The 72,089-nt window shown below is 36.6% G+C and overlaps 3 protein-coding genes and 1 pseudogene across 3 annotated transcripts; 1 reads left to right on the top strand and 3 right to left on the bottom strand.

The window, feature by feature from the left end:
• The first annotated feature begins 32,400 nt into the window (after positions 1-32,400).
• Positions 32,401-35,515, top strand: LOC142520398 (uncharacterized). The gene is made up of 5 exons (XM_075623383.1): positions 32,401-32,424; positions 33,112-33,226; positions 33,700-33,844; positions 34,838-35,041; positions 35,083-35,515. The coding sequence occupies exons 1-5, from the start codon at positions 32,401-32,403 to the stop codon at positions 35,513-35,515; spliced, it is 921 nt and encodes a 306-aa protein (XP_075479498.1).
• Positions 35,516-45,979: 10,464 nt separating this feature from the next.
• Positions 45,980-47,077, bottom strand: LOC142520397 (uncharacterized). Its single transcript, XM_075623382.1, has one exon. It carries the CDS (start codon positions 47,075-47,077, stop codon positions 45,980-45,982), a length of 1,098 nt encoding a protein of 365 aa, XP_075479497.1.
• An 11,160-nt stretch (positions 47,078-58,237) lies between these two features.
• LOC142520835 (germin-like protein 5-1 pseudogene) lies at positions 58,238-59,162 on the bottom strand (annotated as a pseudogene).
• A 9,353-nt stretch (positions 59,163-68,515) lies between these two features.
• LOC142521502 (putative myosin-binding protein 5) lies at positions 68,516-71,738 on the bottom strand. Its single transcript, XM_075624707.1, has 4 exons — positions 70,708-71,738; positions 69,741-70,610; positions 69,150-69,372; positions 68,516-68,879 (listed from the first exon to the last, which is right to left on the bottom strand). Exons 1-3 carry the CDS (start codon positions 71,438-71,440, stop codon positions 69,164-69,166), a joined length of 1,812 nt encoding a protein of 603 aa, XP_075480822.1. The 5' UTR covers positions 71,441-71,738; the 3' UTR covers positions 68,516-68,879; positions 69,150-69,163.
• Positions 71,739-72,089: the final 351 nt, after the last annotated feature.

The raw sequence follows: 72,089 nt of genomic DNA, 5'->3' as shown, positions 1-72,089 counted from the left end.
TTACCCATCCACTATGCCTAGGCCTCATCATCATCATCAGCATTTACATATACGTCTTAAACATTTACATATACTTCGATAACCACAACTAAATCCCATCATTCAAAATATTACCATTTTCATCACTTATAAAAATCATGAATAAATGCATTTTTTCTTAAATCCAAGCATACGACGTATATCTTCATAAAATCATGATTATGATGCATAAAAATTTAAAATATAGTAAATTTGTACTCAGGGCGGTGCCAGGACCAAAACCTCACCCTGGTGCAAAATGACCATTTTGCCCCTAGGAACCAAAAAATTATCGTTTCACCCCTGGACCTCTAAAATTGACCCGAAGCTTGCCAAACTCCTTAAAATGTCCCAAAACATATTTAAAAATATCCTTAGATGTAAACTCCAGCCCATTTCAAAACTTAATCGATTCATTTTAAAACTTGGACCGGAGTCCCGGTTTTAACCCGAATCGAACCGAAACTTAACCAAATTTTCTCAACTTTTTACCACCCCTTCTAAACACTTAAAAGGCCCTAAAACCACTAACCCAGCCCCCTTAGACCTTCGAACAAGACCCTGAACAGCTGCTGAAAATTCCAGCAAGTCATCGCCCAACTCTAGCCGTGACCCTAGCATGCTTCTAACTACTTCATGCTTAAACCGACTCGAACCAGACCCGAACCAGGCCCTAGACCCGACCCTTAGACATAACTTAAGACCATGATACACTCCTTTCAAACTCAGAACTAACGCCTGAGCTCCAAAGCGCGCAAGAGCTGTAACTAGCCTAACCCGTCTCCCATTGGTACAGCTGGTTGCTTGCTGGTCCAGCCACCTTCCCTAGCCAACCCAGCCCTGAACCAACACCACCAGGTCCTCCTTAGGACCATAAGGAACGACCCAAGACACCACCCCATGCCCTGGCCCCGTCCAGCAGCCGCCCCAAACCCCACAGCCGTGACTTGCTCGACATGAACCCAAATTGCACAGCCGCAACTTTCTTTGTTCAGCCTCTTGGCTTCCGCTCCAGGCCATGAACCACCATAAAGAGACTCATCCTAGGACCCTTAGACACGCACCAGACCATAGCCCCAGGCCCTCAGCCGATCCATACACCAGACCGAGTCCCACAACCAACACAGCGCCTCAAACCTCAACTCTCGGCCTACAACCAGCTCTCAATGTCTCGACTCCAGCCTATAGCCATCTCGATCCTCAACATGTTCAGCACCTTAGGACCTTAATTCGACAGCCCTTGCACCATAGTAACCAAAACATGAGATGTATGCAACAACATACGGTTTTCGTGCCAAACCAAGAGCATAAAAACTTTGCCATGCCAATACCGAAAAATGCATAAACATAACACACATGACAGCACATATACGACGTGAATGATGCAGAAATAATGATACAATGCGTGCCTTGGTGATGTAGTCGCGAGGGGAATCGAAGAACGAGTGCCGGGAGAATTATTCTTGTAAAGAAAAGAAGTGACCGAAGCTTTCTTGAGATAATTCTTGCTGAAACCAAAAGAACCAATCTGAAAAGATGAAGGGTCGGCTGGTTCTATTATTGGTGTAGGATAGGTTTAGTTTAAATGATGTTTTGGTGTTTAATTAAATAGTAAACAAATACTTAATGGTCCCTAAATTGCTAATTAAGAGTTTAAAAAGAATTTTAAGTCCAATAAGCTTAAAATTAGGCCCATTAAATCCAAACATACTCACGAAAAATATTTCTTATTGGAAAGATTTTGAAAATATTAGCCGAACCCTCAAAAAGTCCCCCGATTCAATAAAATTTATGTACCGTTAAAAATTAAAATCATACGGGTAAAAATACCCAATAAATCCTATTTCCTGAAAAATACATTTAAAACATCTTATATTATTTAATAAAAATGAATCATGTTATTAAAATAATTTTCCTGAAAATTCTCCGGTCTCCGATCCTCGTTCGAGGGCGAAATGCAACTTAAAAATCTTTAATGCACGAACCTTTAAAATTTCATGAAATAAAATTCTATTATGCAATAATTATACATAAAATGCATAAAAATAATTAAACCCATAATTTATGAAATAAACCTGCATTTAATGCTTTAAAACAAATTAATAAATTATCAAAGAAATTTAATAAATTGCATGCATGTGGTTTACGTGAACCTTCAAATTATCGGGACGTTACACTCAACGTATATTTTATGAATTTAAAAACATAATGTAAACGTGTCGTGTAAAATCATCTCGTGTCAAATCATGTCATCTCATGTCATCATAAACGTATACATTTTCTTTTTGATTAAATTAAGTTTATTAGTTGTGACTTTCGTATCAGCTCTATCGATGGATCTATCTATAAAATCGTGGTACCCGGCGGCAGGGGACATCAGCAACAGCATTACCCGCCCACTGAGCCCGGACCTCAGCTCATCATATCTCATGTCATCGTATACATATACATCGTCAGTCACAACCAACTCACATCCTTCAAAAGCATCATCATTATCATCAGTTTAAAAAAACATGCATATACATAAATTTCTCTTTAAACCAAGAATGCAACGTATTTATCATAATTGCGCAAAATTCATAAACATGATGCATAAACATTTAAAATATCATAAATTTGTGCTCAGGGCGCTGTCCTGACCAAAATCTCACCCCGGGTGCAAAATGACTATTTTGCCCTGGAAACCCAAAAATTATCATTTTACCCCTGGACCTCTAAAATTGACCTGAAGCTTACCAAACTCCTTAAAATGTCCCAAAATATTTTTAAAAACATTCTTAGATTTAAAATCGAGTCTAATTCACAACTTAACCGATTCGTTTTGAAACTCGGACCGGGGTCCTGGTTTTAACCCGAATCGACCCGAAATTTAACCAAAACTTTCCCACTTTTTATCAAACCTTAAAAAAAAACACTATGATGCTCCTAAATTAATGCCATCAGTCCCTTAACTCAGGCTAGAAATTTCAGAACATCACAAAATATCTTGCCCCCCTCTCGTTTGCACTCTATTTCCTTGTCTTCCCCAACTCACGTCCCTACCTACTCCGACTGCCCCAGCCCTGAACCCACCTATCATGGGCCTAGACCAGACCCCTCTGAACCCATGGAACCAATGGATACCCTCCCATGCACGCAGCAATACACCCCAACCTCTAGTCACCTAGGAGAGCACCCTCACGCCTCACCCTTTCAACACGCTCCTACGGTTCTAACACAAGGCCAGCGGCGTGAGGCTCGATCTCTATCATGGTTCAGACCCACCAGGGTCTGAACCAAAGCTTTGAACAGAACCTCGCGCCACCAGGTAACCCAAACTCTCGATCTACTTGAAACCGTGCCCATCACCGATCCACCGATCGCCCCTTCTCACTCAAGCAAGCTTCGGTTCTAGCCTAACCAACCCTTCTTACTCTACATCTGCAACCCTTCAGGACCCTCAGCAGCAGCCCCCTTACACCAGGAAAGAAAACGTGAGATGCTAGGAAATGATACATGCAAAAGCCGAACAATATAAACCAGGTAGGCTTGATCCAATATTGCAGAACGAAAAATCCATATAAATCACACATATCAGCATAAATACACGTGAATGATGCAGAAATGAGGTTACAATGCGTGCCTTGATGATTGTTGTAGGAAAACGATCGAGGAACCACGGCCGGAGGAGAAAACTTTTGCTTGAAGTGAAAAATGATATCACCGAAATTTCTTAGCAGCAATACACGAGAGGAAATGTGAGTGGAGGAGGTGGGCGGCTATTCAACCGTAAATAGGTTTAGTGGGGAGTTTAGGGAGGTAATTAGGGACTAATTGTAATGTTTAGGATTAATTAAATGATTAAATAATAGAGAATGAGCCTAAATTTGATAATTAAAAGTTTAAAAAGTTAATTAAGTCAAATAAGCTTAAAAATAGGCCCATTAAATCTAATCATACTTCCGAAAAATATTTCGTGTTGAAAAAGTTTTGAAAATAATAGCCGAACCCTTAAAAAGTCCTCCGTTTTGATAAAATTTGCGTACCGATAAAAATAAAAATATTGCGGGTAAAAATACCCAAAAATCTCCATGTTGGAAAAATAAACTTAAAAACGCTTCAACTTAATTTATAAAAATAAATCGTGTAATAAAATAATTTTCCTGAAATTTCTCCGTTCTCCGATCCTCGTTCGAACGTTAAATGCACTTAGAAATCCTGATGAGTGAACTTTTAAAATTTCGAGAATTAAATCCTATCATGCATGAATTATGCATAAAATACATAAAAATAATTAAACTCATAATTAAAAATAAAAATCCTAGATTGTATGACATCAGGTTACGAAAATTAATTTTCTGGACCTTACAGTTAATATAATTACATTATCTTTAATTATCCGAATATTAATTAAAAATTATAACAAAATTTTATGAATCAATTCGATTTATTAATTATTATGATCATGATTCATATATACAATAGTCATTATTTTATACATACATCGTGTGTACGTCGTTAGCTAATATCTTCTAATTTTTAAATAAGTTATTTTTGATAAATAGCTTCTATTTTTAATTTTCATTGTATTAGATATAAATGATTTTTATAATCTAATTTTCTTCTATATATATACCAAACGTAGTCATATTATTATTCATACGATGTTGTAAACAACCGTGAAAACATTATATTTATATTTATATTTATTTTTAAATGATTAATTATTCGGAAAAAAAATTCTAGCTCAATCCCTGCATATTGCATATACAAATTTCAAACAATTAACACATTAAGTAGATAGAAAAACAATCAATTTAACTATTCATAAAACTTAATAATATCGATCGATAAAATGAGAAAAATTAAATTAAATAAAAGTCTATATCATATGATTTTTTTTTTAAATCTTAGATTTTGCACCTAAAGTGTTGGGTGCAATAATTGTCCCTGCTTGGTAGAGCGATCGAACCGTAGTGCTTGAGCTGTTGTGCGGTTTAAAAGATTTGAGTTGCACCATTACTACTAGCTATAACTTTTGGTAAAGCGACAAGCGCTCGATCCTACAATTGGTATCAGAGCCAAGGTCACGGGTTCGATTCCCATTGATTGCAAGAAGTGCAATTATTGGGAGAGAGATTGTTGGGTGCAATAATTGTCCCTGCTTGGTAGAGCGATCGAACCGTAATGCTTGAGCTGCTGTGCGGTTTAAAAGATTTGAGTTGCACCATTACTACTAGCTATAGTTTTTGGTAAAACGACAAGCGCTCGGTCCTTCATGAAGAAGTATGTCAGACCTCATCATTAGTATATTAGGACATCTTCTGTTCTCCAAGTTTAATTATTTAAAAACTTAATTAGTTTTTTAATGAAACAATATAATTTCTACTTAAACAATCAAACACAAAAAAAATTAATTATAACTAATGCTCATTTGCACGCGTTACGTTGTGTGCTTGTACAAACTTTTTTATTTTATATATGTAAATACCCATGTTAAACAAATTAGAAATTAAATTTGGAATAATTAAAAATCAAATGTAAATTTTTCTAATTTTGTAAATATAATTTTTATTTCATAAATAAATATCTTAAATAAACAATGATCATGTGGTTGATGTGAATCAATAAATTGGACAAAGATTATTTTGTTTATATTAGACACAAATTTAATGAGTAAGTATAAAATTATATTATTAAATTATAAATAGATGTCCAATTCTATATTTTATTTTAATCTTTATTTATTTAATAATTAATGGATAGTTTAATTTAATGAATAAATAATATTTTTATTTTGTAAATTATTTTTATTTTATCACAATTTACATTTCTTAATAATTTAATATTGTTTATTTATTTATATAAACAGGAATCGTCAAAAATTGCACTATTTTCGCACAAAACTTGCACTAAGATGGCCTTAATCACAACACGCAATCTTGCTGAAACGAAGAAGAGAAAGCAAACATGCATGCTAGGATCATCCTTACTGAGGGAGGACCGTTGCGTTACAGAGCGGGCAAGCATTCCTCTGTCGCAGCCAACGTTCGATGCAATGCATATGATATTTATGGCCGCAGTTTAGAGTAGAAATCGTCTCCTTACCGCCATCCTTGTCGTGCAAATTGTTCTGGCACACGACGCATATCTCGTCTTCTTCACTACCTTCCCCGTACTTGAATGACTGAATTGGGGCAGTAGCAGTTTCTTGAAAATAACCTGGGAACAAATCCCGATTCGCAGACCCTTCTGCGTAAGCACGGTTATCACGAACCCACGACTCATCCATGATCTGTCCACGATTGGCTTGTGGATTCGAAGACGAACCGGTAAGCAGCTGATCAATCGTGAAGTCGTCACTGGCGATATGACCAAACATATTGAAGTAAGTTTGCTCCTGATGAATGTTCCACGAATTTCGGGGACGAGACCAGTCAATCTCATCATATGGTTCGTGAGAAACAGGAACATGAAGAGAGGCTAAAAACCCTACCACAGAAGTCAAAAAGGGTTCAGAAACCGGCGGTCGTAGTCGGAAGTTGTCTCTGCTACTCCGATCACGGTGGCGACGGGGAGCCATGGATTTGAATCAGAGTCTGTTTCTTTAAATAAGAATTGGACACAATAAAAGATCATTAGAGTCCTCTACGTTAGTACAATTGTATGTATAATAACCAATGAACTTATTAGATAATTAATCAACTGAATATCCTATTAATTAATTAATAGTTTTTTTTTTTTTAAGACAGTCTCACAAATCTATTTCGATTAAATATATTAACTTGATTCATATTTAAAATAAAAAAAATAATATTTTAGTATAAAATATAATATTCTTTCATGAATCGGGTCGAGTTATAAATTATCTCATAATTTGTCTCGTTACGAGCGCTAGTTAGCTAAATTTTGAGGAAATTACTTAATTCATCTGCTCTGAACCCTAGTAAGCACTCAAATTAAAAGATAAACAACATTCCAATTACAAACACACACAAATTTATATGTATAATTGTGTTTGTGTCTCTCTGCCAGAGGTGGCTCTCTGTAATCGATTTTATGTCTTCATTTTCTGCGATCGATTTTATGTTATCATTTTCCGCGTCATGTAAGTCCCAAGTGAAAAAAGACTATTTTTTTTAAAAAAAATTTACAAATTAGTAGATTAAAACTATAAATTTACCAAAATATAAAGCTCTATCAAATTTCTGTAAATCCTTGTGAACAGATCTGATGAGAAACCTTTCATTGATCCATCAAATCAAATAATCGTCTACTCGTAAAATTTTGAAAACCTAACAAGTTAAAATTCACTCTCCACATAAATTAATCATGCGCTCGAGAAGTTAAATTTGCTTCAAACATATTCCCATGTTTGCAAACTTCTTGTGTGTAATGTAGACATACCTTTTTGGTTCAATATTCTGGAAAACTGCGATTGCGAAAGCAGAGACTCGTTTTTTCTCTTCTTCGCGTGCTTTGGGCAGCACTTTAGCGAAATAAAAATACAGTAGGTAGGAATTTCTAAAGGTGGCCCTAGGTTTATTTATTATTGATTCTCAACATATTTTGATAATTTGGTTGGTTTTGATTCAATAATCAAATTAATATTTTAAAAACTTAAACAAAACTTATAAATTTTTTGGCAAAAACTTGTGTGAGACGGTCTCATGGGTCGTATTTTGTGAGAGAGATATCTTATTTGGGTCATCAATGAAAAAATATTAATTTTTATGCTAAGAGTATTACTTTTTATTGTAAATATCGGTAAGTTTGACTCGTCTCACAGATAAAAGTTCGTGAGACCGTCTCACAAGAGACCTACTCAAATTTTTTTGGACTTGACAATGCATTTTCAGTAATTTAGCATATTTTTTAAAACCAGGACTAACATTGATCAGATTAAAGCTTTGATAACATAAATGACAAAAGAAACTAGCAAAATTTCCATAAATTGTTAAACATATTAAAGTTGTAAATTGTTTTAGAGTTCACTTATCGTTGTATTAATATCCTCACATATTTTTATGAATTCCTAAAGTATTTTGTAAACTCTTTTAAAAAAAAAACAAAAATCAGTAGAAAAAGATATATAAATAATTGATACTCCAATTCATATTTACTTTAAAAAAAAAACAGAAATCAGTAGAAAAAATATAAACAATTGATACTCCAATTCAGATTAAGTATCCATTCGTTAAGACTTTAAAATATTAATAATCAAATGTTATCATACCCCAAATTTGAGTTGCCACGATGTTGGGTGTAATAATTGTCCCTACTTGGTAGAAAGATCGAATCATGATGCTTGAACTGTTGTGCAGTTTAAAAGATTTGAGTTGCACCATTATCACTAGCTATAGTTTTTGGTAAAGCGGCAATCGCTCGGTCTACACACGACTTTTATTTTTTAACCTACATGCAATTATTTAGTAAAACAAATATTACGTACTACCAAATTAAATACATCTAATTTCTTGTTCCCTTCACTTTCGTCATACTATGTCTTTCCTTAAAAGAATATTTACTATAAAACATTTATATACTTTTATAAAATATGTTCAGATTTATAAATCTATGTAATTTATCGATGTTTTTTCATTGGAAAGTAATATATATATAATTAATTCATCTTCAAACCGAAAAATAATTCAAAAAAAAAAATAATAATAATAATTCTATATTCAAATATTCCTTAAACTACTTAATTAAATTCCTCTTCAAACAGAATCAATTTACAATCTTAACAACATTTTTGAAGGTTATATACGGTTGGAATTTGCAAGCAAAAATAGAAAAAAAAAGATCATCGTAAGGTCGACGCGACCAGATCGGTATTTAGAGAAGGGATAAAAAGTGGCAAAGTGTCATGGAATTGCTCGACCAAATTCAAAACATGAGTGAGAGCAATTCTGCCAAGAATATTGTATGGAATTTGCAAGTAAACATGAAGAAGAGGATCCCATGGCGACAGAACGTTGGCGGCATTTGGGGTACGGCGGAGGCCTTCAACTCCTTCACGTAACACAAAGAATGAAATTTTAGTCATAATTAATAATATTTATAATATCGTTATATTTATTAATATTTCGCTAAATTTTTAGTAGAAAATAATCGGGCAGGTTTTTATAATTGATTATTTGAACATACAACCTATTCCCTCAATGAGAATTTTTCATCTATATTATAATAATTTAATCATATAAATTCTTCATTCTAACCCCATTTATTAGCATTCATCTATATTATCGATCTTTAATATTGATTTCTCGAATAGATTTGTAGAAAATAATGTTTGTTGTGTTATATAACCGTAGACTCGTATAACAAAATTGACTATTACCCATCCACTATGCCTAGGCCTCATCATCATCATCAGCATTTACATATACGTCTTAAACATTTACATATACTTCGATAACCACAACTAAATCCCATCATTCAAAATATTACCATTTTCATCACTTATAAAAATCATGAATAAATGCATTTTTTCTTAAATCCAAGCATACGACGTATATCTTCATAAAATCATGATTATGATGCATAAAAATTTAAAATATAGTAAATTTGTACTCAGGGCGGTGCCAGGACCAAAACCTCACCCTGGTGCAAAATGACCATTTTGCCCCTAGGAACCAAAAAATTATCGTTTCACCCCTGGACCTCTAAAATTGACCCGAAGCTTGCCAAACTCCTTAAAATGTCCCAAAACATATTTAAAAATATCCTTAGATGTAAACTCCAGCCCATTTCAAAACTTAATCGATTCATTTTAAAACTTGGACCGGAGTCCCGGTTTTAACCCGAATCGAACCGAAACTTAACCAAATTTTCTCAACTTTTTACCACCCCTTCTAAACACTTAAAAGGCCCTAAAACCACTAACCCAGCCCCCTTAGACCTTCGAACAAGACCCTGAACAGCTGCTGAAAATTCCAGCAAGTCATCGCCCAACTCTAGCCGTGACCCTAGCATGCTTCTAACTACTTCATGCTTAAACCGACTCGAACCAGACCCGAACCAGGCCCTAGACCCGACCCTTAGACATAACTTAAGACCATGATACACTCCTTTCAAACTCAGAACTAACGCCTGAGCTCCAAAGCGCGCAAGAGCTGTAACTAGCCTAACCCGTCTCCCATTGGTACAGCTGGTTGCTTGCTGGTCCAGCCACCTTCCCTAGCCAACCCAGCCCTGAACCAACACCACCAGGTCCTCCTTAGGACCATAAGGAACGACCCAAGACACCACCCCATGCCCTGGCCCCGTCCAGCAGCCGCCCCAAACCCCACAGCCGTGACTTGCTCGACATGAACCCAAATTGCACAGCCGCAACTTTCTTTGTTCAGCCTCTTGGCTTCCGCTCCAGGCCATGAACCACCATAAAGAGACTCATCCTAGGACCCTTAGACACGCACCAGACCATAGCCCCAGGCCCTCAGCCGATCCATACACCAGACCGAGTCCCACAACCAACACAGCGCCTCAAACCTCAACTCTCGGCCTACAACCAGCTCTCAATGTCTCGACTCCAGCCTATAGCCATCTCGATCCTCAACATGTTCAGCACCTTAGGACCTTAATTCGACAGCCCTTGCACCATAGTAACCAAAACATGAGATGTATGCAACAACATACGGTTTTCGTGCCAAACCAAGAGCATAAAAACTTTGCCATGCCAATACCGAAAAATGCATAAACATAACACACATGACAGCACATATACGACGTGAATGATGCAGAAATAATGATACAATGCGTGCCTTGGTGATGTAGTCGCGAGGGGAATCGAAGAACGAGTGCCGGGAGAATTATTCTTGTAAAGAAAAGAAGTGACCGAAGCTTTCTTGAGATAATTCTTGCTGAAACCAAAAGAACCAATCTGAAAAGATGAAGGGTCGGCTGGTTCTATTATTGGTGTAGGATAGGTTTAGTTTAAATGATGTTTTGGTGTTTAATTAAATAGTAAACAAATACTTAATGGTCCCTAAATTGCTAATTAAGAGTTTAAAAAGAATTTTAAGTCCAATAAGCTTAAAATTAGGCCCATTAAATCCAAACATACTCACGAAAAATATTTCTTATTGGAAAGATTTTGAAAATATTAGCCGAACCCTCAAAAAGTCCCCCGATTCAATAAAATTTATGTACCGTTAAAAATTAAAATCATACGGGTAAAAATACCCAATAAATCCTATTTCCTGAAAAATACATTTAAAACATCTTATATTATTTAATAAAAATGAATCATGTTATTAAAATAATTTTCCTGAAAATTCTCCGGTCTCCGATCCTCGTTCGAGGGCGAAATGCAACTTAAAAATCTTTAATGCACGAACCTTTAAATTTCATGAAATAAAATTCTATTATGCAATAATTATACATAAAATGCATAAAAATAATTAAACCCATAATTTATGAAATAAACCTGCATTTAATGCTTTAAAACAAATTAATAAATTATCAAAGAAATTTAATAAATTGCATGCATGTGGTTTACGTGAACCTTCAAATTATCGGGACGTTACACTCAACGTATATTTTATGAATTTAAAAACATAATGTAAACGTGTCGTGTAAAATCATCTCGTGTCAAATCATGTCATCTCATGTCATCATAAACGTATACATTTTCTTTTTGATTAAATTAAGTTTATTAGTTGTGACTTTCGTATCAGCTCTATCGATGGATCTATCTATAAAATCGTGGTACCCGGCGGCAGGGGACATCAGCAACAGCATTACCCGCCCACTGAGCCCGGACCTCAGCTCATCATATCTCATGTCATCGTATACATATACATCGTCAGTCACAACCAACTCACATCCTTCAAAAGCATCATCATTATCATCAGTTTAAAAAAACATGCATATACATAAATTTCTCTTTAAACCAAGAATGCAACGTATTTATCATAATTGCGCAAAATTCATAAACATGATGCATAAACATTTAAAATATCATAAATTTGTGCTCAGGGCGCTGTCCTGACCAAAATCTCACCCCGGGTGCAAAATGACTATTTTGCCCTGGAAACCCAAAAATTATCATTTTACCCCTGGACCTCTAAAATTGACCTGAAGCTTACCAAACTCCTTAAAATGTCCCAAAATATTTTTAAAAACATTCTTAGATTTAAAATCGAGTCTAATTCACAACTTAACCGATTCGTTTTGAAACTCGGACCGGGGTCCTGGTTTTAACCCGAATCGACCCGAAATTTAACCAAAACTTTCCCACTTTTTATCAAACCTTAAAAAAAAACACTATGATGCTCCTAAATTAATGCCATCAGTCCCTTAACTCAGGCTAGAAATTTCAGAACATCACAAAATATCTTGCCCCCCTCTCGTTTGCACTCTATTTCCTTGTCTTCCCCAACTCACGTCCCTACCTACTCCGACTGCCCCAGCCCTGAACCCACCTATCATGGGCCTAGACCAGACCCCTCTGAACCCATGGAACCAATGGATACCCTCCCATGCACGCAGCAATACACCCCAACCTCTAGTCACCTAGGAGAGCACCCTCACGCCTCACCCTTTCAACACGCTCCTACGGTTCTAACACAAGGCCAGCGGCGTGAGGCTCGATCTCTATCATGGTTCAGACCCACCAGGGTCTGAACCAAAGCTTTGAACAGAACCTCGCGCCACCAGGTAACCCAAACTCTCGATCTACTTGAAACCGTGCCCATCACCGATCCACCGATCGCCCCTTCTCACTCAAGCAAGCTTCGGTTCTAGCCTAACCAACCCTTCTTACTCTACATCTGCAACCCTTCAGGACCCTCAGCAGCAGCCCCCTTACACCAGGAAAGAAAACGTGAGATGCTAGGAAATGATACATGCAAAAGCCGAACAATATAAACCAGGTAGGCTTGATCCAATATTGCAGAACGAAAAATCCATATAAATCACACATATCAGCATAAATACACGTGAATGATGCAGAAATGAGGTTACAATGCGTGCCTTGATGATTGTTGTAGGAAAACGATCGAGGAACCACGGCCGGAGGAGAAAACTTTTGCTTGAAGTGAAAAATGATATCACCGAAATTTCTTAGCAGCAATACACGAGAGGAAATGTGAGTGGAGGAGGTGGGCGGCTATTCAACCGTAAATAGGTTTAGTGGGGAGTTTAGGGAGGTAATTAGGGACTAATTGTAATGTTTAGGATTAATTAAATGATTAAATAATAGAGAATGAGCCTAAATTTGATAATTAAAAGTTTAAAAAGTTAATTAAGTCAAATAAGCTTAAAAATAGGCCCATTAAATCTAATCATACTTCCGAAAAATATTTCGTGTTGAAAAAGTTTTGAAAATAATAGCCGAACCCTTAAAAAGTCCTCCGTTTTGATAAAATTTGCGTACCGATAAAAATAAAAATATTGCGGGTAAAAATACCCAAAAATCTCCATGTTGGAAAAATAAACTTAAAAACGCTTCAACTTAATTTATAAAAATAAATCGTGTAATAAAATAATTTTCCTGAAATTTCTCCGTTCTCCGATCCTCGTTCGAACGTTAAATGCACTTAGAAATCCTGATGAGTGAACTTTTAAAATTTCGAGAATTAAATCCTATCATGCATGAATTATGCATAAAATACATAAAAATAATTAAACTCATAATTAAAAATAAAAATCCTAGATTGTATGACATCAGGTTACGAAAATTAATTTTCTGGACCTTACAGTTAATATAATTACATTATCTTTAATTATCCGAATATTAATTAAAAATTATAACAAAATTTTATGAATCAATTCGATTTATTAATTATTATGATCATGATTCATATATACAATAGTCATTATTTTATACATACATCGTGTGTACGTCGTTAGCTAATATCTTCTAATTTTTAAATAAGTTATTTTTGATAAATAGCTTCTATTTTTAATTTTCATTGTATTAGATATAAATGATTTTTATAATCTAATTTTCTTCTATATATATACCAAACGTAGTCATATTATTATTCATACGATGTTGTAAACAACCGTGAAAACATTATATTTATATTTATATTTATTTTTAAATGATTAATTATTCGGAAAAAAAATTCTAGCTCAATCCCTGCATATTGCATATACAAATTTCAAACAATTAACACATTAAGTAGATAGAAAAACAATCAATTTAACTATTCATAAAACTTAATAATATCGATCGATAAAATGAGAAAAATTAAATTAAATAAAAGTCTATATCATATGATTTTTTTTTAAATCTTAGATTTTGCACCTAAAGTGTTGGGTGCAATAATTGTCCCTGCTTGGTAGAGCGATCGAACCGTAGTGCTTGAGCTGTTGTGCGGTTTAAAAGATTTGAGTTGCACCATTACTACTAGCTATAACTTTTGGTAAAGCGACAAGCGCTCGATCCTACAATTGGTATCAGAGCCAAGGTCACGGGTTCGATTCCCATTGATTGCAAGAAGTGCAATTATTGGGAGAGAGATTGTTGGGTGCAATAATTGTCCCTGCTTGGTAGAGCGATCGAACCGTAATGCTTGAGCTGCTGTGCGGTTTAAAAGATTTGAGTTGCACCATTACTACTAGCTATAGTTTTTGGTAAAACGACAAGCGCTCGGTCCTTCATGAAGAAGTATGTCAGACCTCATCATTAGTATATTAGGACATCTTCTGTTCTCCAAGTTTAATTATTTAAAAACTTAATTAGTTTTTTAATGAAACAATATAATTTCTACTTAAACAATCAAACACAAAAAAATTAATTATAACTAATGCTCATTTGCACGCGTTACGTTGTGTGCTTGTACAAACTTTTTATTTTATATATGTAAATACCCATGTTAAACAAATTAGAAATTAAATTTGGAATAATTAAAAATCAAATGTAAATTTTTCTAATTTTGTAAATATAATTTTTATTTCATAAATAAATATCTTAAATAAACAATGATCATGTGGTTGATGTGAATCAATAAATTGGACAAAGATTATTTTGTTTATATTAGACACAAATTTAATGAGTAAGTATAAAATTATATTATTAAATTATAAATAGATGTCCAATTCTATATTTTATTTTAATCTTTATTTATTTAATAATTAATGGATAGTTTAATTTAATGAATAAATAATATTTTTATTTTGTAAATTATTTTTATTTTATCACAATTTACATTTCTTAATAATTTAATATTGTTTATTTATTTATATAAACAGGAATCGTCAAAAATTGCACTATTTTCGCACAAAACTTGCACTAAGATGGCCTTAATCACAACACGCAATCTTGCTGAAACGAAGAAGAGAAAGCAAACATGCATGCTAGGATCATCCTTACTGAGGGAGGACCGTTGCGTTACAGAGCGGGCAAGCATTCCTCTGTCGCAGCCAACGTTCGATGCAATGCATATGATATTTATGGCCGCAGTTTAGAGTAGAAATCGTCTCCTTACCGCCATCCTTGTCGTGCAAATTGTTCTGGCACACGACGCATATCTCGTCTTCTTCACTACCTTCCCCGTACTTGAATGACTGAATTGGGGCAGTAGCAGTTTCTTGAAAATAACCTGGGAACAAATCCCGATTCGCAGACCCTTCTGCGTAAGCACGGTTATCACGAACCCACGACTCATCCATGATCTGTCCACGATTGGCTTGTGGATTCGAAGACGAACCGGTAAGCAGCTGATCAATCGTGAAGTCGTCACTGGCGATATGACCAAACATATTGAAGTAAGTTTGCTCCTGATGAATGTTCCACGAATTTCGGGGACGAGACCAGTCAATCTCATCATATGGTTCGTGAGAAACAGGAACATGAAGAGAGGCTAAAAACCCTACCACAGAAGTCAAAAAGGGTTCAGAAACCGGCGGTCGTAGTCGGAAGTTGTCTCTGCTACTCCGATCACGGTGGCGACGGGGAGCCATGGATTTGAATCAGAGTCTGTTTCTTTAAATAAGAATTGGACACAATAAAAGATCATTAGAGTCCTCTACGTTAGTACAATTGTATGTATAATAACCAATGAACTTATTAGATAATTAATCAACTGAATATCCTATTAATTAATTAATAGTTTTTTTTTTTTTAAGACAGTCTCACAAATCTATTTCGATTAAATATATTAACTTGATTCATATTTAAAATAAAAAAAATAATATTTTAGTATAAAATATAATATTCTTTCATGAATCGGGTCGAGTTATAAATTATCTCATAATTTGTCTCGTTACGAGCGCTAGTTAGCTAAATTTTGAGGAAATTACTTAATTCATCTGCTCTGAACCCTAGTAAGCACTCAAATTAAAAGATAAACAACATTCCAATTACAAACACACACAAATTTATATGTATAATTGTGTTTGTGTCTCTCTGCCAGAGGTGGCTCTCTGTAATCGATTTTATGTCTTCATTTTCTGCGATCGATTTTATGTTATCATTTTCCGCGTCATGTAAGTCCCAAGTGAAAAAAGACTATTTTTTTTAAAAAAAATTTACAAATTAGTAGATTAAAACTATAAATTTACCAAAATATAAAGCTCTATCAAATTTCTGTAAATCCTTGTGAACAGATCTGATGAGAAACCTTTCATTGATCCATCAAATCAAATAATCGTCTACTCGTAAAATTTTGAAAACCTAACAAGTTAAAATTCACTCTCCACATAAATTAATCATGCGCTCGAGAAGTTAAATTTGCTTCAAACATATTCCCATGTTTGCAAACTTCTTGTGTGTAATGTAGACATACCTTTTTGGTTCAATACTCTGAAAAACCGCGATTGCGAAAGCGGAGACTCGTTTTTTCTCCTCTCCGCGTGCTTTGGGCAGCGCCGTAGCGAAATGAAAATTGGTAAACATGTTTAAATTTTAAATTGTTTTAGAGTTCACTTATCGTTGTATTAATATCCTCACATATTTTTATGAATTCCTAAAGTAGTTTGTAAACTCTTTTGTTTTTTTTAAAAAAAACAGAAATCAGTTGAAAAAATATATAAAAAATTGATACTCCAATTCATATTTATTTAAAAAAAAAAACAGAAATCAGTAGGAAAAAAAAAATAATTGATACTCCAATTCATATTAAGTATCCATTCGTTAAGACTTTAAAATTTTAATAATTGAATGTCATTGTACCCCAAATTTGAGTTGCCACGACTTTTATTTTTTTTTAACATACATGCAATTATTTAGTAAAACAAATATTACGTAGTACTACTAAAATACATCTAATTAATTTCTTGTTCCCTTCACTTTCGTCATACTCTGTCTTTCCTTAAAAGAATATTAATTTACTATAAAACATTTATATACTTTTATAAAATATGTTCAGATTTTGAAATCCAGGTAATTTATCGATGTTTTTTCATTGGAAAATAATATATAATTAATTCATCTTCAAACAGATTCAATAATTCAAAATAATAATAATAATAATAATAACAACAACAATAATTCTAGATTCAAATATTCCTTAAACTACTTAATTAAATTTTAAGTCGATGGCTTATTTAGAACAGCTCGATCGTGTTATAATATTCCAAAAAAAAAAAAATAATTTAAAGATGACCTAAAACCTTAATAATTTGATGACTCGAACCTCGGTCCGGTGAGAGGTTCGGTCGACCCCTTCTAGTGAATTAATCCGCATTGAGCGTGGATCGTGTAGTACCCTCTATGAAAATCCGATGCCACAAGTATATAGTTGGTTAAGTTCAAAAAAAAAAAAGAAAAATCACCCTTTATCAAACTTGTGAATCAAATAAAATTAAAACACAAATCTTATTACCTTTGTATTTGGAAATCATTCAATATGTGATATTTAATTGTTATTCAACTAAGCTTGGATCTATACTTAACCAAATAACTCATCCAATTTGAACCTGACTCACGAGAACGCTCTTTGAACTATATACTAGCGAAAGTTGTTGGTCCCACGTGCGAAATTTGAGATAATAAAACCCGAAAATAAAGAATAAACTGGACACCGAGATTTACGTGGAAAACCCCTAAAAATTATTAGGGTAAAAATCACGGGCAAGATGAAAAGAATTCCACTATAATATTTTGTGGTGTACAACTCACTCACTGTGTTTTCAAAGAGATCACACACTCTCTTAATACAGGAGAACAAAACACCTCACAAATATTATAGAACTAAGCACTCAAATGCTTATAAGATGAGAGAAAACTCGAAGAAGGGATGATTTCAGAATGAAGGGGAGACCTCTATTTATAGGACCTCTTGACCGTGTGAATACACGTTAAAAACGCGTATTCAAATTCCGTCTGAATTATTAGCAAACTTTCCAAGCCTGCAAAAAAAACGTTATAATAATTTTTGTCCCCACCCCATTTAATGTTTGCCGACATTTCTCCCACTTGGAGATTTGATTGAGAATCAAACACATCTCCACACATCCTTTCAATCTAGCCATTACCTGCTGCTTACGTCTCTGCTAGGCCACTTGAGAATCTACACCACTCAAACTTATCAGTGTTCACTGGCTTGGTCAGAAAATCAGCTATGTTGTCCTTTGTATGGATCTTCTGCATATCCACGCTTTCTTCTTCTACTACTTCTCGAACAAAGTGAAATTGTACTCAAATGTGTTTTGTCTTGGAATGAAAGGCTGGATTCCTTGCAATGTGCAAGGCACTCTGACTGTCACAAAACAAAGAAACATTTTCTTGTTTGTGCCCGATCTCCTCCAATAACCTTTTGATCCATATTGTCTCCTTGCAACCTTGAGTAGCTGTCATGTATTCTGCCTCTGTTGTAGATAACGCCACAACTGTCTGCAGTTTTGAAACTCAGCTTACTGCTCCCCCTGCAAGTGTAAACACATAACCAGTAGTAGATTTCCTCTTATCAGGATCACCTGCATAATCTGAATCGACAAAGCCCCTGAGTGTAAAATTCGATCCTCCATAACATAATGCAGCATTCGAGGTACCCTTGATGTATCTAAGAATCCTCTTAACAGTGCTCTAATGCTCTCGTCCAGGATTTGCCATATACCGACTAACTGCTCCCACTGCTTGAGCAATGTCCGGTCTTGTACATATCATGGCGAACACCAGACTTCCCACTGCTGATGCATATGGTACTCGAGACATCTCCATCCTCTCTGCTTCACTGCTAGGACACATTGGAAGAGGGGTCGATATTGGCTTACTATCTTGCATGTTGAAGCGTTGCAAGACTTTCTTCAAATAATTTTTCTGGGAAAGCCAAATCTTTCTGTTACTTCTGTCTCGGTGAACTTGCATCCCTAGAATCTTGTTTGCTGGTCTCAAGTCCTTCATATCAAATTCCGTAGCCAACTGTGCCTTCAATCCTTGGACCTGATTTTTGTTGGGGCCTGCTACCAACATGTCGTCCACATGCAACAGCAAAATAATATAATCATCACCAGACTTCTTGAAATATGTACAAGGATCTGCACTCAGTCTGTTGTATCCAAGGCTCATGATATAGGAATCAAATCTCTTGTACCAACACCTCGGCGCCTGTTTGAGACCGTACAGAGATTTGTTCAACATGCAAACCAAGTTCTCTTTGCCTTTTTCCGCAAAACCTTCTGGCTGGAGCATATAAATTTCTTCTTCAAGATCTCCATGGAGAAATGTCGTTTTCACATCTAGCTGTTCTAGATGTAGGTCAAACACCGCACACAATGCCAGCACCACTCTGACTTTTGTAAGCCGAACCACAGGAGAAAATATCGCATTGAAGTCAATGCCTTCTTTCTGAGCATACCCTTTTACCACCAATCTAGAACGATACCGCTCCACTTGGTTATTGTCATCACCTTGATCTTATACACCCATCTGTTACCAATGGCTTTCCTCCTTTGTGGTAGTGTAACAAGATCCCAAGTTTTATTCCTGTCTAATGCCTCCAACTCTTCTTGCATTGCTATCATCCACAAGGATACATCCGAGCTTTGAGTAGCCTCGTGGAAACTTGATGGCTCACCATCCTCTGATAATAGACAATATGCAATGTTGCTTTCAGTGACATAATCTGAAAGCCAACCTAGTGGTCTTCTGTCTCGAGTTGACTGCCTCACATTGGAAACCTCATACTCAATATGTTCTTGTTCTTCGTGCTCTGGTACTGCTTCACAAGAAACTTGACCTTCGTCCGTCTTATTTTCCACCTGAAAAATAGTAGTTTCTGAATTCGTTGTGCCTTTGTCTCCCTTTACTTTATCTTCCTCGAAGATAACATCCCTGCTGATGACAAGCTTGTGAACAGTAGGATCCCACAAGGGAAACCCTTTTACTACATCAGCATAACCCAAGAAGATACATTTTCTGGAATTCGAATCCAACTTCGATCTTTCTTGCTCATTGTACAGAACATACATCGGACTTCCAAATGTATGCAAATGAGAATAATCTGTCGGCTTCCCGGTCCACATCTCTATCGGAGTCTTCAGATCAATCGCCACTGAAGGAGAACGATTGATAAAATATTAAGCGGTTTTGACTGCCTCCGCCCAAAATGACTTGTCTAGACCCGCAGTCCTCAACATAGCTCTTGTTCTGTCCAACAAGGTTCTATTCATCCGCTCCGCCACTCCATTCTGTTGAGGTGTGTAAGCCGTCGTGAATTGTGTCTTGATGCCCTCATGTTGACAGTATGCATCAAATTCATCACTGGTATATTCTCCTCCATTGTTAGTCCTCAAACACTTGATTTTCTTTTCAGAATCAAGTTCAACCCGCGCTTTGAAATCTTTGAAGATCTGAAAAACATCTTATTTCTTCTTGATTGGATACACCCAACATCTCCTAGAGAAATCATCAATTAACGAGACAAAGTATCTCGCTCTTTCTAGGGATACAACCGGTGCTTGCCAAACATCCGAATGAATCAGCTCCAAACTTTAATCTGTGTTGTTTACTGGTAACACAGTGCTCACAAAAGGGTAGTGAAACTTTTTGTAAGTCCCGACAGCAGCTTCCGTTCTGAGAGAATTTTCAACCCTCGTTCTGACATATGCCCGAGCTTTCTATGCCATAACACTGTTAATTCTTCTCCTGAACCAATTGATACTACAGCTAGTTCCACCTCATTGTGTGTTTCTCCCAAAATTACATACAGATTTGCAGCAACTTTTTCCGCCTTCATAACCACAAGCGCTCCCTTCACAATTTTCATGATCCCATTCTCGATCCGAGTTTTGCACCCGATATCATCCAATTGCCCCAAGGACAAAAGATTCTTCGTCAGTCCTTTCACATGTCGTACCTCTTGTATGGTGCGAATGGTGTCATCAAACATTTTAATTTTGATAGTACCGACCCCAGCGATTTCTAAGGCATGATCATTCCCCATGAATACAGATCCTCCTGAGACTGGTTCATAATGATCAAACCATTCTCTCCGAGACGTCATGTGCCACGTCGCTCCTGAATCCATAATCCATGTGTCACAAAATTTGTGTCTGCCTTCTGCAACAGTTGCCGCTTCGCTGAATAATATTTCACCACTGCCTGAAGTACTAGCCACATTTCCTTGAGAACTTTTATCGATACTCGTACACTCTTTCTTGAAGTGCCCTTTACCGCCACATTTAAAGCAGTAAATATTTTTCTTCTTACTTCTTGACTTTGATCTACCTCGTCTTTGGCTCCCACAGGAGTCACGGTCCATAAATCTTCCTCCTATCATTGGTAAAGCCTATGCCTGCTTCGATGTTACCAACCTATCTTCCTTATTCTTGCGCCGGCTTTCTTCTCCAAGAACCGCAGTTAAGACATCGTCGAATCTTAGAAAGCCCATAAGAATATTGTTGGTAATGTTGATGATAAGTTGATCATATGAATCTGGTAGACTTTGAAGTAAAAGCTCCGCACGTTCATTTTCTCCTATTTTATGCCCCATGGAAGTGAGTTGGGCAAATAGAGTATTTAGTGTATTGATATGGTCGGTCATCGATGAAGATTCCGCCATCCGAAGAGTATAAAGCCTTCTCTTTAGGAAAATCATGTTGTGTAGCGACTTGACCTCGTACATCTTTGTCAGAGTATCCCAAATAACTTTGGCTGTTTTTATCTCAGAGATACTTGACAATACTTCGCTTGCTATAGCCAAGTGTAAATTGGCAACAGCATTATCATTCATCTCATTCCACTTTCCATCATCCGTAATTTCCACTGGTCTATCTCCAATAGCAGCCAAGCAATTCTCCTTTCTTAAAACTGCTTGTATCTTTATTTTCCACAGCATAAAATTGCTTCCATTGAACTTTGCTATACCGTACCTTCCCGCCATTATGTCTACAACAATTTTAGTAGACTGGACAAAATAATCACGCCTTAAATAAAAAATCTCAAAAAATCTTTTCTGATGTGGAAGATCAGTCTAGGCTGCAACCACAGAGCATACTCAGAATTTTAAGAAATTTTAAACCAAGGCTCTGATACCACTTGTTGGTCCCACGTGCGGAATTTGAGATAATAAAACCCGAAAATAAAGAATAAACTGGACACCGAGATTTACGTGGAAAACCCCTAAAAATTATTAGGGTAAAAACCACGGGCAAGATGAAAAGAATTTCACTATAATATTTTGTGGTGTACAACTCACTCACTGTGTTTCCAAAGAGATCACACACTCTCTTAATACAGGAGAACAAAACACTTCACAAATATTATAGAACTAAGCACTCAAATACTTATGAGATAAGAGAAAACTCGAAGAAGGGATGATTTCAGAATGAAGGGGAGAGCTCTATTTATAGAGCCTCTTGACCGTGTGAATACGCGTTAAAAACGTGTACTCAAATTCCGTCTGAATTATTAGCAAACTTTCCAAGCCTGCAAAAAAAAAACGTTTTAATAATTTTTGTCCCCACCCCATTTAATGTTTGCCGACAAAAGTGTGAGAACCGAAATCTTGCACTAATGTAATTAATATTTGTAAGGAATTTTTAGGATTTTATTACTATAAATTGGGTATATATATTTTGATAGATATATTGGAATACCTTGGAAATACAATAATAAGTCATGCATGCCATGTATAATTTCGAAATTTGGGGAATATATTGCAAGGATTGGAATGTAATATACTAGACCTAGAAGACTAAGGCATATACATTGCATATTTTCGAAAATCCCCACTAAGATTTATACCTAGATATTTTGATGCATGAATGCATAGGACCCTACAAGAAAATTGGAAGCAAATCTCCTCACCTAGCCACCATATTTTCGAAATTATTAGAGGCAAGGGATTAAGGAATGAATCTTGCAAATTGGTAGCAAAATAAACTCATCATGGAATGATTTTGTAGCAAAAAAATCGTTTGACCTTGAAGGCCATTTGGTAAGATTGTGATGCCATGATTAGCTCCTCTCCACTCCACCTATAAATAAGCCACCACCCTTAATCATTCCCCACACCCCAATTTCGAATTCCCTTGCTGAAAATCTCGAAAATTTCAGCATCTCCATAGCCGAAACTTTGCCCAAATATCGTCACGAATTTAGTCTAAAAATCGAAGCCGAAGCACCGTCCGAGCAAGAACGAGAAGCGATCCAAATTCCGAAGCCAAGCATCCACGTTTTTAGCATCAAAATACACTCTAAGTGGGCTGTTTTAAATTTCGGTTTGATGCAACTTAAATTTTCGGTTTTGGTTTTAAAATTCGGTCGAGCTTCGTCTCCCGTCTATACGTTTCTACGAAAATTGTTACGTGTATGTGTTGACACTGTGAAGATTCCCTGAAAATGGGTGGAATTTCAACATATGGCCCTCAACGGTGGGATAGAACCGTTTTATGGCCTCGCCCCCTTAGAGGATTAAAACTTAGGGACTGACGTCAGTAAACCGTTGAAAGGTGAAAAATCGCAGTGTTGTTATGTTACGGATACAATGTTATGATTATGAAAAGCATGCTGTAATTATATGTATGTTTCGAAAATGTTATAAAATTGTTATGTTGTGTCACGCCCCGGGACGGGGGTTGGTTGATACCGGCGTTGCTCTCAAATTTACATTCAAAAACAACAAGCCTCAGAAGTACAAAATTCAGAAACCAGTCTTTTATTCATAATACTGAATATTCATTGTCTGATACAACTCAATTAATAGTGTTTTAGAGCGGAAATGTAAAACCAGAATTACAATATCTAAACAGATGCAGCGGAATTTAAAATATAAATCAGAACTGAGAACAACAATCTTCATCACCAGCCCCAAAATTGAATCTGCTCTTCTTCTTCTAACTTTTCTTCCTCGTTCTTATATGAGATGGGTTTGGTGGGTGAGTGATATGATTGTCACTCAGTAAGCAGGGGCGGGAATAACTCCCAGTTTTCGAAATCATTTTCAACAGAAACAGTAATACAATAATATACAGAAACTCATCTTTTCAGAACAGAAACTAGAATTCAGAAATCACAGGTTTCAGAACAGAAATCAGAATTAGTAAGCACTGAGAACGTTAGTGAATTTCATGGCTAAACTGATATCAGTCTCCTATATGTTCTCTCCTCTAAGGGGTGAGGGCAGAATCAGAATCAGAATCAGAATTCAGAAATGTTCAGAATATATATTCCTACCATTAGTTCACTAGGGAGTTTCAGTGCTTCAAAATCATATATCAGAAATACACATACAGAAACTGTACTTTAAAACAGATTTATCAAACTGATTTTAAGATATTTATATATAAGCCCACTTATCGTGATTTGCTATAAAGTTTCGGTTGAAGTCTACTGGAATTTGGCTGCTCTCGCTACTGTATTTTACTGCTTGACAAAGGCACTCTCTCTTAACTCGAAATTTAAGTGATAATCTCAAAGCTTGTGTAACCCATTTCAGAGACTTGAGGGTGTTATTTATAGGCCAAAATCTGACTGTTAGCCTCCTTATTAATGACCATAATCTGCCATTAACGGCCTTTATTCCATGTTAATGCTTCAGTTACAAGTCTAAGCTGAATCAGTAACTGTCTGCTGGAATTCGCTCTTCTGCTGCTGGATTCTGTCTGCTGGATTCTAATAAGCTGGAAAGATACCAGCTTCTGAGATAATAGCTTCTGCTGGAAATCCGTCTGCTGGAAAATATCATCTTCTGAATTATTGACTGTTGCTGGAATTGTTAGCTGCTGGGAATTCGGTTCTCACATCCCTCCCTCTTTATGATAAGTTTCGTCTTCGAAACTTGGCTATACATGATCTTCAAAGAGATAATGGTATTGTTCTCGCATCTTTTCTTCCAACTCCCAAGTAGCTTCTCTTTCGGTGTGGTTGGACCATTGTACTTTGACATATGGAATAGTTCGTCGCCTCAGTACTTGGTCTTTGAAATCCACAATTCGAATCGGAATTTCTTCATACTTCAGCTCTTCATTCAGATTGCTCCCAACCAGAAGTGGTCCAGCTTCCAGAATGTGACTCGGATCAGAAATATATCTCCTCAGCTGCGAGACGTGGAATACATTATGAATTCTTGACATGTCAGGTGGGAGTGCTAATCTATAAGCAAGTGTTCTCACTTTCTCAAGAATTTCAAATGGTCCGACGTATCTGGGATTCAGTTTCCCAGCCTTATTGAATCGGATTACACCCTTCATGGGTGACACTTTCACATATGCCTTCTCTCCAATTTCGAATTCCAAGGGTCTTCTTTTCAAGTCAGCCTAACTTTTCTGTCAATCTTGTTCAGCTTTTAATCTTTCTTTGATCAAAGCAACTTTATCCACTGTTTCTTGGATCAGTTCGGGTCCCACGATGGCTTTTTCCCCGACTTCATCCCAATATAGTGGTGATCGACATTTTCGTCCATACAAAGCTTTGTATGGTGCCATTCCAATGCTGCTGTGGTAACTATTATTGTATGCGAACTCGATTAAGGGCAGATGTTCGCTCCAATTACCACTGAAGTCCAAGGCACATGCTCTCAGCATATCTTCTAGAGTTTGTATTGTCCTCTCAGTTTGGCCATCAGTCTGCGGATGGTAGGCCGTACTAAGCGTAACTTTAGTCCCCATAGTTCCAAAAACGGGACGTAAATCTAGGAACTCTGTCGGATTGTATGCTGGCCGGAACTCCCATGCAATCGTACGATCTCCTTCATGTACAATATGGCTAGCTTGTCCAAATTATAGTTCATGCGGACAGGTAAGAAATGCGCAGATTTTTTGAGTCTATCTACGATTACCCATATTCCATCATGACCTTGTCTCGTCTTTGGTAAACCCACAACGAAATCCATAGAAATGTGTTCCCATTTCCATTCTGGAATTTCTAGAGGTTGCAGAAGTCCTTCAGGTCTTTGGTGCTCTGCCTTGACTTGCTGGCACACGTGACACTTGGAAACAAATATTGCCACGTTTTTCTTCATTCCACTCCACCAAAAATTTTTCTTCAAATATCTGTACATCTTGGTACTGCCAGGATGGACTGAAAATTTCGACTTATGTGCCTCAGACATTACTTCTTGTCGAAGATTATCGATGTCTGGTACGCACAATCGTCCTTTCATCCACAAGATTCCTTTGTTATCCGTCTCGAAATCTGGTGATTTTCCTTCTTTAACTTGCTCTTTTAGTTTCACCAAAGCGGAATCTCTATCTTGACTTATCTTGATTGTCTCTCGAAGACATGGTTGTGCTGAAAGTGATGTCAGGATCACCTTACTCATATTTTTTCGACTTAAAGCATATGCTACTTTGTTGGCTTTGCCTATATGGTAGCTTATTGTCAAGTCGTAATCCTTCATGAATTCGATCCATCGTCTTTGTCTCATATTTAGTTTCTTTTGTGTGAACAAATATTTGAGACTTTGGTGATCGGTGAAAATCTCACACTTGGCCCCATAAAGATAATGTCTCCAAATCTTTAGTGCGAATACCACTGCAGCTAGTTCGAGATCATGCGTTGGGTAATTTTGTTCATACGGCTTCAACTGCCTTGATGCGTATGCAATCACCCTTCCCTCTTGCATGAGTACACATCCTAAACCTTCTTTAGATGCATCACTGTAGATGGTGAAGTCTTTGCCTTCAGTTGACAATACCAACACTAGCGTGGATGTAAGCTTCTTCTTCAAAGTCTCAAAGTTTTGCTCACATTTTTCACTCCATTGAAACTTAGAGTTCTTCTGTGTGAGCTTGGTGAGGGGTATGGCTATTGAAGAGAATCCTTCAACAAATTTTCGATAATAGCCTGCTAATCCCAAGAAGCTTCGAATTTCTGTCACATTCTTTGGTCTAGGCCAATCTGAGATTGCCTCTACTTTCTTAGGGTCCACAGATACTCCTGCTGCTGATATTATGTGTCCCAAGAATGTGACGCTTTCTAGCCAAAATTCGCATTTCTTGAACTTGGCGTATAGTTCATTTTCTCTCAGCTTCTGGAGGGTGAGACGAAGATGTTCTTTATGGTCTTCTTCACTTGATGAATATACTAGAATGTCGTCGATGAATACCACAACAAACTTGTCAAGAAATGGTTTAAACACTCTGTTCATGAGATCCATGAATACTGCCGGAGCGTTTGTTAATCCGAACGGCATCATCCGTACCTTGTTCTGAAGGCTGTCTTTGGAATATCGTCTTATTTGACCTTCAATTGGTGGTAGCCTGACCTTAAGTCGAGCTTGGAAAAGACTAAAGCTCCTTTGAGTTGGTCAAACAAGTCATCTATCCTTGGAAGCGGATACTTGTTTTTTATTGTAATCTTATTCAGCTCTCTGTAATCAATACATATCCTCATGCTTCCGTCCTTCTTCTTTACAAATAGGACAGGAGCTCCCCACGGAGATGCGCTTGGTCGGATTTGCTTCTTGTCCAACAATTCTTGAAGTTGCTCTTTGAGTTCTTTCAACTCTGCCGGAGCCATTCGGTATGGTGCTTTTGAGATTGGTGCAGCATTGGGCACTAAATTAATCTCAAATTCCACCTCGCGGTCGGGAAGTTCGCCAGGGAGTTCTTCAAGAAAGACATCCGGGAATTCTTGTACTACCGGAATCTCTTCTAGTGTAAGTGTGGTTTCTCTCTTTACCTCGCTTAACATAGCTAGGTAAACTTCTTCTCCACTTTTCATGGCTTTCCAAGTTTGAGAAGCAGAAAGAAGAGTCTTTCGTTCTTTGGTCTTGCCATGAAATAAAAGTTTCTCTTGGTGTGGAGCTTGGATGGTTACCGTCTTTCCATGACAGTCTACTAAAGCATGATTCTTGGCTAACCAATCCATTCCAAGAATTATGTCGAATTCCACCATGTTTAGTTGAATCAGGTTTGCCTTGAAATTCTGATCTTCTATGAGAACACCAATATTCCGATATAGAGTGCGAGTTTCTAAAATTCGATTAGCAGGAGTTGCTACTCTATATGGTTCTTCTAAGTTATCAGACTTAGCTCCTAACTTCTTGGCAAATATCTTAGACATGAATGAATGCGTAGCACCACAATCAAATAACATATAGGCAGGTATATTATTGATTAGAATGGTACCAGCTACGACATCATTTGAGTTGTCGGCCTCCTCTTGAGTGATAGTATAAACTCGAGCATTTGGCTTGTTCTCCTTAGGCTTGTTTGGAGTTGTTCCTCCTGCTGGTCCGTTCCTTGGATCTGGAAGAGGACATTGAGCAATGCGATGGTCCATCTTTCCACAACGAAAACAAGCTCCAGAATTCCTACGACATTCACCAGTGTGTGTGAATCCGCAAGTTTGGCACTTGACTCCTTCTTTGTTTGATTGAGAAGAAGTGGTTACTTTGGATGGAGCACTGGTAAATTGGTTGCTTGAAAACCTATGCCTCTTGAATTGCTGGCCCGATTGGTACTGGCTTGGCTGAGGACGTTTGAGTTTGTTCTCGCCTTCACGCCTCTTGATGTCATTCTCAGCCCTGATGGCGGCTCCCATCAATTCATCAAAACTATTGGGCTCGATAACGGCAAGGGCAGATTGAATATGGCTGTTCAATCCCTTCTTGAAGCGATGCATCTTCAAGTCCTCGTCTCCCATGATGGTTGGGGAGTAAGTTCTCAATGAGTGGAACTTAGATGAATACTCTACCACTGTCATGTTTGGTTCTTGAACCAAGCTTTCAAATTCTGACAGCTTCTGCACTCGGACTGCTGTCGGGAAGTACTGCTTCAAAAATGCCTCTCGGAACCTTTGCCAAGTGATAGGTCCCGCCCTTACCATAGCTGGTGAGACTCTTTCCCACCATTTGGTTGCTTTGTCCACAAGAAAAGGTGTAATCACATCTACTTTGATCCCTTGTGGAACCTCAAGTAGCAGAAGATGATTCTCCACCTCCTTCATCCAATTTTGTCCGACTTCAGGATCGGAGCTTCCATCGAAGTTTGGAACTCTTGCTCTTCGGAGAGCCTCATATTTCTGTTTCGTCCCATTCTGAGCTGGAGGTGGTGGCGGTGGCTGGTTAGCATTAGGTTTGACCAACCCTTGTAGCTTGGTTGCCACAATCATGGCTATAGCCATCAAATCCACTTGACTGAGGCCAACTGCTGGTGGTTGCTGTTGGGGTTGTTGTGCCTCTTCGTCATTACGGTTGTTGTTACGATTGTTGTAACGAGGGTTGCGGTTGTTTCTCACTGGTCTTCCGTCCATTTCCTACAATTATGAAAGTTCTAAGGTTGATGACAGAATAGATACTAAACAAAGGAATCACAATGATTGAGTAATTGCTCCAAAAATTAAATATGAAACCAATGGATTAAAATAACTTTTATTGATTTCCCAAGAAAGTGCAATTACAACTGAACTTCGAAATGAAAACAGAAATGCAAATGGGACAAGTGTTATTACAAAGAACTACTACTGATGTTCTAATCTATCACTTCTCCCAAATCTAAATCCATATGATCCTCTTCAACTTCTTCTTCTTCTTCGGGATCCTCCTCGGGTTCATCTTCATGGTTGGCTATTACTGCTTCTAGATGTTCAATATGACCATGCAGAACTGCATTCTGGTCGCTAAGAACTTCAACAGTGTCTTGCAACTCATGAATCTGAGCATCCGTCTACCCACAATACTGATTATGTTGATGCACAAGTTGCTGATTCTGATCCTTAAGCACTTAGATCTTCTCAACTAGTGTATCACGTAACTCGATGAATTCTGCGACAGTCTCTTGGGAGGTTTCAAACTCTTCTTGAGCCTTCATATTCCTCTCTTCTGCTTCATGTAGATAATGAGCATAACGTTGAACATCCCTTCTCAAGTGTTCTGTTCGCCGCTCTAATTCATCTTTGTCCAGCTCTAGGCAATAGTTATGTTCCTTGAGCTTCTCTAGCTTCCTCTCTAAGCTCTTAATATAGCTATTTTGGTCAGTCATATCCTACATCGAAAACATAAGGGTAAAGGTTCAGAAATGATCTCAAGAATATAGGTCGAGTTATAGACAAATACTGGAATGAACAGAATCAGTACTGCCTATACAATTAACAGAAGAACTAGCTCAAAAATTTTCGGTCTCAGAATTACGTGAAAAATTTACTAAAAATTCTTGACATCAAGAACATGCATGGTGTCAAGTTTGGTGAAAAAATACTAAGCCATTTGGAAATGAAAATTCTTCAAAGTTTCGAAAATTTGGAAAATTTCACGGAAATGACGATATCACTATCTAAATGATGGATTTTGGGTTTCGTCGGCGGTGCTAGAGCAATTGAATGGTTTTAGGTTATGTTTTCCTCGTCGAGAGCTTTCCAGCGCCTACTTTTAATAGTAAAAATTCCTCCTGGATCAAAAGTTATGGCCGTTTGAAGTTTGCGCGAAAAACACCTCAACTTCCATGCCATTTGCAAGGTCTACTGCATTCGCTTGCTGGAATCCACTGTCTACTGCAATTCTGATGCTACTGCAATCAGTCTGCTGCTTTTCCAGCATTGTCTGCTACTTTCCAGCACTATTAGAACCAATCTGCTGCATTCCGAGTCTACTGACCCAGTCTTCTGCATTCAGATCTACTGTTTTCCATCTACTGGTTCTGATTTCGGCTACTGGTTTGATACTACTGGTTTCCATCTACTGGTTCTGGTTTCCATCTACTGGTTCTGGTTTCAGATCTACTGGTCTACTGCTTTGTTTCCCTACTGATTTTCCTAACTGTACGTATTCAGTCTATCATTTCAGTAGTCTATTACAGTAGCTTATTTTCAGTAGTCTATTCCCGAAATTTTCAGAACGTATTTTCAGAAGTCTATTAGAACTTATTATTTCTAGTTCCTCCTCCCCATATAATGAAACCTGTTTTGCTCTGATACCACTTCAATGTCACGCCCCGGGACGGGGGTTGGTTGACACCGGCGTTGCTCTCAAATTTACATTCGAAAACAACAAGTCTCAGAAGTACAAAATTCAGAAACCAGTCTTTTATTCATAATACTGAATATTCAATGTCTGATACAACTCAATTAATAATGTTTTAGAGCGGAAATGTAAAACCAGAATTACAATATCTAAACAGATGCATCGGAATTTAAAATATAAATCAGAACTGAGAACAACAATCTTCATCACCAGCCCCAAAATTGAATCTGCTCTTCTTCTTCTAACTTTTCTTCCTCGTTCTTATCTGAGATGGGTTTGGTGGGTGAGTGATATGATTGTCACTCAGTAAGCAGGGGCGGGAATAACTCCCAGTTTTCGAAATCATTTTCAACAGAAACAGTAATACAATAATATACAGAAACTAGAATTCAGAAATCACAGGTTTCAGAACAGAAATCAGAATTAGTAAGCACTGAGCACGTTAGTGAATTTCATGGCTAAACTGATATCAGTCCCCTATATGTTCTCCCCTCTAAGGGGTGAGGCCAGAATCAGAATCAGAATCAGAATTCAGAAATGTTCAGAATATATATTCCTACCATTAGTTCACTAGGGAGTTTCAGTGCTTCAAAATCATATATCAGAAATACACATACAGAAACTGTACTTTAAAACAGAATTATCAAACTGATTTCAAGATATTTATATATAAGCCCACTTACCGTGATTTGCTATAAAGTTTCGGTTGAAGTCTACTGGAATTTGGCTGCTCTCGCTACTGGATTTTACTGCTTGACAAAGGCACTCTCTCTTAACTCGAAATTTAAGTGATAATCTCAAAGCTTGTGTAACCCATTTCAGAGACTTGAGGGTGTTATTTATAGGCCAAAATCTGACTGTTAACCTCACTATTAATGACCATAATATGCCATTAACAGCCTTTATTCCATGTTAATGCTTCAGTTACAAGTCTAAGCTGAATCAGTAACTGTCTGCTGGAATTCGCTCTTCTGCTGCTGGATTCTGTCTGCTGGATTCTAATCTGCTGGAAAGATACCAACTTATGAAATAATAGCTTCTGCTGGAAATCCGTCTGCTGGAAAATATCATCTTCTGAATTATTGATTGTTGCTGGAATTGTTAGATGCCGGGAATTCGGTTCTCACATGTTGTGTTCCATGTCCCCCATTTACTGAGTATTCCCAAAATACTCACCCCCCTTACAACCCTCCCCAGATAAGCCCGAAGAACAGATTGAGGAGGAAGAATCCGAGCAGTTTTGGGGATGGTGAATGCTCAAGGAATTCGATCATGTTTAAGTTATTATTATTTAGACTTACGTTTCCGCATTTATTTCTGTCGTTTGGTGATTTTGGTTGTAAAAGACAATGTTTCCTTTGGGTTGAAATTATGATATATAAACTGTTTCGGTTTATACTGTGCTACGAAAGGCTTGTTGTTTCGATTGTGTGATTGTTAAACAATGTCGGTGTCAATCCCGAGTTTCGGGGCGTGATAAAAAGAGACACAAGTTATGTGTGTGTCAGCATAACATATTTTTTTAAAAGAAAGATTCGAAATTTATTTTTGATACACTTGTTTTATAAGTGATCTATCAGTTATATGAAGTTATTGTCAATGTTTTTTTTAAAATTCTAATAAAAAATGAATATTAAATGCATTTGATCATGCAAATATACCTCAATTCTCTCATGCATTTCTTGCCTAATAGTCACACCATTACCTTATTATTGCATCCTTTTGGTCCTTTATACAATTCTAACATCAAATATATCTTAAAATTCCAATATTTATTCTTTGTAATAAAATTAAAAAAATACTGGTGAAAACTCAGCTTCCCACGAAAAGGGGTCATTGGAGTAATGAAGATCGTGGTGATAATGAAAGATTTGTTAGAAAAGAGCAAAAGCAAGAAACATGTAATTGGACAAGTTTCTCCAAGAGATCAGGTACATTTTCTTGATTCAGATTCATTTCAATTAAACGAAATAGATCCGAAAACTTGTCCGCGATAATTTAAGGATGCAGTTGAATATGATTATTCAGAGTTGGCTTGATCGGTATATGATTTACATTCGAAATCACTGAATTATGTTCGAGTATGCGATCTCGAGCTTAAATATGAACTATTTATTTTAAAGATATATTTAGAACTTAAACATGAGCCGTTAATTCTTGAATAACTAATCTAAAAAAAAATCAAATTGAAACTCAAACTTTAGTTCTACCCCATTAAAAGCCCCGGAAAATTCATTTTTCAAGCTGCGAGAGAATCTCGATACCCCGACATGAAAGTATATTGATGTTAAGCTTGAGAGATTAAAGTTAATGTTTTTGAAGATTAAAGTTAATGTTTTTGAAGATTATTTAATTTTTAAAATAATTTTAGAGATGGTTTAATGAGTAGAAATATCTTGGCAAGCATGTTTTTCAGGATGGAGAAGTAGTGGAAAAAATATTAAGCAAAGGTGGAGTAATGAAGAGAAAAGGACTGATCCAAGGGACAACAATTTCACCCCTCAAGAGGCGGAGTTGGTCATCAAGCTACATGCAGTCATAGGTAGCAGGTAATTTGGAATTCTTTTTATCCAAAATTTTATAAAAGTCATTCTTGTCAATATGATTGGTGGTCTGGAAAATTAGATTTTTTTCCCAATAATTTGACAAATTTTGGATTTTGTTAGTTTTTAAAGTTTAGTTTTGATATATTAAATTAGTTTTTATCTTTTTGGCTATTTCGATCCTATTGCTTACGTGATATCGTACTAGCCATCAATTTTCAATGTTATATCATCATTTTTCAATGTTAAATCAGTATTTTCTGGTGTCAAATCAGCACTCCGACTACACAGGATTGAAAGGGGAAAAAAGTCAGCCAAAACCGTACTTTTTAAAAACTTAGTGAACCAAATTCCATAGTAGAAAATTTTAATGAACCAAAAAAGTTATTTTCCCGCTGATAGTCACATGGCATGCACAAAAGTCTCAAGTTTTGGAAGAGGTTTTAGGTTCGAAACTCAATTGTAACAAACCACAGCTTCATCTCAAAAACAAAATGGGTCATTCTTTTGGTTAATTCTTTAAACGAGGAGTTGTAGTATATTCAGCTAGAATTTGACCTAGGAGTGCAGACAAGCTAGTCAAGCTTGAGTACCATACTACTCGAGCTCGACTCGATTTAAAATTTGTCTACTTGAGCTCGATCGCGTAATCCATTTCAAACTCAAGCTCGACTCATGTATATATCGAGTTACTAGAGCTCAAAGGTCTAAATTCTAACATAAAGATAATGAGCTTGAGCTCATACTTGAACTCGGACGATGGATATATATTGAAAAAAATATCTCTTATTTTTCATATTTCTTATCTATATATATATATATATATATATATTAGTACTCGAGTACTAAATACAAATAATTGAAATCGAACTCGATTCGAAAAAATACTCGAACGATTTGAACTCGACTCAAACTCAACTGTATTGCATTATATGATTGATAATGAATGTTGCAACAACATCTAAAATGAATTATAGAATACATTTCCATTATCCACAGGTGGCCTATAATAGTACAACAACTTCCGGGACGAGCCGAAACCGACGCGAAAATCCTATGGAACACCAAACTAAGAAAGAAGCTATCTGCAATGGGAATCGATCCTGTCACACACAAAACTTTCTCCCAAATCCTGGCAGATTATGGAAACATTGGTGCTTTCCCTAAAGACCAAGCACAAATCGCCCACCTCGCCTCGATTCGGCGAAGAATCCATTCCTCTTGAAACAAGAACAACCATAAAGACATCAACAGAGTACTTTTGAGTTTTGCTCCCAATTTCATGTCATAAATATGGTCACAGATACCTCAAACTACACAAACACGACAAATCGTAACATGAGACAAACTTTTACAACGAATCACTGTGTGTCATCATCTGAAATATCATCGTCATTGGATCACGAATCATCGAGCTACTGTTGGAGCGATTTTCTTCTTGATGACGAGTTCTTGACATCAAATGTGGAGGGTGATCAAGAAAATCTGGGAACACTAGAACAAAAATGTGATGCAGTTGTGGATTTTGGAGCAAATTGGATGAAACTGATCGACAATGGGTTCGAAGCATCGTCTTCGTCTTCAAATGGTTCGTTTGTTGAAGCCATGATCGAGCATCAATATGAGATCATGTCCTTGCAGTTCCCTGAATTTGACGAAGAACCATTTAATCTATGAAATAATTATTTGCTACAGATTATTCAGTAAATTAAATTTTGGAATCATTATTGATGGTTTCTAGTAAATGAAATTTGGTTTGATGTTAATGTAATATTTCTTGGATTTGTTAAAAATAAACGTTTATGGCATTTTTATTTATTAATGCATTAATCGGACCTACGTATATATATATATAATAGGATTTAAAAAGAAATTAAACGATATAGTTTATATTCAATTCAATGGCAAAATCATCAACTAGTGAACCAACTCTGACACCTAAAAAAGGAATATATCATGAATTTTGTTATAAATATATTTTTATTGTAGATTATTATCTTGATTATAAATATGACAAAATAATATCTGTAAAAATTTGAATATTGTAATATTTTCCTATAAATAAGGTGATTTTGTTCAATGAAAATTGCACCTGGATATTGACTCATTCTCTTTTTTCTTTTTCTCTTTACTCATCTCATTCTCGTTCTATTGATGCTATTGAACTAGCACAAACGTGTTTTCAATACTCAATTTTATGAGTTATTTGTTAGTGCTCTAGAAGTAACACAATTATAATTATTGATATATAGGTGCCAATGAAATATCATGATGTTGATGGCTCCAAAGTAGCACAATATGATTTTATATTGAGAGAAATTCATGATTAAGATATGATATAAGATCAAATATATTGAGAATCTAAATAAATTCGTGATTACGATATAATATATTGAGAATCTAAAAAGATTCAGAATGAATATACGATGAATGATTTCATATATTGAGAAACTGAAGATATTCACGATTGATATGTGATATGAGATTCAAGATCTATAAATATTATTGAAATATATATCTATATCAAAGTATATCAATATTTATTAAGAAATATTGATCAAAATATCAAAGATTTGTTGATATTAATGAAGAATAGTAGGTCTCTTGTGAGACGGTCTCACGTATCTTTATCTGTGAGACGGGTCAACTCTACAGATATTCACAATAAAAAGTAATCCTCTTAGCATAAAAAGTAATATTTTTCATGGATGACCCAAATAAGAGATCTATCTCACAAAATATGACCCGTGAGACCGTCTCATACAAGTTTTTGCCCATGAAGAATATTGATATAAGATCCAAATTTGGCAATATTCTTTAGGAATATTAATTTAATGCCTTTTTGGTTGAATGATTTTTTGATGATCTTTCTTAAAGAATATAGATATAAGATCTAAAATTATTTGTACTCCTAAAAAAGATTTTTAAAAATCTAAATTCTATAAATAAAAAAAAGCATAATCTATTAGTTGTTACTATTTTATGATGTATAGTGACTTCATTTCAATGATGAACTGCATAGACTATTTGATTTTATATATATATATGACAGTGAGATCACAATATTTGAAAGAAAATATACGAGAGTGAAACCACAATGTCATCAATAAAAAAAATGTAAATTCAATGAATTGATATCAATGTCCATATTAAATATGGACGATTATGGTGATTTATGCACAATTATGGTAGTGAATTGAGCTTTGAACATTCACGTATTTTTCATCCACTGTCACCAATTTTCAATTCCATGTTTCATTACATGTTATTCTTATGTTAACTAATATGCTTATATTATGTTTTTAAGCTACCATTCATCAGCATATATAATTCTTCTGATAAATTCTTAAATCATGACATAACCACGTGAATCTCTGTAATTATCCATATTTTCTTCTAATGTTATTTAGTAAAACATTATTTTATATGGATATTGATGAATATTATAAGATTTTAAGATTTGAAAATAAAGACCAATCATATTAAGGAAATAATTGATTTCCTAATGGGATCCATTCTATAAGAAATGTGATAGTACCAATTAACAAAATTGATATAAAAAAAGAATATATTATCCCAAATGAGATATAAATTATAAAATTGGCACAAAACATTGAGATATACATCAAGCCTGATATAAAATTTGTGGAGGCCGATGATGTCTATCCAAATTTTTTTTCATCGTATGTTGACATGAATGTATTAAAGATCTAGAAGATCGTTTGATTGACGATGAAAAAAGATGATATGCTTGATATAATAAAATAATGATAAGAATTGACATATATAGATTTGTGAATCCAATGTCAATATTTATTTAGTATAAATTGTATCTTACAAATCAATAGTTCTAGAAGAGCAAAAAATCTCCAAAGGTATCATCGATACAAATATTTTAGAGTTTAGCATAATCGATTGGGTTGAGCATTCAAATTATATAAATTGTTAAGAAACTACTGATAGTGCACAAAGATATTAATGATGAAGCCAAAAGTTCCTGGATCGATAAACAAGAAGATTTTTGAATTAATTATCCAGGGAATTTTATGAATTTTTATTTATGGCTTATCAAATTTGACATCTATATCATAAGTTCAAGTCGGCAGAAATCCCCGTATTATTTGGAATGAATAAATAATGTGGGCCCACGAATTGCAACTTAATGTTTGCGAAAATACGTTTTGAGAAAAAAATCCAGAATATAATATCAAGACAAGCTTGATTAAAAGAAAGAATATGAATATCAATTTTATGATTATAAATATGTTGGTTTAGTTGATTTATTATGTCTCCAATCAACATTGAAACCATTGATTTTGATAATAAATACATCAAATTTTGGGGATATCTGAAATATATGTTATATATTATGCCAACTGATAATGTGTTATGTGCGACAAATGCACTAGAGTAAATCTCTTGAAGAGATTGTAAATATGTAGGAAATAATTTGAATCTTATGATCAAATATTTTGAGCAATCAGATTTTTATGACACAATTTCTCATTTGTTATTACCGTAAAACGATATTTCCAACATTGAGGGGAGGAAATAGAAGCTAAAATAATATTTTGAGATCGATCCCAACATAAGATAATGTGAACATGAAGTTCCAAATTTAAATATCAAAATATGTTATTTGATCTTGTGTATAAGATCGATTTAATATTTAGCTTCATTAATGTTCTAATTGAACAATGTACACAACTCGTCTGAAGCGACGGATAATCCCTTAAAAAAATGAGTGAATATCTCAATGTCAAAAGAATAATGGAGGCTAGTCGTTATGAAAGAAATTGATGTCATGGAGGACATATCTTATATTATTTGTAAGTAAACATAAAAAACGCTAAAAGCGTGATCGATCAAATATTTTAATGAATTCAATTCGGATGATGTTATTCATGAAGAATAACGGGTATGTAGGGCTTCCACTCCTTTTGACATTTTAAGACATTTTTTGGAAGATGAATTAAATAAATGCACTGATTTGGGATTTTAACAAGTGCATAATTATATATAATAATTATATCTTACAACTCTTCTTGGACATATAAGCATATAAAAATAAGGGGTACGTCTCAGCTAATCCTAGCTAGAAACCAGGATTTCAGAATCAGGTGACTATAAATTTATAATTTAAAATTTTTAATAGATAAAATAATATTACATTTTTAATATTTTTAAATGTTTTATTACAAAATAAAAAAATAAATTATCGATAAGATTTTATCATTTTAAAAATTCTAGGTTGGACCACCCTCCACTCTCCTATCCTTAGAATTTAATTTTATCTCATGCATGCTCCTTGATCTCATGATTTTACACGATGAATAAACACAACAATATTCATTTGTCAATTACCAATGTTGATCTAACCAACTAATATGTTATGTTTTCTCTATTTTAAATAATCAATAATATAAATATACATATATACGGAAAATAACATGTTTAGCTCCTAACTTATATATTTTTTAAATTTTTGCTTTTGTTATCGATTAATTCATGATTTTAATTCACTAAATTGCATTTTTTTCCAATTTTAGTCATTTTTCACCAAAGTGCTGATGTATCATCTAACACGTCAGAAATGTCCGATTCCACATCGGCATTTTCCTGAACTGCGTCAACATTTTGGTTAAAAAGTTATTAAAATTAAAATAAAAATGTAATTTAGTGCACTAAGATTTTGAATTGACTGATAACAATATCAAAAATGAAAATTGTACAAGTTATAAGACCATAATGTAATTTTTTCATATATATATATATATATATATATATATATATATAAACACATACTAGAGAATTGAAATTTCAAGTGATCAATAGAAATCTTTTATATATATATAAACACATACTAGAGAATTGAAATTTCAAGTGATCAATAGAAATCTTTTATATATATATAAACACATACTAGAGAATTGAAATTTCAAGTGATCAATAGAAATCTCTTACTTTTGCAGTTGACGTAAAAGATCTCTTACAAGTCTTTTTCTTGTTTCTTTTTCTGGTCAATTTATGTTACCCTATGTCAACTTTTTCTGCTTAATTTACTTTATTAGACGCTATACCCAATATATATCCTTAATCCAAAACAATTTCACTCATTCATTTCTAGACTAATTTTGAATTTTATATTAACAGTATGTTCAAAATCTATAATAAATATTCTATTAAACCATATATATACTCATTAATTCTTTGTAATTATATTAACTGTGTGAAACCCCGATTTTTTCAAGAGAAAAATTTTGCTGATAAGCCTAATTTTGGGATAAATAAACCAAGATCTAATATTTGATATGATACTGATACCAGATAAAGATCTAAGATTTGATATGATAATTATCCTAGATTTAAAATTTGATTCAAATTTCAAACACAAGGATAAAACACGATCAGGATAGCAGCCAACCCCTATAAATAGGAGAGTCATGCCATTAGAAATTCACACATCCATATTTTTGAAATTTCCTCTCTAGTTCTCTCTAGGAATTTTAGAGACTTTGCTCTCTTAGTGTGCCGAGTATCGAAGCTCTGAAGCAGTCCAGATCCAGGCTCAGTTTCGAAATCCTATCATCACCAGATCTCTTTTTTTTCGAATTATTCAAGGAATTCAAGAACATATTCGAAGAAATTCTGACCCCCGGTCAATCCTATTTCCGATAGGGGCAGTTGACAATTGAATCCGATTTTGACCATTATTTGGGTTTTTGTTATACTATAATTTGCACATTTCTCCTTCGTAAGTGCGCTTTTGTTATGTATATATTCTTTCGTAAGTGAGTTTTTGTTTGCCACACTTGTTCTTTGAAGTGTGCTTGTGTTTAAAGAAATTATAACTTGTGTACGAATCTCCCTTCAGTTTTTGAAAGTTCGTTCGAGCATAATTCCTTCTTCACGATATATTTTCTTCAAGATTTGTCAAGTTATTATGTTCAAAGCATTGTTAGGATTAGATTGGATATGGAAAAGATTTCCGAACTATGACTCTTATACGGTGGGATGGTAACCGTTGTACGGCCTCACTCCATCGAGGATTAACATATTGGACATAGCCTCACTCCTTAGAGGATTAACATATAGGAGACTGATATCAGGAAACCATGGAAATGAGATGACTTTCAGTGCTATATGAGTATATTAAACAAGTATGATGTACGGGTATGATATGTGATGACATATTATGATTATGAAGTATGAATATTCGTTATTATTCAAGTTACGGTATGCTATGTAAAATTTGAATTCAAGTATATGTATATGTTGTTTCATGTCTCGAACGACCCTCACTTGCTGAGTATTTCCCAAAATACTCACCCTTTACTTCCTCTCCACCCAGATAAGAACGAAGAGCGAATGGATAAAGAGGAGCAAGAGCAATTTTTGGGATGGTAGAAGATCTCGAGTTATTCCAGAAGTTTTAAGGTGTAGTTTATGTTTATCGCTTCCGCATTATTAAAACATTTTTAATCAGTTTATTTTAGTATTTAAGTTGTAAAGACGATTATTTTGTTGATTATGAGAAATAAACTGGTTTTGGTATGTACTGTACTGCAAGGCTTGTTATTTGACGATTATGTGATTGTTGAGCAACGCCGGTGTCGACTAACCCCGGTCTCGGGGCGTGACAAACTGCAGGTTGTCACGTCCCGATACCGGGGTGAGTTGACATCCGGCGTTGTATTACAATTATTCAATCGTAAATCAACAAGCCTCGTAGTACAGTGTACAACCAAACAAGTCTTTTTCATAAAACATACATTGTCTTTACAACATAATCAACTTAACAAACGAGTGCGGAAGCGAACAACGTAAAAATAAAAGATAGCCAAATTTCAAAGTATGTCTTGATCAACTGAAACCTTGTTACCATCCCCAGAAATGCATTTGCTCTTCATCTTCAACTTGTTTTTCATTCTTATCTGGGAGTGAGAGGTGTAAGGGTGAGTATTTTGTGAAATACTCAGCAAGTGGGGGCCGGTCGATCACAATAACCCAAGGATATACATATATAGATCTTAACAATTCGAAATTTTCCGTGTCTCAACAAACGTCGGAACAATAAATAGACAAAATGATAGATACTATATAACTTATATATATTTATGTAAATATTAAATGAATTTCATGTCACAATAATAATTCATAACAAAATCAAGACATGATATTAACAATGAGCAAACATAACTTATTATATGCATATAGACATATCATATATTATTCGTATTGCACTGTTATTTCATCTTATTATCCATGGTGTTACTGATCAGTCCACTATATGTAATTCCTCTAAGGGGTGAGGCCATATATCGGTTATTATTACCCACCGCATCAGGGCCATTAACTTGTCATATCTTATCATGTTTTAGGAAAATTTTCCTTTTTACCATTTTTAACTTGAATCATAACAGTGCCTTTAAACATAATTCTTAGAATACACCAATTTGGTGTTTAAGAATATATTAGAATATAAAATGAAACGAAGACAACATAATTTTGAAACGAAAGGAACATGCACTTGAAATTGATTTAAACATGCTTAACAATTTATCGAAACGAAATATTCATATATCAAATCGAAGGAATATATCATGTCGATCGAATTTTCGAAAACATACTTAAATACTTTAAAACATAAGCCCACTTACAGAAAGGTGCTCCAAAATTACGGAAGAAACAAGCTGGAATTTATCGTCCGAAAATCCGTAAATTAGCTAAACTCGTTTGAAATCCGAGCAGTTTTCTTGCCGATGTGTTTCACAAAATTTGACCGTATGGATGAGGCTGAAATTTTGATATGATGTTTAAAACATATGAAAGTGTAATATGAACGGAGGAGATTAGATTAGAATAAACAGTTGGACTGAAAGTTTCTCTCAAAAATGAACAGAATTTCTAGCTCGAAAATATCACTCAAGAAAATATTGATGGTGTTCAAGCTTCATTCATGCTCTAGTTTGAGAGGTTTATGGTGTGTATTCTCTCATTCTCAAAACATCTATTTATAGGTAAGATTGGAGAATAATTCTTATAATTTAATGCATGCTTTAAAATATTTTAATTATTTTAGTCAAAAATTTGGGTACAATTGTTTTTAAATGTTTTGGACTCTTGTTTTTAATGTTTTGAGCTCATGTTTGTCAATGTTTTGAACTCCATAATAGCTAATAAATATAATACTAATACTAATAATTAATAATCATAAATCATATTCTTACATTCCTCCCTCCTTATTGGAAGTTTCGTCCCTGAAACTTGAGTTTTCTAGATTTTCGAACAGATAGGGATATTGCTCGAACATTTTCTCTTTTAGTTCCCAAGTAGCTTCTCTTTCGGTATGATTATACCACTGTATCTTAACATAGGAAATGTTGCGTCGCCTTAATACTTGTTCTTTGGTGTCCAAAATTCGAATTGGAACTTCTTCATATCGTAGTTTTTCATTCAGATTACTTTCCATCAGGAGCGGTCCAGTTTCAAGAACATGACTTGGATCTGGGATGTATTTCCTCAATTGTGAAACATGAAATACATTATGAATTCTTGACATATCTGGTGGCAATGCTAGTCTGTATGCCAATGTTCCGATTCTTTCTAAAATTTCAAAAGGTCCTACGTATCGAGGATGTAATTTCCCAGCTTTATTGAATCGAACAACTCCTTTCACGGGAGAAACTTTTACGTAAGCTTTTTCTCCAACGGTGAACTCCACTGGTCTCCTCTTTCTTTAATGATTGTTACTTTGTCCACAGTTTCTTGGACAAGTTCAGGTCCAGTTATGGATTTCTCTCCTACCTCATCTCAGTATAGAGGTGATCGACAATTTCGGCCGTACAGAGCTTCGTATGGAGCCATTCCAATACTGCTATGATACCTGTTATTGTAAGCGAACTCAATTAAAGGTAGATATTCACTCCAATTACCACTGAATTCTAAAACACATGCTCGTAGCATATCTTCAAGGGTTTGTATTGTTCTCTCTGTTTGGCCATCAGTTTGAGGGTGATAAGCTGTACTGAGAGTAACCTTAGTCCCCATAGCTTGTTGAAAACTTTTCCAGAACCGAAATACAAATCTTGGATCTCTATCAGACAAAATGCTTGTCGGAACTCCATGTAATCGCACAATATTGTCCATGTATATGGTAGCCAATTTTTCCAGATTATAATTCATGCGGACAGGTAGAAAATGTGCAGATTTTGTGAGTCTATCTACGATTACCCATATTTCATTATGACTTTGCCTAGACTTTGGTAAACCTACTACAAAATCCATGAAAATATGTTCCCATTTCCATTCTGGAATTTCCAAGGGTTGAAGAAGTCCTCCAGGCCGTTGATGTTCAGCTTTAACTTGTTGACAGACCTGGCATCTAGAGATGTATTCTGCTACATCCTTCTTCATTCCGCTCCACCAAAAATTTTTCTTTAAATCTCTGTACATCTTTGTACTGCCGGGGTGGACCAAAAATTTTGATTTATGTGCTTCAGACATTACTTCCTGTCGAAGATTCTCGATGTTTGGTACACACAATCGTCCTTTCATCCATAAAACTCCCTTCTCGTCTATATGAAGATCTTGTTACTTCTTTTCTTTGACTTGTTCTTTAAGTTTTGTCAAAATAAAATCTTGATTCTGTCTTAACTTGATTGTTTCTTGAAGGCATGGTTTTGCAGAAAGTGAAGCTAGGATCACTTTACCCATGTTTTTCCTACTTAAAGCATCAACTACCTTATTTGCCTTGCCCGGGTGATAGCTTATTGTTAAATCATAATCTTTTAACAATTCAATCCATCTTCTCTGCCTCATGTTCAATTCTTTCTGTGTGAACAAATACTTGAGACTTTGATGATCTGTGAAGATCTCGCATTTGGCGCCATAAAGATAATGCCTCCAAATTTTTAAGGCAAAAACTACCGCAGCTAGTTCGAGGTCGTGAGTAGGATAATTTTTCTCGTACGGCTTAAATTGTCTTGATGCATATGCGATTACTCTTCCTTCTTGCATGAGTACGCATCCTAAACCCTCTTTTGATGCGTCACTGTAAATGGTAAAGCTTTTGTCCTCAGTGGGTAGAACCAGGACTGGTGTGGATGCAAGCTTTTCCTTGAGCGTTTGGAAGCTCTTTTCACACTCCTCACTCCAGTTAAATTTTGAGTTCTTTTGTGTGAGTTTTGTAAGAGGCGTTAGCTATTGAAGAGAAACCTTCAACAAATTTTCGATAGTAACCTGTCAATCCCAGAAAGCTTCGAATTTCAGTTACTGTCTTAGATCTCGGCCAGCCAGTGATTGCTTCCACCTTTTAGGGTCCACAGATACTCCTTCTTTTGAAATGATATGGCCTAAGAAAGTCACACTTTTTAGCCAGAATTCGCATTTCTTGAATTTCGCGTATAACTCTTTTTCTCTTAACATCTGAAGAGTCAGTTGAAGATGTTCTTTGTGATCCTCTTCACTAGGGGAATATACGAGAATGTCATCGATAAATACCACCACAAATTTGTCGAGAAATGGCTTGAATACTCTTTTCATGAGATCCATGAAAGCTGCTGGAGAATTTGTCAATCCAAATGGCATTACCGTAAACTCATAATGGCCATATCTTATTCTGAAAGCTGTCTTTGGAACGTCTTCTGGTTTAACCTTCAGTTGATGATATCCTGTCCTCAAATCAAGCTTGGAAAATACTGTGGCTCCTTTGAGTTGATCGAAAAGATAATCTATCCTTGGAAGATGATATCTGTTTTTGATTGTGATCTTGTTGAGTTCTCTATAATCGATACACAATCTCATACTTCCATCTTTTTTCTTTACAAATAAGACTGGAGCTCCCCAAGGAGAGACACTTGGTCTGATTTGTTTCTTGTCTAACAACTCTTGGAGTTGTTCTTTTAGCACATTGAGTTATGCTGGAGCCATTCGATAGGGTGCCTTTGATATTGGTGTAGCACCTAGTACCAAGTTAATCTCGAATTCTATCTCACGGTCCGGGACCATTCCAGGTAGCTCTTCTGGAAAGACATCCGAAAATTCTTGTACCACTGGAATATCTTCTATCTTGAGCTTGACTCCTTCTTTTACTTCATTTACCATTGCTAGATAGACTATTTCTCCAGACTTCATGGCTTTCTAGGTTTGAGATGCGGAAAGGAGGGATTTACGTTCCTTAACCTTGCCATGGTATGTGATTTCTTTTTGGCTTGGAGTTCGGAGTTTGCTAATCTTAGGCCGACAATCTACTATTGCATGACTCTTGGATAACCAATCCATTCCCAGAATAACGTCAAACTCCACCATGTTGACTTGAATCAATTCAGCGTTGAATGTGTGTTCATTGATATATACTATGCAGTTCCGATGTATCTTATGTGTTTCAATTGTTTTACTGGTGGGAGTAGCAATTCTAAAAGGTTCAACAAGTATCTCTGGTATAAGCCCTAACTTCTTAGTGAATCTCTTAGAAATAAATGAATGAGTGGCACCACAGTCAAACAACACATAAGCTGCAATTTTATTGATTATAATGGTACCTGCCACGACATCGTTTGCATCATCTGCCTCTTCTTGAGTTATGAAAAACATACGAGCATTGGTCTTATTCTCCTTTGGCTTGTTGGGGGTAGCATTAGTGTTTGACCATGTCATTTTCTTTAATGGTTCAGGACAATTAGCAATTCGGTGTCCCATCTTCTCACAATTGAAGCAAGCACCAGTGTTCCTTCGACATTCTCCAATGTGTCGGTAGTTGCATAATGGACACGGTTTTATGCTTGAGAATGTCGTAGTTGAATTGGAAGGAGTTTCCTTGAATGGTCCACTCGATTGGTTTGACCTTTTAACTGGTTGTTTACCTTGAAAAGATTGTCCAGTGAGAGGTCGTTTATTTTTATTTTCATCTTCTCGTCGCTTGATATCAGTCTCAGCTCTAATGGCTACTCCCATTAAATCATCAAAACCTGTGGGTTGGTAAACTGCCAGAGCTGATTGGATACGGCTGTTTAGCCCACGTTTGAAACGATGCATCTTCGGGATATCATCTGTCATGATGGCAGGAGCATAGGTTCCAAGGGAGTTGAATTTAGAAGTGTACTCCACAACAGACATATCCGGGGTTTGAGTAAAATTCTCGAATTCACTCAACAATTTTAATCTCAACTCTGCTGGATAGTATTGTTTCAAGAATGCTTCTCGAAATCTTTTCCATGTGATTGGTCCGACTTCTGTCATATTTGCTGAGATTGTCTCCCACCATTTGGCCACCTTTTCTTCTAGGAATGGTGTCACCACAGTCACTTTTAGTTCATTTGGCACTTCAAGCAATTAGAGTTGTGTCTCAATATTCTTGAGCCAGCCTTGACCAACTTCTGGGTCAGGGTTGCCGTCAAACGTTGGGACTCGATTCTTCCGAAGAGATTCATAATGGTGTTTGATTTCATTCGGTGGTGGAGGTGGTGGTGGCTGATTAGTGTTGGTATTTAAATGGCTCATTCCTTGGAGGGTTGTTGCCACAATGGTTGCTATGGCCATTAAATCTTCTCTGCTAAGGCCAACTCTTGCTGGTGGTGGTGTATCTTCATTGTTATTGTTGTTGCAATCATTGTTGCGATTGGCATATCGCGGGTTGCGGTTGCTACGATGGGGTCTCTCTGCCATTTCCTACACGCATGAGAATTTCTAAGATGTTTGAATAATTATGTACAAAAATATTGAAGATTATCTCAAATATGAAATCAATCAAGGAATAGATCAAATAAACTTTTTATTGATTCCAATGAAAAGGAAAAGCAATACAAATCAAAGTTTTCAGAAGTGCAATGATAAGAAGTAAAAGAAAGTAAATGGATTATCAATCCTTATTACAAATAGTCACAACACTAAATACTCAATCATCTAAAATCTCGTCATCTCCTAGTACTTCATCTTCTATATGTTCTTCTACCAGTTCTACTTCCGGCTCCAATGCCATAATGATGGAATCGTCAAGATGATGAACATGATTCTGTAATTGTTCATTTTGCATAGTCAAATTCTGCACCGAATTCTGCAGTTCTTGAATGGTTGCCTCATCTTGCTGACGGCGTTATTTTTCCATTAGCAACATTTGTTGAATCTGAGACTGTAGTGCTTGGGATTCCTCTAACATTCGTTGGCGTAATCCATCCATTTCAAGGGCTATTGTTTGGGAAGCCTCTAGTTTGTTCTTGGTCATTTCGTGCTGTTTTTCTTCTGAGTTAAGATAATAAGCAAACCTTTGCACGTCAGCCTGAAGATGATCTTTGATATCTTCTAGTTCTTGTTTTTCCTTCTTCAAGTTTTCATATACCAAATCTTTGGCTAACAATTGATCGTGATATTTTTGTTGTTCCTCGTAAAGTTGCGCTCTAAGATGTGCCATTGCAATTTCGTGGTCGCTAAGGGCGAGTTCACGCATACGTTTGGGTATTTCAGCACGAGTACGGGGAGCCATTTCCTGAAATAAAACAAATGGAAAGGCTTAGAACAAGGAGTTATGATATTCACGATTATTACCAAAAACGGCAAAACGTGATTTTTGGATGCTTCAACAATAGAATTTTGCGATTTTTAAATGTCACGATAAGAATAGTGAATATTGTTCATTGGTAGGAAGTCGCTAGGGTCTTGCCAAAAACTGACTTTGTCAAATTTCCTATGGCAATTTCCAAGCCGGATTATGAACTTGGAGGGCTCTGATACCACTTAAATGTCACGTCCCGATACCGGGGTGAGTTGACATCCGGCGTTGTTTTACAATTATTCAATCGTAAATCAACAAGCCTCGTAGTACAGTGTACAACCAAACCAGTCTTTTCATAAAACATACATTGTCTTTACAACGTAAACATTGTCTTTACAACGTAATCAACTTAACAAACGAGTGCGGAAGCGAACAACGTAAAAATAAAAGATAGCCAAATTCCAAAGTATGTCTTGATCAACTGAAACCTTGTTACCATCCCCAGAAATGCATTTGCTCTTCATCTTCAACTTGTTTTTCATTCTTATCTGGGAGTGAGAGGTGTAAGGGTGAGTATTTTGTGAAATACTCAGCAAGTGGGGGCCGGTCGATCACAATAACACAAGGATATACATATATAGATCTTAACAATACGAAATTTTTCGTGTCTCAACAAACGTCGGAACAATAAATAGACAAAATGATAGATACGACATAACTTATATATATTTATGTAAATATTAAATGAATTTCATGTCACAATAATAATTCATAAAAAAATCAAGACATGATATTAACAATGAACAAACATAACTTATCATATGCATATAGACATATCATATATTATTCGTATTGCACTGTTATTTCATCTTATTATCTATGGTGTTATTGATCAGTCCCCTATATGTAATTCCTCTAAGGGGTGAGGCCATATATCGGTTATTATTACCCACCGCATCAGGGCCATAAACTTGTCATATCTTATCATGTTTTAGGAAAATTTTCCTTTTTACCATTTCTAACTTGAATCATAACAGTGTCTATAAACATAATTCTTAGAATACACCAATTTGGTGTTTAAGAATATATATTAGAATATAACATGAAACGAAGACAACATAATTTTGAAACGAAAGGAACATGCACTTGAAATTGATTTAAACATGCTTAACAATTTATCGAAACGAAATATTCATATATCAAATCGAAGAAATATATCATTGCGATCGAATTTTCGAAAACATACTTAAATACTTTAAAACATAAGCCCACTTACAGAAAGGTGCTCCAAAATTTCGGAAGAAACAAGCTGGAATTTATCGTCCGAAAATCCGTAAATTAGCTAAACTCGTTTGAAATCCGAGCAGTTTTTTTGCCGAAGTGTTTCACAAAATTTGACCGTATGGATGAGGCTGAAATTTTGATATGATATTTAAAACATATGAAAGTGTAATATGAACGGTGGAGATTAGATTTGAATAAACCGTTGGACTGAAAGTTTCTCTCAAAAATGAACAGAATTTCTAGCTCGAAAATATCATTCAAGAAAATATTGATGGTGTTCAAGCTTCATTCATGCTCTTGTTTGAGAGGTTTATGGTGTGTCTTCCCTCATTCTCAAAACATCTATTTATAGGTAAGATTGGAGAATAATTCTTATAATTTAATGCATGCTTTAAAATATTTTAATTATAACTGATATCGAACAACGAATAATTCAGGAGATTTCATACCAAATGGAAACGAATATATCATGCCGATCGAATTTGCAAAGTCATATTTAATTTATTTTCGAAATATATCATGCTCACTTAAAAAGAAAATAAGTTTGCCATATCTTTTATATAATAATATATATATTCAAAAGTCCGCTTTAAAAATAATTAAATAAGTGAACCATATTTATTAAAAGGATATAAATATCAAGAGCCACTTAAAATAAACATAAGTGTGCAATTTTATATAGTAATATCAAAAACCCACTTACTGATTTCGTTTGAATTGAAAAGCTAGAAGGGTGTGCTAAAAGAACTCCGCTCGAACAAGGTGGCGGCAAAGCTTTGAACTAGGCAGCCGTAATCTTCGATCTTGACCGAAATAGGCTGCTATCACCTTCGAAAATGGACAGAATCTTGGTATGGAAAATGGGCGGCAATTTGTTTCGAACCTTTGCGGAATTCTCGGGATTTTGGATAGCTTGTTTGATTAAGCTTCTCGGCTATTTTTGGACTAACTTCGGGCAGCAACTGAGCTCGAAAGAATGAGCAGGAACTCAGTTGATGCAGGGGAATTAACAATGATAGCAACTGGACTTCGAAACACCACTACAATGCTTCGAATTTGGCCAGGAAATTGGATAAAAAAATCTGTTTCCAGCAGCTATACTTTCGAATCTCTGTAGCTACGGGGAATGAGTTTGCAATATGTTGAGGTGGGTTTACTACCACTTTGGTCCTCCTTATATAGGCTTGGAAAATCAGCTACAAAGATAAGCTCTTGTCACTCCAAGAATGTCGCTGATTGCTTAATCAAAGGGATGATTGTACTCTTCTCTCCCGAATGAACGTGGCCTCTTCTTGATTCAAGATACACACCCGAGATTCATGCTGTAATGGAGAGTGGTTTCGGTTTCCTTAAGCTGCAAATGGAGAGTGATTTTGGTTGCATGAATCTCCTTCAAGATTGGGGCACTTCAATTCCTCCTATCATAATGCATGGTCTTCACATTCTCCCCTCCTTAATGTAAGTTTCGTCCTCGAAACTTGGATTAACTTGTCCTTTGAAAAGGTAGGGATATTGCTTGTGCGTTTTCTCTTCAAACTCCCAGGTAGTTTTCTCGTTCTGTGTGGTTTGACAATTGAACATTGACGTAGGGAATGATACGTCGTCTCAGTACTTGGTCCTTCATGTTCACAACATGAATAGAGTTATCTTCATATTTCAGCTCTTCCCCCATTTTACCTTTGATCATGAGCGGTTCAATTTCCATAACATGGCCTGGGTTCGAGGTGTATTTCCTTAGTTTGGACTTGTGAAATACATTGTGGATTCTAGATATATCTGGTGGCAATACTATTCTGTAAGCCAACGAGCCAATCTATCCAGAATTTTGAATGGTCCTACATATCGAGGATTCACTTTTTCATCTTTACTGAATCTAATGATTCTTTCAATAGTGATACCCTTTTATAAGTTTTTTCACCCAATGTGAATTTCATTGATCTCCTTTTAAGATCAGACTAACTCTTTTGCTGGTCTTATGTAGCCTTGAGTCTGTCTCTGATGATGACCACTTTTCCATTGTCTCTTGGATTAGTTCTAGCCCGGTTATGACTGTCTCCTCTATTTTGTCCTAGTACAGTGGTGATCGATACTTTCGTCCGTAAAAGGCTTCAAACGGAGTCATTCCAATATTGTTGTGATAACTGTTATTGTAAGCGAACTCTATCAATGATAGATGTTTATTTCAATTACTACCGAAGTCTATGGCACGTGCCCTTATCAAATCCTCTAGGGTTTGAATCATTCTCTCCGTTTGACCATCATTTTAATGGTGATAAGTTGTACTAAGAGAAACTTTTGTTCTCATAGCTTTTTGAAAGCTCTACCACAAACGTGACACAAATATTGAATCTCTATCCAACATTATGATTGTAGGCACTTTATGTAGCCGCATAATGTTATCCATGTATAGAGTTCCTAACTTGTCAATATTATAATTCCTTTGGACGAGCAGAAAGTACGCAGATTTTGTGAGCCTGTCTACGATTATTCGTATCATGTCGTGTCTCTGTATTGACTTTGCCAATTCTACTACGAAATCTATCGAAATATATTCTCATTTCCATTCTAGGATTCTAACTGTTGCAGTAATTCTCCATGTCATTGATGATCGACTTTCACTTGTTGGTATACTCGTCACTTGGATATAAACTTGATGACGTCTCTTTTCATTCTGCTTCGCCAAAAACTTTCTTTCAAGTCCCTATACATCCTTGTACTGACGGGATGGATTGAGAATGTTGACTTATGCGCCTCTTATATCATTTCTTATCGAAGATTGTTGATGTCTGGCACACATAATAGTCCTCTCATCCCTAGGATTCTACCTGGGTTCACTTGAAAATCTGACGACTTTATTTCCTTGGCTTGTTCTTTGAACTTCTCTAGTGTCATTTCTCGATTCTGATTTAACTTGACTGCTTCCCGAAGTCATGGTTGCGCAGAGAGTGATGTTAGATTATCTTACCCATGTTTTTTTTTTCGATTCAAAGCATCGACTACCTTATTTGCCTTGTCAGGTGGTAGCTTATTGTCAAGTCATAGTCCTTGAGTAACTCTATCCACCTTCTTTACCTCATTTTTAATTTCTTTTGCATTAACAAATACTTGAGGCTTGGTGGTCTGTGAATATTTTACACTTGGCATCGTAGAGATAGTGTCTCCAAATTTTCAAAGCAAAGGTCACTGCTGCCAACTCGAGATCGTAAGTATAGTAGTGTCGCTCATGCGACTTTAGTTGACTAGTCTGTCTTCCATGAGCACGCCTCTGAGATATTTCTTTGATGCTTCGCTGTAGATGGTAAAATCCTTATCCTCGGTAAATACTATCAACATTAGCGTAGATGCTAGCTTCTCCTTTAATATTTGAAAGCTCTTTCACATCTTTCTCTTCAGTTGAATTCATAGTTATTTTGTGCGCGTCTCGTCAGTGGTACGACTACTGAAGAGAAGCCCTCGACGAATTTTTTCTAATAGCATAATAATCCAAAGAAGCTTCTAATTTCGGTTGTATTCTTTTGCCTCGGCTAATCTAGATTTGCCTCTAATTTCTTTGGGTCCACCGATACTCCTGATTTCGATCTTACATGACCTTATTCTGAATGTTGACATTGGGGTGTCTTCTGCTCTGACCTATAGCTGATGATAGGATGTACTCAGGTCAAGCTTGGAGAAGACTGTAGCTCATTTAAGTTGATCGAAAAGACTGTCTATTATTGGAAGAAGATATTTATTCTTGATTGTGGTCTTACTGAATTCTTTATAATCTATACACAATCTCATACTTCCATCTTTCTTCCTTACAAATAGGACTGTAACTCCCCAAAGGGATGCACCTGTCCTAATCTGTTTTTTTTTTGTCTAACAATTGTTGGAATTATTCTTTTAGCTCCTCGAGTTCATCTGGAGTCATTCGGTACAGTGCATTGATCATCAAGTACCGAATTTATTTCGAAATCTAATTCACAGTCAGAGACCATTCCAAGAAGCTTTTCTGGAAAAACGTCCGAAAATTTTTGTATTACTGGAATATCTTCCAACTTCAGCTCATCTCCATCTCGTACTTTGTTCACCATTGCTAGGTAAACTTCTTCTTCCGATATTATGGCTTTCCAAGTATGGCAAACAAAAAAAATGTATTTTTGTTCCTTGGCATCGCTATGGTACCTGATTTCTTTTTGGTTCGGGGTTCAGAGTTTGACATTTTTACTCTGGCCATCTACTATTGCTCTTAGATAATCAGTTCACCCCTAGTATGGCGTCGAAATCTACCGAAGTGAGTTGAATCAAGTCGGCACTGAATATATGCGAATTGATACTAATTTTATCTTATCTTGAAATTATCTCAATTACTATCTCAAAACTTAAAACTCAAATAAAATATTGAAACTTAACTCAATATCGATCTACATCTTATTGACTTAAATCCCAAAAATTATAACCTAGTCGTTACCTCAAATAATTATTCTTTTACTAAATCTTACTTTCGTCAAGATTATGAGCTTATCACGCTCTAACACGAAGGAGTTCATTGAATGTTTCTCTTTGAATCATTCTTAGTACCACAAAAGTCAAAACTTATTGTACTATAATTTTCTTGATTTCCACCAACATCTCATAACTTATTTTATTTACGTAAGATCACAGCCTACTTGTTATCTCAAAATAATATAAATTCCTTAACCTGATGATATTGCCTCACAAGATATTCCAAGGTCCTATATATTTAAAGTTAGCGCTTAACATTCCTAATAATCCAAACATATTGCTCACACAGTTAACTATCGACATAAACTCAATTTCTATATTGAAATACCCAAAACTTATTATATACTTCTTATATTAGATTTTCGCATGCTAATTTTTCATAAATAATTTATCATCCCGAGTTAAATCTTAAGTCAGAAGTGTAACTCAACTTATCTCTGATACCAAAAATATAGACAAATACTAATTTTTCCCATAATACAATTCCATAAATTTCGACAAGTAGTTCAAGAAACACGTTGAACGGGATTTTTCCTAAAAGTTTCCAATAGTAGAAAGTTAGAACATTGACCCATGGATAGAAAGAATACGTCGAGAGGATTCTAGAATTGTTGATGGAATTAAATTCTGAGTTTCCTACGAAAAGTTATGAGTCATACGAAACTTTTCTAAAATAGCGAGAACACGATTTCGGAGGTCTAAACGAAGGATTTTCACGTTTTCGGACTATGCCTCACAACAAAGTTGTGAATATTACTCGTTGGGCCGTTTCAGAGAGAACTGCATTGGCCGATTTTAAAAATTCCACCCAAATTTTTTTTTCCAAACAATTTCCTTCCCCAACCGGATTATGAACATGGCTGCTCTGATACCACTTAAATGTCACGCCCCGAGATCGAGGTTAGTCGACACCGGCGTTGTCTCACAATCACATAATTGCAAAACAACGAGCCTCGTAGTAAATCGCAATAACCAGTCTTTTTCATAACAAGTAATCGTCTTTACAATGTGATGGAAATAAAATGCGGAAGCGAAATACATGATGATAAAATTAAAAGACAGAATAAATTCGACTGGTCTCAAATAAATTTGCTTCATCACCATCCCCAAAAGTAATCTTACTCTTCATCCTCGATTTGTTCCTCGTTCTTATCTGGGTGGGAATGTAAGGGGTGAGTATTTTGGGAAATACTCAGTAAATGGGGGCCGATCGTGCATAACGAATATCGAGGATATACATACGAATAAATTATCGTAATTTCAATATTAAGCATGTTGAATCAAATACTAACAAAAATGCGAATATAGCACTGAAAATCATCTCATTTTCTATTGTTTTTACTGATCAGTCTCCTATATGTTACTCCTCTAAGGGGTGAGGCCAAAGGAACGGTTATTAAAACCCACCGCATCAGGACCTAAACAAAGCATATCAAAGTTCGGAATTTCCTTTACCATTTTTAAATCAAATCATTTCAGTGCATTTCAAATAATTCAAACATGCTTTCAAATATTATAACTGATATCGAACAACGAATAATTCAGGAGATTTCATACCAAATGGAAACGAATATATCATGCCGATCGAATTTGCAAAGTCATATTTAATTTATTTTCGAAATATATCATGCTCACTTAAAAAGAAAATAAGTTTGCCATATCTTTTATATAATAATATATATATTCAAAAGTCCGCTTTAAAAATAATTAAATAAGTGAACCATATTTATTAAAAGTGTATAAATATCAAGAGCCACTTAAAATAAACATAAGTGTGCAATTTTATATAGTAATATCAAAAATCCACTTACCAATTTCGTTTGAATTGAAAAGCTAGAAGGGTGTGCTAAAAGAACTCCGCTCGAACAAGGTGGCGGCAAAGCTTTGAACTAGGCAGCCGTAATCTTCGATCTTGACCGAAATAGGCTGCTATCACCTTCGAAAATGGACAGAATCTTGGTATGGAAAATGGGCGGCAATTTGTTTCGAACCGTTGCGGAATTCTCGGGATTTTGGATAGCTTGTTTGATTAAGCTTCTCGGCTATTTCTGGACTAACTTCGGGCAGCAACTGAGCTCGAAAGAATGAGCAGGAACTCGGTTGATGCAGGGGAATTAACAATGACAGCAACTGGACTTCGAAACACCACTACAATGCTTCGAATTTGGCCAGGAAATTGGATAAAAAAATCTGTTTCCAGCAGCTATACTTTCGAATCTCTGTAGCTACGGGGAATGAGTTTGCAATATGTTGAGGTGGGTTTACTACCACTTTGGTCCTCCTTATATAGGCTTGGAAAATCAGCTACAAAGATAAGCTCTTGTCACTCCAAGAATGTCGCTGATTGCTTAATCAAAGGGATGATTGTACTCTTCTCTCCCAAATGAAAGTGGCCTCTTTTTGATTCAAGATACACGTCCAAGATTCATGCTGTAATGGAGAGTGATTTCGGTTTCCTTAAGCTGCAAATGGAGAGTGATTTCGGTTGCATTAATCTCCTTCAAGATTGATGCATTTCAATTCCTCCTATCATAATGCATGGTCTTCACAGGCCTTGAGGTGATTCTATTAGGAGCAAGAGTAGATGGAATAGTATCATGATGAAGAAGGAGATCATCTTGGCATCCATTTTTTGGTTTTCTTTAGGTGATTTTATTATCACAAAAACTTACCGTCTCACGGATAAATTTTGTGAGACGTGTCTCCAATCCGACTTAATAAAAAAAATATTATTTTTTATTACATGTATGAACCAAGTCGACCTATGAGGCCGTCACACACGTGACTTACTCTTTTGTTACACAGTCGAAAATTAACATTAATGTGTTTTATTTTAAGGAAGTGTAAAATGTGGTATATTTACCAGGTCCAAGATAGAATGACAGCTGAGTTTTATAGTTTTTGGTTATTAGGTTATTTTACTGTGAAATTATATTTTGGTCATGTGTGCTTGTTTTTTCATGATTTTTATTATTTATGTTATTAAATTTCAGTTATAGTATTGTATCTTTCGATTTTTGACAAATTTAATTTTCATTTTTAATTCGAAGCATTGATATGACATTATACAAGTCAATGTAATCAGTGTCGCATTAGTGCAATATCACCATCATGCACATCGTGAAAAAATACTAAAATTGTCAATAAATTAATATTAAAATTAAAATCTATCAACATAAATAACCAAAAATATTCTCTTTTAAATGACAACATATGTAGTTGAATATTCTCGATACAATTTTTATTATTCAACGACAATAACATCGGTCAATTTGAGTGTAGATAAATTAGAGATACCAAAGCCAAAGGTAAGCTGGAAGCGTTGAATTTGGGAAAGCCCATAGAAGATTGATTTTTTTAATTAAAAAAAATGATAAAAACTCCCGGTTCAATTTTGTGAGACAAATTTTTAGTCCGACATAATTCATTAAAAAAAAAATTTTTATGTCAAAAGTTTTTTTTTATGATAAATATGGATATGATCGACATGTCTCGTTAATACATACCTATGAAACAATCTAACAAAAAAAAACTACTGAAAAAAATTGACCGATTATTGTTAATTATCTCACATCGGTTGGATAAATAACCTGGAAGTTGTATATATGGGCTTGGACAATCCTCCCCCTTTAGTTAGCTTTTGAGGTTGAGTTAGATCCAAGTGTCAATCTTAACAATGATACGATAAGGACAAATTAATTAAGTAGGTAAAGAGTTGATATTTGGTACATTAAAGTTGACGAAAAATAACTTGGAAGAAAGATTAAAAGACAGTATCAGCAGATCGATTTCAAATGTCTTGCTAGGATTAGTTTTGTGTCATTTTCTATCTTTGATTATAATTTTAAAAATTGAAAAATGTATTACAACGAATAAAAAAATTGGAAAAATTTAGGATTTTTTAGTTGAATTTTTTTAATACGTAAGGGTAATGGACCTCATCAAACCTAATCCATTAATTGATTAAGAACAACATGCGTCTAAACAAAATAGTGTTGCTGTCATGGGACAATATAAATACCGGTATCCTTCCGTGTGTATTGAATAAATCATCGAACTAACGCAATAGTTTATAAATCACGCTAGTCAGATAAGTAAACCACACAAATCTTGAATGACATGCTCGTCCGAAAAAATATTAATATGAGAAATCGAACCCATAATTATCACTCTTTTCTTGTTCAAATTCATCAAATTACAAACATGATACATAGAAAAAAGAAACAAAACAAAAGGGGGGGAGGGGGGGGGGGGGGGGGGGGGGGGGATTATTTTGGCTAAAACAATGGTTACAGAAACTCAAATTTTTTATTTAGAAAAGTAAAGAAAACGGGAAAAAAATAATCTAAGCAGCAAACTTGGACTTGATCTCATCGATAATTTCACTTCCAACCTGGAAAGCTTTGCTCAAAACGTAATCAGGAACAGCCGGCGTCGAAGCAAACAGATTCAACGGAACGATAACCGTGCCAGGCAACTGGCTGTTGAAAGCAGTGATAATCAGGGCCTTTTGGTCTCCAACATTAATCTGGAAATGCACCAGTCCCCTGGGAATCACAAACATCTGTCCAGGGCCCAAGATCTTCGAGTGAAAAACATTTCCAGTTGTTACAAACCCCACGAGAAGCTTTCCCTGGATCACCACACCTGATTCCGTTGCACGAGGGTGTGAATGAGGAGGATTCAACCCTCCAGGAGCGAAATCCACCCGGTTCATAGAAATTCCCATGGTATTCAAGCCTGGAAATGCCAAAACATTGCCCTGAGTGGGAAGGCTCCCGAAGGTGATGTTTGTGTCACCTTCTTGGACAAACCCGTCGAAGAAAAAATCTTCGGACGTAACGTTTGATGCCGGTTTACAGGGAAAACCATTCAGTGCTATGCTGCCTGATAAATCCGCGATGCAGAAATCTTGTAAAAGATCAGGATCAGCTGAGTGAGAAGGAAATGGTGTGAGCAGCAAAAGTGTTAAGAATATGCCATTCAATGGTGAATATTTTCCAATTAAAGAAGCCATTATTTGAAGGATTATTGCCTGTTGGATTGTGGGTTAAATGGTTTTTATTGGAAGATGTCACGCCCCGAAACTCGGGATTTGACACCGCGTTGTTCATCAATCACACAATCGAAAAACAACCAACCTCGTAGCACAGTATAAACCGAAACCAGTTTATTTCATAAATTCGCAAAAAAAAACAACCATTGTCTTTACAACTGAATAAATTGAATAAATTGCGGAAGCATTTACAATTAAAATAAACCTACTAAAATTCTTAAATCCTTGCAGCAAAATTCTCGAAATTTAAATAATTTCACCAGCCTCAAAATTGATCCGACTCTTCTTCCTCAACCTGTTCCTCTGATTTATCTTCTGATTTATCTGGGAAGGTTGTAAGGGGTGAGTATTTTGGGAAATACTCAGCAAGTGGGGGCCGTTCGAGTACACAACAACATGCATATAAAATTCGAAATACGTACACACACACACCATGCATAAATTGACTCATACCACATTCGTATCCTTGACCTGACACTGAGATTCCTCTACTTTCAATGGTTTACTGACGTCAGTCCCTAATTTTTATTCCTCTAAGGGGGCGAGGCCGGATCGGTTATATCCCCACCGTATGAGGGTCATATCATAGTTGAGATTCCCTCCCATATCAAGTTGAATCCTCACAGTGTCAGCATAAAACTCATGCACAAATCGTAGCCAGAAGGGGTAGAAGAAGAATTGTACTCGACCGAAATTTCGAAAATACGAAAATGCATACACCGAAATTACACATTTAAAACAAGCCCACTTACCTTAGATATCGTAGAAAAACGTGAATAGAGGGGAATCCTGCACTGGAAATTTCGAACCCTAGCTTCGTGGTTGGACTGCAGCAGCGCTTCGCTGTGCTCGAAAATTCCTAAAGAGACTAGGCACTATTCTCGAAAATTTGAGTGTGTTGTGTGAGGTGTGATTTTCGAGTACAGGGCCCTCCTATTTATAGGGTTTGGCTGCTATCGGGATCGAGTGATATCGCGTTGAAATCTGACTTAAATCTTTTATCTCGAATCGTGATATATCTATCCGTCATTTGTTCGAAATTTAAATCTTTTATCCCATGCAAATCTCGAGATTTGCATGTATATATACTGATAAATTTCGAATTCTAGAGATTTTATTATCATTTGTCTGATTTATATCCCGGTATCTCCATATCAACTCAAATCTTAGACATTTATCTGCGAAATTTTAAATAATATACACGATATTATTATTATTATTCAATCTTGGTAAAATCTTACAAATCTCACATCCTCAAATGAGATAAATCCTGGTATCCAAAATATACTATCGTGATAAAAACTTAAATGATAAAGCTTAAAATTCTTGGATTTTACATCCCTCCCTCCTTATGGGAAGTTTCGTCCTCGAAACTTGGGTTGGCTTGGTCTCCGAAGAGGTACGGGTACTGGTTTCTCATCCTTTCTTCTAGCTCCCACGTGGCTTCTCTTTCGGTGTGGTTCGACTATTGTACCTTGACGTAGGGAATAATTCGTCGTCTTAGCACTTGGTCCTTGGTGTCCACAATTCTAATGGGAACTTCTTCGTACTTCAGCTCTTCTCCCAAGTTACTTTCGATCATGAGCGGTTCTGCTTCTAACACGTGGCTTGGATCCGAGATGTATCTCCGTAGTTGGGACACGTGGAAAACATTATGAATTCTTGACATGTTTGGCGGCAGTGCCAATCTGTATGCCAGTGTACCCACCTTTTCCAGAATTTCGAAGGGTCCTACATAACGGGGGTTCAGCTTCCCAGCTTTGCTGAATCGGACAACTCCTTTCATAGGCGAGACTTTTACGTAGGCCTTCTCACCAACGTTGAACTCCACTGGCCTTCTTTTCAGATCTGCCCAACTCTTTTGTCGGTCTTGAGCTGCCTTGAGTTTTTCTCGGACAACTGTAACCTTGTCTACTGTTATCTGTACGAGCTCGGGTCCTACTACTGCTTTTTCTCTCACTTCATCCCAATAAAGTGGTGATCGACATTTCCTTCCATAAAGAGCTTCATATGGAGCCATCCCAATACTGCTGTGATAGCTGTTGTTATAAGCAAACTCGATCAATGGTAGATGAGTGCTCCAATTGCTACTGAATTCAAGAGTGCATGCTCGCAGCATATCTTCCAAAGTTTGGATGGTTCTCTCCGTTTGTCCATCGGTTTGAGGATGATAGGCCGTACTTAGGGTTACTTTCGTTCCCATGGCCTCTTGAAAGCTCTTCCAAAAGCGTGAGACGAACCTTGGGTCTCTGTCAGACAGGATGCTCACTGGTACTCCATGAAGTCTTACAATATTGTCCATGTACAGTGTAGCTAATTTGTCCAGATTATAGTTCATACGGACGGGTAGGAAGTGTGCAGATTTTGTAAGTCTATCTACAATTATCCATATTCCGTCCTGACCTTGCCTTGACTTTGGTAATCCTACCACAAAGTCCATGGAGATATGGTCCCACTTCCACTCAGGTATCTCCAACGGTTGCAATAATCCTCCGGGTCGCTGGTGCTTTGCTTTGACCTGTTGACAAACCTGACACTTAGAGACGAATACTGCCACATCTCTTTTCATTATGTTCCACCAAAAATTCCTCTTAAGGTCTCTGTACATTTTTGTACTGCCTGGATGGACTGAAAACTTGGACTTGTGTGCTTCTGATAGTATTTCTTGGCGAAGGTTATCGTTGTTCGGTACGCACAGTCGTCCATTCATCCATAGGACTCCCTTGTCATCAATTTGTAGATCTTGAGACTTCCCGCTTTCGACTTGCTCCTTAAGTTTCTTTAGCTCGGGGTCTCGGTCCTGATTTAACTTGACGGTCTCCTGCAGACATGGCTGGGCCGAGAGGGAAGCTAGAGTGGTCTTGCCTCCATTTTTCCGACTCAGAGCATCGGCCACTTTGTTCGCTTTACCTGGATGGTAACTTATAGTCAAGTCGTAATCCTTCAATAGTTCGATCCATCGCCTTTGCCTCATGTTTAGTTCTTTTTGGGTGAACAAGTACTTGAGGCTTTGGTGATCTGTGAAAATTTCACACTTGGCGCCATAGAGGTAGTGCCTCCAAATTTTTAAGGCAAAGACAACTGCTGCTAACTCAAGATCATGCGTAGGGTAGTTCTTTTCGTGCGGTTTCAACTGCCTTGACGCATAGGCGATCACTCTTCCCTCTTGCATGAGTACGCATCCCAGACCTTCCTTAGAAGCGTCACTATAGATGGTGAATTCCTTGTCTTCAGTGGGTAAGGCTAGTACTGGCGTGGATGCAAGCTTTTCTTTTAATGTCTGAAAACTCTTCTCGCAACCTTCGTCCCAGATGAACTTGGAATTCTTCTGAGTGAGTCTAGTCAGTGGTATAGCTATGGAAGAAAAATCTTCGACGAACTTCCTGTAATAACCTGCCAGTCCAAGAAAGCTCCTGATGTCTGTGGCGTTCTTAGGTTTTGGCCACTCTGTAATTGCCTCAACTTTCTTGGGATCCACTGATACTCCTGCTTCTGAGATCACATGTCCTAGAAAGGATACACTCTTAAGACAGAACTCACATTTCTTAAACTTAGCATATAGCTCTTTCTCCCTCAGTGTCTGTAGTGCAAGGCGGAGGTGCTCTTCATGTTCTTCCTCGTTGGGAGAATAAATGAGGATGTCATCAATAAATACCACTACGAACCGGTCCAGAAATGGTTTGAACACTCTGTTCATTAGGTCCATAAAGGCTGCAGGCGCATTGGTCAACCCAAAAGGCATCACTGTGAACTCATAATGCCCATATCTTGTCCGAAAAGCTGTTTTGGAGATATCTTCAGCCCTGACCTTCAGTTGGTGGTATCCCGTCCTCAGATCCAACTTAGAAAAGACTGCGGCTCCCTTGAGCTGGTCAAATAGATCGTCTATTCTCGGAAGAGGGTACTTGTTCTTGATAGTGATCTTGTTCAGTTCCCTATAGTCGATGCACAATCTCATACTCCCATCTTTCTTCTTCACAAAGAGTACTGGCGCTCCCCATGGGGACACACTAGGTCGAATATGCTTTTTGTCCAGCAATTCTTGGAGTTGCTCTTTTAGCTCCTTGAGTTCAGCTGGCGCCATACTGTAAGGTGCTTTAGAGATTGGTGCTGCACCAGGAACCAGATTAATTTCGAACTCAACTTCGCGGTCCGGAACTGTCCCTGGGAGTTCTTCTGGGAAAACATCCGGGAACTCACATACTATTGGGATGTCTTCTATCCTCATTTCGACTTCTCCTTGCAATTCGTTGATCATTGCTAGGTAGATGTCTTCTCCGGATTTCATAGCCTTCCATGCCTGGGAAGCGGAAAGGAGTGATTTTCGTTCCTTGGATTTACCATGATACACGATCTCTGCCTGATTTGGGGTTCGGAGCTTAACTCTTTTCCCTTTACAGTCCACTATGGCATTATTACTGGCTAACCAATCCATCCCTAGAATGATGTCGAAATCGACCATAACCAATTGTATCAAGTCGGCACTGAAAGTCTGATTAGCGATACCGATCTTACAATCCTTGTGAATTTCATGAGTTTCTATGGTCTTACTCGTAGGTGTGGCTATCCGAAAAGGTTCAATTAGAGATTCGGGCTTAAGTCCTAATTTCTTAGCAAACCTTTTAGACACAAAAGAGTGTGTAGCACCACAGTCAAACAATGCATAAGCAGGTACTTTTTGAAGTAAGATGGTACCTGATACGACTTCATTGGCGTCGTCCGCCTCTTCTTGGTTCATAGCGAACACCCTGACATTAGGCTTATTCTCCTTTGGTTTGTTGGGGTTAGCTCCCACATTCGGCCCAGTTCCCTTGTTGGGCCCAGCTGCTTGGTTGGCGGCCGTAGGACAATCTGCGATCCTGTGCCCTGCTTTCCCACATCCGAAGCACGCACCACTGGCTCTTCGACATTCCCCGGGGTGTCTGAAACCGCACTTCGGGCATGGCTTGGGTCCTTGATGGTTGGCCGCTGAGGTTTGCCCTGAGGAAGGTCCGCCTGATTGGTTTGGCTTTCTGAACTTCTGACCGGCCTGAGAAGACTGACCGGCATGGGGTCGCTTGTTCTTATTCTCTCCCTCCCTGCGGCGGATGTCGGTTTCAACTCGGATAGCTGCGCCCATAAGATCTGCAAAATTGGCGGGCTGATAAACTGCTAAGGCTGACTGGATTCTACTGTTTAATCCTCTCTTGAAGCGGTGCAGCTTCAAAACTTCGTCCGCCATGATGGCCGGAGCATAAGATCCAAGGGCATTAAACTGAGACGTGTACTCCACTACTGACATGTCTGGAGCTTGAGTAAGATTTTCAAAGTCACTTAACTTCTGCAATCTGACTTCTGCCGGGTAGTACTGTTTCAGAAATGTTTCTCGGAAGTTTCGCCATGTGATTGGTCCAGCAGCGATCATGGCTGGCGAGACTGCTTCCCACCATTTAGCTGCTCTGTCTTCCAGGAAAGGCACAATCACATCCACTTTGAGTGCCTCGGGAACTTCCAAAAGCCTTAACTGAGTCTCGACACTCTTTAGCCAACTCTGGCCAACTTCGGGATCAGCGTCCCCTCTGAATATCGGACATCTGTTCTTACGAAGGGATTCGTAATGAAATTTGATTCCGTTCGGTGGTGGTGGTGGAGGTGGTTGATTGGCATTTGGATTTCCCAACCCTTGCAGTGTCGTGGCCACTATGGTGGCTTGGCCATAAGATCAGCTCGGCTTAGATTAACTGCAGGCGGTGGTCCATTCTCCTGTCGATTCTCCTGTCTCTCTTCGCGATCGGCATTAGCGTAACGCGGGTTGCGGTTTTGCCTTGGGGGTCTGCCGGCCATTTCCTACAATCGCAAGTTCTAAGAATTTGTACGAGTAGGTTCATGCAATAGATTGCGCAGAAGTAAATTGAAATCAATGGAACAAATAAAATATTTTATTGATTTCTCAAACAGGAAAATAAATGAACATGACCAATCTAAATAAATAAATGTAATGAAGAAAAAAAAATGTAGCAACAACGGAAATACTACAAAAAGAAATGGTCCACTAAACGTTCTAATCTGCTATCTCGTCATTTCCCACTGCCACATCAGGTGGGGCTTCTTCCTCCTCGGGGTCATCAGGCATCTCTGGTCTATGAAATCTGCCAGCTGCATCTGAAGGCTATGATTTTCCGATTCCAACTCAGCAATCTGTTCCCTGTGGGTCAGAATCTTTCCTATCGCGTCATTCAATTCATTTCTTGTGTGTGCGCAGTTTGTTTCATTCTTCTGGATGAGCTCCTTCTCCTTTTCTTTCCTTTCGTCTACCTCCTTGGATAGCCTTTGGTTATTCTCAGATAATTGCATGATCACATTCCAGGATTCTTCAATTTTTTTCTTATCCCTCAGCCGGGCTTGACGGGCTTCAGACAGTCTTATGGTGCATCTATCCACTTCCTCCTTAGCTTGCTTGGCTTGACTCATCGTTATTTGTAATGACTCTCGCAGTTCGCAGTTATGTTCTTTAACGAGCTCGAACATTTGGAAGACTTCGTCAATTCTTTTCTCTGCTGTCTCCAGTTTGGTAGTCAGATTTTCCACTTGTTGTCTCCTCTCAAGATTACTAGCTCTCAGTCTCCTGATAGTCCTATCCTGGTGTCCTATAGCCAATTCCTTTAAATGTATAGCAGCCTGAGCGCGCGTGCGAGGTCGGTGATTATCCAACTGAATAGTCTCCCTATGGGTAATCGGGGTTACTTTCTTACGAGCGGTGACACGGAAACGAACCATTTCCTGAAACAATAAAGAAAGGAAACGCTCAGAATATCAAAAATAGGATAAAATAAATATCAAGAACTAATAGAGCAAGGTATCGAAATTTATATGTATTTTTCAAAAATTTCCGAAAATAGGAGGTTAAAGCTGGCGGGTTGACTCGATGATTCGGCCGAGTTGACTCGCCGGGTTGACTCGCCGGAGTACGGTCGGAGTAAAGGCGCGCGTTGGCGAAGAGGTCAGGGTCTCGGAACCGGCGATGTCACGGCCAGAATCGGTCGGAAGTTACCTAATTTGGCCGGAAAAATTCGTGCAACTCGCTAACTATCTCGAATTTGGGCGCTTACGATTGGTTGATCCAATCCAAAATTGATTGTTGAGAAACGTTACCCATGGATTTTGTATCGTTTGTGTAAAATTAATTTAAATTCGGAGTAGTATTGGTAGGGATAATTGGACAAAACAAAATTCGGCGTTTATAGTTTACACGCCCTAGTTCTTAGATCTGAAATTACGGCTTCACCCGAACACTAAATCTGAAATTCGTTGAGGGCTATTGTTCATTTCGTCGAGACGATTTCGGAACTGGTCTCTGATTGAACACACATTACCGAAATCGGCCGGAATCGGCGGAAAAGCTCGGCGGCGCACGTAAGGTGCAGTTTGGCCAAAATCCGAAATTTTTTTTTTTTTTTGAAACTCGATTCTTCCACTCGGATTTTGAACATGGCGGCTCTGATACCACTTAAATGTCATGCCCCGAAACTCGGGATTTGACACCGGCGTTGTTCATCAATCACACAATCGAAAAACAACCAGCCTCGTAGCACAGTATAAACCGAAACCAGTTTATTTCATAAATTCGCAAAAAAAACAACCATTGTCTTTACAACTGAATAAATTGAATAAATTGCGGAAGCATTTACAATTAAAATAAACCTACTAAAATTCTTAAATCCTTGCAGCAAAATTCTCGAAATTTAAATAATTTCACCAGCCCCAAAATTGATTCGACTCTTCTTCCTCAACATGTTCCTCTGATTTATCTTCTGATTTATCTGGGAAGGTTGTAAGGGGTGAGTATTTTGGGAAATACTCAGCAAGTAGGGGCCGTTCGAGTACACAACAACATGCATATAAAATTCGAAATACGTACACACACACACCATGCATAAATTGACTCATACCACATTCGTATCATTGACCTGACACTGAGATTCCTCTACTTTCAATGGTTTACTGACGTCAGTCCCTAATTTTTATTTCTCTAAGGGGGCGAGGCCGGATCGGTTATATCCCCACCGTATGAGGGTCATATCATAGTTGGGATTCCCTCCCATATCAAGTTGAATCCTCACAGTGTCAACATAAAACTCATGCACAAATCGTAGCCAGAAGGGGTAGAAGAATAATTGTACTCGACCGAAATTTCGAAAATACGAAAATGCATACACCGAAATTACACATTTAAAACAAGCCCACTTACCTTAGATATCGTAGAAAAACGTGAATAGAGGGGAATCCTGCACTGGAAATTTCGAATCCTAGCTTCGTGGTTGGACTGCAGCAGCGCTTCGCTGTGCTCGAAAATTCCTAAAGAGACTAGGCACTATTCTCGAAAATTTGAGTGTGTTGTGTGAGGTGTGATTTTCGAGTACAGGGCCCTCCTATTTATAGGGGTTGGCTGCTATCGGGATCGAGTGATATCGCGTTGAAATCTGACTTAAATCTTTTATCTCGAATCGTGATATATCTATCCGTCATTTGTTCGAAATTTAAATCTTTTATCCCATGCAAATCTCGAAATTTGCATATATATATATACTGATAAATTTCGAATTCTAGAGATTTTATTATCATTTGTCTGATTTATATCCCGGTATCTCCATATCAACTCAAATCTTAGACATTTATCTGCGAAATTTCAAATAATATACACGATATTATTATTATTCAATCTTGGTAAAATCTTACAAATCTCACATCCTCAAATGAGATAAATCCTGGTATCCAAAATATACTATCGTGATAAAAACTTAAATGATAAAGCTTAAAAGTCTTGGATTTTACAGAAAATATTAAAATAAATTAAATTTTGAGATAATATTATTTTATATTGTAAGAGATTTTCTGGCTTTTGAGTGATGACAAGAGTGGGGAAAGTTGGGATTAGTTGTTTAACTATTTACATTAATTATATGTTAAACAAAGACTTGTAAGTTCTAACATTTCAAAAATGGTTTGGCCTCTTCTTATCTTGAATTTCTGAAAATTTGAATTTGTCTTAATATTTAAAGTGATATTTATTAATAATTTCACAAAAGTGGATGTAATATTTACACATAATGATCCTTTTTTTTATTTCATTCTCTCCACCACACCTAATTTTTTAAAAAAAATAAAATAAATAATGATTTGGTTTGGTAAATTATCATGCTAAAGTCTAATCGTAGGAGAAAATTTCTCTGCTACAAAAAATCATATACATATTATCTTTTAAAAATTATTTTGTATAGTTTCCACTTAATAGAATATTGTATCAATATTATGTACAAGTTTAATCAAAATGAAGTCGAATTGTTAACGAATTGCTCGATAAAATTTAGTCGTGAATGAGAAGTGTTGTAAGAAAAGCTCGAATAGTTTACATTCTTATTAATCCAGTTGCACAAATTGTCCTAAAACAAACAAGAAAAAGCATGAATTTACTCTCCAAGTGCAAGATCTGTAGTAATCTCTAGTGTTGCTGATTGTGTAAGTACTTGTACATTGTTAATGATTAAAAAAACTGCCTTTTCAAGAACTTTCCCACATGCAATCAAGATATAAGAGAACCAGGAGCTCATAAAGAAGAGAAGCCAGGCCTCAGGGCTTTGGCGTTCAACGGGCTCGTCGGCGTGACATGCGATCCCAATGCTTAATACATGTACAGGTTTCTATATCCTAACTTGTGGAGAAAAGAATGGAGAAGAGAACAAAAAAGAACACTGCAAGCAAAAGAAGTAGGGGGGACAGGTCAGATTTCACTGAACTTCAAGAACATTTTCCTGGTTGTGCACTCTTTTAACTAGTTTATTATTTAGTAAAGGTTTTCAAGTCACCCTCAGCAAGGGAAACAAAGTAAAATTCCTAGTAAACGCGAGTCATGCCCCTAGAACTACAGGACTTAGCAACATGAAAATAATTTTTTTAGTTGTTCTATCTGTAGGCACTCGACTTGGGGTGTGGCAAGAAGAGAAAGTACTTTGAAATCTCACCTGAAGGATAATTTTCAAGCTTCTGAATCCTCTGTTAAAGATTTGGTTGAGTCCCTAATCTGCCGGAGATGTTGAGCTATTTCAGTCAAGAGTTTAGTTCCTTCGCCTCCTCGTTGCAGCGTCATGGTCGCATGCTTTAAAAATCCACTGTCTGCTTCAATGGTCCTCAATCTCTCCCTTATTAGAGATACCTCTCTTTTAAGGCTACCCTTTTGCTCTTTTCCTATGATCACACATAAAAGGATAAATATCTAAGTTCAGAAAAAGAGAATGGGAAAAATTCAGGAGCAATAACAGTAAAAGGACTGAAGAAAGGATGTGCATCATTATTTTTTCTATGCTACACCTGACGAATCATTCGTTAGCTCTGAGATCACCAATTATATACAAACTCGAAGAGTATTATATCGTCGTTTTCTTTTATAGTTGTATCTACAAAATGGTTTTTCTTACAACACAGTTTCCATTGAATTGTTGTTAACTCATGCAAGTTTTTAATGACTCCTATTTATGTCCTACAAGATCCAATAATGATCAATGTTATCATTATATATTACTAGATTATGATAACCCAAACTAGACATTCGATACCTTTGCATCCATCTTCATTACTGATTGCGACGCCACGCTCAGAGGAATTGCACAATTCATCTGAAGGTGAGTTGATCTTTCTCTTAAGATCTGTCAATAATCCAAGAAGATAAGATCTTTCGCCCTCGAAATCCAAAGACGATTCGTTTGGACTCCTTCCCCCATCCTCCATCGAATTATTGGGACGTTCATTTTCATTTCGATCGGCTCCATTCGAGCTCCCACAATCTGATCTCTCACCATAGGATGACAAGGACTGAGACTTCATATCTTGATAATCTTCATCAGCATCAATTTCACATAAATCACTTCCTACTTTCTTGATAAGCCCATACTTTTCTCTGTACGTGTCCAGTTCCGACTCCAAAGCCTTCATATCTTCCTCCCTCTTCAAAAGCATGTCTTTCATTACTTGCAGAGCTTCTTGATCGTATTCCGCCTGTTCTTCCATCATTCTCTGATATTGCAAGGCCTCCATTTGCACAGCTGCTTTCTCGGCTTGCAGACGAGTTATCATGGCCATGGCATTATTGGCTGCAACTGCAGAAGCACTTCTTTCTTCATCCAACTCCATGTATAGAGCTATCAAGGATTTGCGGTCTAAACGAACCTGTCTTTTCAACCGGTTCAAGATGTCTCCATCTAGTTCATTGAATGAATTTGCATCACTGGGTTCAGGAACACAATCGATATTTGGTAGTTTTCGACCAACCTTGTAGCCCCATCTAGGACTAGCTTGAGCTGAATCTGACAACGGGATACCAAAAAATCTGGTCCCTCTGGCAAAACTAGGGGTTCTGCAAGAATCTTCGGTTATTTCCTCTGAATCTGGTAGCAATGGCACCGAAGCCGACTTTACATCATCTCTTCCTATTATAGAACACAAGAAAACAATTAGGCGTCAAACACTTGAAGATCCTATTACAGACACAGAAAAGTTAAAGAAAATGTAAGAAAAATGTTTCACCTTGATTCTCTCCATTTGGAGCATCTTCATACTCAGAGATCTCCTGCTCAGCATCTGACATAAACTTCAGCTCAGTGTACTTAACGTGTGGTAACAATATGTTACGCCCCTCCTCGTTTCTCCTCGCCAGCAAGGGTGCTCGAGGGGATGGGGCCGGAGCACTCATAGACAAACTCCGCCCATATTTCGAGGAAGATCTCGGTTTCAGAGCCTCACCACAACAAGAACACAAGTGTGCACCACTCTTTTCATCTGATATCTCTTTACCATCATCGCCATTTCCCAAATTCATCAGCAACTTCTGGTTATCCTCCACAAAGCAATCGATATCCTTGTGCAGAATCCCAACAAGGGACTTGTACTTATCACAGTCGGAATCTTTCTCCGTGGCGAAAGACAGAAGGCACCCCTCACACATGGTACGCAAATCGGATAGCTTCTTGTGGACATGGCAATACGCGAGAGACGAGATTTCTTTCTTGTGAAGCTCACAGATGGAATCGTTGTAGTAAAAGTTGGAGTTCCTGTGTGCGAGAAGATGATCAATTCTTGTGCAGAGTAAGCATGGGATTCTCAGCTCGAAGTACTTGGCGAATTCATTCGAAACAAAGGCGAGAAAGCCGTCGACGAAAAGCAATATTATCATCACCCATTCGAGAATCGCATATATCAAGAAATGCGGGAATTTCCCGAGCTTCTGCTCCACGAAACATTTGAACGATCCCACCGGCATTTCGACGCTTCCTATGAACCAAGAAAACCTCAGAATCCAAGAATGTGACACAGATTATCACAGACACGATTGATCAGAATGGGTCTTGCTATGGAAGGAATCAATCAGAAGTTTCGGAACCGAATGGACGACTAACGGAATAGATCATGATCATGGCAAGAACAGGTGAATCCCAGATCATGATCTGTTTCCTTTTTGTGTCTCTTCGTTAGTTTTCCTCTTTGTGGCACCTGTGCCTGTACGAGGAAGAGTGGCAAACAGGTTGTTAGATTCAGAGGTTGCCAATCAGAGGTTGCCAAAAATTCGGTTGGTTTTTGAGATATTTGTGGTAAACACATTTCACAAGTTCGATTTGTAAAGTAGGAATTGCCTCCTCAATTAACGGTTCACCGTAGTGAAAATTGAATGATGGTCATAATATTTGCAAAAATTTATGTGAGACGGTCTCACAGTCGTATTTTATGAGACGAATCTCTTATTTGGGTCATCCATGAAAAAGTATTATTTTTTATGCTAAGAGTATTACTTTTTATTGTAAATATCGGTAGGGTTGACACATCTCACAGATAAAGATTCGTGAAACCGTCTCACAAAATAACTGCTCTATAATATATATTATTTTTATAAAAAAGAATTCTTTATTATCAAC

Source organism: Primulina tabacum, chromosome 12 (assembly GCF_025594145.1).
Source record: "Primulina tabacum isolate GXHZ01 chromosome 12, ASM2559414v2, whole genome shotgun sequence".
NCBI lineage: Eukaryota > Viridiplantae > Streptophyta > Magnoliopsida > Lamiales > Gesneriaceae > Primulina > Primulina tabacum.
The sequence above is the reverse complement of the archived record's forward strand: the minus strand, read 5'-3'. Positions and strand labels throughout refer to the sequence as shown.

Excerpts from the sequence above, each read along its gene's own strand:
- LOC142520398 (XM_075623383.1), top strand. The coding sequence starts at position 32,401 with ATGCCGGGAATTCGGTTCTCACAT. Across the intron at positions 33,845-34,837 it reads CATGCAGTCATAGGTAGCAG|GTGGCCTATAATAGTACAAC; the intron begins GTAATTTGGAAT and ends CATTATCCACAG. Across the intron at positions 35,042-35,082 it reads GCCCACCTCGCCTCGATTCG|ACATCAACAGAGTACTTTTG; the intron begins GCGAAGAATCCA and ends ACAACCATAAAG.
- LOC142520397 (XM_075623382.1), bottom strand. The coding sequence starts at position 47,077 with ATGACAGAAGTCGGACCAATCACATGGAAAAGATTTCGAGAAGCATTC.
- LOC142521502 (XM_075624707.1), bottom strand. The coding sequence starts at position 71,440 with ATGCCGGTGGGATCGTTCAAATGTTTCGTGGAGCAGAAGCTCGGGAAA. Across the intron at positions 70,611-70,707 it reads TCCAAATGGAGAGAATCAAG|GAAGAGATGATGTAAAGTCG; the intron begins GTGAAACATTTT and ends GTTCTATAATAG. Across the intron at positions 69,373-69,740 it reads TAATGAAGATGGATGCAAAG|GAAAAGAGCAAAAGGGTAGC; the intron begins GTATCGAATGTC and ends GTGTGATCATAG.